Source organism: Saimiri boliviensis, chromosome 4 (assembly GCF_048565385.1).
Source record: "Saimiri boliviensis isolate mSaiBol1 chromosome 4, mSaiBol1.pri, whole genome shotgun sequence".
Classification (NCBI taxonomy): Eukaryota; Metazoa; Chordata; class Mammalia; order Primates; family Cebidae; genus Saimiri; species Saimiri boliviensis.
In genome coordinates, this window is record NC_133452.1 from 132,923,409 (window position 1) to 132,994,261 (window position 70,853).

General features: G+C 44.1%; 2 protein-coding genes, 1 non-coding gene and 1 pseudogene across 7 annotated transcripts; 3 read left to right on the forward strand and 1 right to left on the reverse strand.

The window, feature by feature from the left end:
• The first annotated feature begins 13,525 nt into the window (after positions 1-13,525).
• Positions 13,526-28,603, forward strand: LOC101043856 (patr class I histocompatibility antigen, A-2 alpha chain-like). 5 transcript variants are annotated; one of them, XM_074398291.1, is made up of 8 exons: positions 13,526-13,671; positions 13,802-14,071; positions 14,318-14,593; positions 15,174-15,465; positions 15,569-15,685; positions 16,113-16,163; positions 16,266-16,313; positions 25,821-28,603. In XM_074398291.1, exons 1-7 carry the CDS (start codon positions 13,596-13,598, stop codon positions 16,288-16,290), a joined length of 1,107 nt encoding a protein of 368 aa, XP_074254392.1. In that variant the 5' UTR covers positions 13,526-13,595; the 3' UTR covers positions 16,291-16,313; positions 25,821-28,603. The 5 variants fall into 5 exon arrangements, with proteins under 5 accessions (XP_074254392.1, XP_074254391.1, XP_039323182.1 ...); XM_074398290.1 differs by lacking the exon at positions 25,821-28,603 and adding an exon at positions 16,481-16,571; XM_039467248.2 differs by lacking the exon at positions 25,821-28,603 and adding an exon at positions 16,481-16,571 and having other exon boundaries at positions 13,527-13,671; positions 16,131-16,163.
• A 95-nt stretch (positions 28,604-28,698) lies between these two features.
• LOC120363038 (S-adenosylmethionine synthase-like) lies at positions 28,699-33,592 on the forward strand (annotated as a pseudogene).
• A 28,849-nt stretch (positions 33,593-62,441) lies between these two features.
• Positions 62,442-62,582, reverse strand: LOC120363079 (U4 spliceosomal RNA). The gene has a single exon (XR_005578789.2). It is a non-coding gene; the product is annotated as a U4 spliceosomal RNA (small nuclear RNA).
• Positions 62,583-66,505: 3,923 nt separating this feature from the next.
• On the forward strand, positions 66,506-69,714 carry LOC120363078 (HLA class I histocompatibility antigen, A alpha chain-like). The gene is made up of 8 exons (XM_039467270.2): positions 66,506-66,639; positions 66,769-67,038; positions 67,403-67,678; positions 68,252-68,527; positions 68,631-68,747; positions 69,189-69,221; positions 69,325-69,372; positions 69,541-69,714. Exons 1-8 carry the CDS (start codon positions 66,576-66,578, stop codon positions 69,543-69,545), a joined length of 1,089 nt encoding a protein of 362 aa, XP_039323204.2. The 5' UTR covers positions 66,506-66,575; the 3' UTR covers positions 69,546-69,714.
• The last annotated feature ends 1,139 nt before the right edge of the window (positions 69,715-70,853 follow it).

Genomic DNA, 70,853 nt, shown 5'->3' on the forward strand with positions numbered 1-70,853 from the left:
ATGACCCTTTTAAAATATCAAAGATTTTAGTTGACCCATAGTGAGTTTGACTAAATCCAATTAGATGTCCCAAAAATTTTTGAAAATCATTTAAAGTTTTTAATCGAGATGTATTCAATTTTGGCGTTATAAAAGAAACCTGTCGAGCTTCAATAATTTTACCCAAATAGTGATAAGGAGTAGTTTTTTGAATTTTTCCAGAGCTATAACCAGTTTAGCTTGTTGTAAGCAATGTTGTAGAAGCTGAAAAGCAGAATGTAGAAGGGATTCTGAAGAAGCCGCAAGTAAAATATCATCCATATAATGCAAAATCAAAACATTAGGAAATTGTAAACGAGCAGGAAGAATGGCTTTAGCAACAAAAGATTGACAAAGTGTAGGGCTATTGGCCATGCCCTGAGGTGATACCACCCATTCATACCTATCATAAGCTTTTTCATAGTTAGTGGAAGGAATGCTAAAAGCAAAACGTATACAATCCCGGGGATCCAAAGGAATAGTGAAGAAACAATCTTTCAAATCAATGATTATAAGTTCCCAATTTTGAGGAATAGCAGTTGGTGAAGGTAGGCCAGGTCGAAGGGGGCCCATTATTTCCGTTGTTTCATTTACTTTTCTTAAATCTTGTAATAACCTCCATTTGCCAGACTTTTTCTTGATAACAAAAATGGAAGAATTCCAAGGACTTTTAGTAGGTCTGATATGGCCTGCTTCTAGTTGTTTCCGAACCAACTCACGAGCGGAAGCAATTTTTTCCTGAGATAAGGACCATTGTTCTACCCAAACTGGAGAGTCAGATTTCCAGGTGATCTCATACACATGAGTCTCAGAAGGAACAATGGCCCCTAGGTAAAATACCCCAAACCTGTTCGGTCAGTTTTTTGAGGAAGAATTAAAGGTTCTGTAATTCCTTGTAAATTTTTTCCTAGTCCTTTTCCAGTTTCATATCCTTGTTTAGACACAATCTGCAGAGCTACGCTGTCTGTTACCAGTTTGGCTTCCAATATATCTTGTCCCCACAAATTTAAAGGAATTCCTGAGAGCACATAAGGGTGAAAATACCCTGAATGACCCTCATCATCATGCCAAGAAAACAAATTTGCCGATTGTTCAGGATTGCTACTCATGCCAATTCCCTGTAGGGAAGTCATAGTAGGTGTTTCTGCCCAATTGGATGACCAATGTTTTGTGGAAATTATAGATACATCAGCTCCAGTATCCAACAATCCTTTAAATGATTTTTAATTAATCCATAATGTCATTTCAGGGTGAGAAGCAGATATAGACTGTATCCAATAAGCATAGTGAGATGAGCCAAAACCATTATCGTTTCTAGGAGAGCCTGATAACGCTTTTCCGACAGAGGTGCAAACAGGAACAAGTAAAAGTTGTGCTATAGGTTGGTTAGGTAAAATAGTATAAATTCCTTTAGGAGCCCAAGTCATAATGCGTATTTCACCGGTATAGTCAGAATCAATAACCCCAGGAAGAATCTGTAACCCCTTTAGTGACACACTACTTCTCCCTAATAAAAGTCCAAAGTACCCCTTGGGCAAAGGCCCATACACCCCAGTAGGTAGGGCTTGGGGGCCCATTTCAGGAGTTAATACTTGTCTGGAGGAGGAACAGAGGTCAAGTCCTGCACTGTCTGCTGTTGCCCGAAAGAGCTGAGAAATGGATTTGCCACTCCGGATAGGGGATTGTCCCGTAGGATTGTCACCCCGAATTTCTGAGGGGGTCGGGACTGCCCCCTCTGGCCATTTCCCAACTTAGGGATTAGAGAATTACCTTGGGCGTCTCTTTTAGATCTACATTCATTCGCCCAGTGATTGGCTCGATGACAGCGAGAACATTCGCCAGGTTGACAGCCAGTTTCAACATGACAGCCAGAAGCATGTTGAGCTGGACTAGGTATAACAGCCTGACATTGTTTCGCCATATGACCCATGTTACCGCAACAGTAACACCTAAGTCCACTTTTGCCATTATTGTAATTGTCAAATTTTTGTTTAAGATAAGCGGCTACTGTCATTCCGGCCTGGGCAGCGGCCATAGCAAGTCCTTGTTGATAGGCAGGACCAATATCAGCACATAGGTGAATGTAATCAGCAAGATTCCCCTTTTTTCTCCATGGCTGTATGGCAGCTTGACAGGCAGGGTTAGCATTTTCCTAAGCCAATTGTCTTACTAGCAAAGTTCCTGCCTCACTGTCCTGTACTAGTATCCCGACTGCTTGAAGCAGCTGTGATACAAAATCCTGATGTGGCTCATCAAGTCTTTGTCCTATTTTTGAGAGCTCCTCAGTCTTTACCCCAGTGGATGGCAAAGACTTCCATGCCTTTATAGCTGAAGTGTTAATTTGAGCATAAGCTTGTGCGACCCGCAGAGAACCTTCCCAAAGCAAATGAGAGCGAGGAGTTGTTAAGCCGAGTCCAGGTTTATTGGGGTTTGCGGGCAACTCGAGCGGGAGAGGGAAGAGCTGCACGGAATGGCTGAAGACATGGGTTTATATCGGGAAGGTGACGGAGTTTAGGCGGAGGTGTCAGCTGCTGGTTGGTGGAAGGGAGAGCAGAGGAGGGTTTTCTGCGTGCCAGAAGGGGGATTGGTCACCTCTTGGCGGGCTTAGGTTTGAATTTTATTGGCTGTCTTGTTTCTAGGCAGACTACTGCAACTGCCAAGGGGTGGGGGATGGGGGTTGGCTTTAGGTTTGGCGGGTTAAGGCTGAGCAGTGATTGGCCGCCCTGCGCTACCAGGCAGAATAGGGTCTGCAGGCGGACTCCAGGAAGTGAGGGACAAAATGGAGGACTGTGGGTTTTTCTACCAAACATTCCCGACTCCTTAAAAAGGAAAAAGGGCGACGAAGTCGTTTTGGCTACTTCCTGCTGGATTTGGGCGAAGAGGGGCCATCTTAAGGAGTCTGGGAGATTTTTGATTCGCGTTTCTACCAGTCCAGATTCGTTGACATAGTAGCAGCATTCCTCTTGTAGGAAGATGCAGGTTCCTCCACGCTCCGCCGTAAGTAGATCAAGCGCCCTCCGATTTTGTAGGGCTACCTGGGCAACCGAGGTGATTTGTTGTTGGAGAGACGCAAGAGATGCTGCTGAGTCTTTGATGGCTGCCTGAAGTTATGAGGAGAGCTGGGCGAGGGCTTGGTGAGAATGGAACAATGCCCCTCCTCCCAATCCAGCGGCCAGCGCGGAGCCTGTAAGGGACAGGCCTACAGCCACCGAGAGGAAGGCCGCCCTTCGGGTGCGATGAGATGGAGCCTCCGGGACTTGTAATAAGAGGAACTCAGCCGGGGAGTAGACAGTGAGTCGAGGTACTAGGGTGACTGGAAGGCATAAGAGGGTTGGAGGCTGGCTGGAAGACAGGGTTTTTGTTAGGGTGCCATTACACCAGAGGAAGATGCCCCGTGGAGCGGTTAGGTTGGTTGAAACCCACCTGGTGTGGTTACAAAGGGAATAATTGTGGCCTAGGGAGTAGCAGACCGGGAGCTGAGACTCAGGTAAGGCATAGAGTTGTACGTTAGGAATGGGAGTAAAGGGGTTAGATGATTCTGGAGCATTACGCGGAAAGGGAACCGGTACCGCAACGAGAGGAGTCTGCCCAAGAGTGGCACACAGAAGGCAGGAGGTTAAATTAGTAAGTCCGGACTGGTTAGCAAGTGCTAACCCCTCCCTGAGGAGGGCAATCCAGGAAAAGGTGGTATTGTGGGATTGGAGTTGAGTGGTTAGCGCTTGTTCCTGCTTTCGTATAGAGGCGCTTACAGAGGTGAGCACATAAGCGCGCCATATGTAAAGGTGTGAGGAGGGGTACGATTGCCCTGGGAAGTCATAGAGTGCTGCCTTTTGGGGACTGGTCTATCTTGGGTTCCAAGGGTCGGGAATGGTCAGAGTGAATTGGTTGTCTCCCATAGGAGCGCCCTGGGAATTGAGTGAGTCAGTTTTGGTTAGAAGTGAGGGACTAAAAAAAAAAAAGAAAAGAAAAAAAAAGAAGTGAGGGACTGTTTCTGCCTTTTTTCAGAGTTTTTTCCAGGGCACAGGAGTTTATCCAGACACAGCCCAGACAAGAATGCCAGGAAGAGGTTTTACAGGTTTCAGGCTGTTTGTAGTGGAGGCAGATGACGGGGAGGGTGACCAGGGAATTATGAAAACGAGAAAAGTTAAGCTGGATGGAGTGTGAGCACCCCGTTGTGGGGCAGTCCGAGGTGGCTAAAAGATAGTTGTGAGAGTAAGGGGAGGAGTCACAGATATGATGTATTTTGGTATACTTTTCAGTAAGGAAGAATCTCCAGACATACTGAGAGGAGCTAAGTTTTTGTAAGCTTGAGAGATAGAGGGCCAGTAGGAGTACACTCCCAGCGGGGAGAGAGGGAGCCATCAGGGCACCTCTTTACTCGGGACAGGTGGACCCACGACGGGATTTGTGCGACCTTAATGGCTAAAGGGGTGGCGAGGTTAACTGTGTAAGGACCCTCCCACCGAGGAACTAGGGGCTTTGGGGTAAGGGTTTTTATGAGGACTGAGTTACCGGGGTAGATACCCTTGGAACTGGTAGGAGGATTAGAGGGGTGGGGTATGGAGGAGTTGGCGTGTTCTCTGAGGAGGTTTCTGAGGAGGGTGAAGTAGGGGAGATAGTTTTCCAGAGGGGTTGTGTTTGGAGGTGGAGGGGTGGACAGCAAAAAAGGGGCACCCATAAAGGAGTTCGAACGGGCTGAGCTGTGATGAGCCCCGTGGACGTGCCCGCAACCTGGCAAGGGCTAGGGGAAGCAGGGTGATCCACGACTGTTGGAGTTTTAAGGAGAGTTTGGTGAGCTGCTCCTTGATGAGCCCGTTGACTTGCTTTACCTTACCAGAAGATTGAGGATGGTAGGCAGCGTGGAGTTTTTACTGGACTCCTAGGGAGGTAGAGGCAGCATTAGTGACTTTGGGAGTAAACAAGAGGTAATGTTTTAGATTAGATGGTGGGCTAAACGATGAGTAGAGGAAGGGGGAAGTGGAGAGAAAGAGAGAGAGAGAGAGAGGGAGAGGGAGAGACAGAAGGGGTGCTTGTGGTTACAGAGGGTGGTTGGAGGTGGGCGGGAACTATGGCGGCCATAACAGGAACCTGGGAAGGACGGGCTGTGCCATGGTTGAAGGTGCGGGGCGGGCAGCCCCCCTTCCCCCTGTGATAAGTAAGAAGGGGACACTCTACCCGCTACCTGAAGTGACACCCTGGGCCAGGCAAGGGTAACCGGGGTTGAGGAGCCAGGGCCTCTCTAGTCGTTTAAGAGCCCCAGCAACTCGGGACAGAAACCCCTGGAAGAATTCGACTTCCGTGCACTCTGGTCGGAAACTGGATCATCCAGGGTTGCCCCGCATGATCCAATCCCTCTGCCAAGGGTGGCTGAGGCCTTGGACGCACTGGGGCAATCTGACTTCCAGTGTCCCGTGAGCTGACAAAGGGGGCAAGGCTTAGTGGGTGGATGGGGTTGTGGGCAGTTGGAGGCCCAGTGACCCTCATTTCCGCATTTGAAGCAAGCTCCCGGGGGGGGGGCCGCTGACGGCCACCAGATTTCCCACCTCCTGCCGGCCGCAGAGCTGCCACCAAGGCCTGGGTTTGTAGAGTGACCTTCTGCATCATTTGGGCCTGGTGGGCTGCCTCTGCCGCATCCTCCCGGGCGTTAAAAACTTTAAAGGCCATTTTTACCAGGTCCTGTATGGGGGTTTCCGGCCCATCCTCAACCTTTTTTAGCTTTTTCCGGATATCAGGGGCAGATTGTGAGATGAAATGGGAGGCGAGGACAGTCGCCCCATTTTGGGACGCGGGGTCTAGCCGGGTAAAACGGACAAGAGCATCTTGTAAGCAGCCGAGAAAGAGAGCAGGATTTTCATCTGGCCTTTGAGTTATTTCTCTAAGTTTGTCATAGTTTACCACCTTATTGGAGACAGTATCCATGCCCCGTAGGAGATATTGGAGCATGCGGTCACGAGCTGGGATGTGAGATCCTGGCCCCTCCTGATAAATGCACTGGGGGTCTGTGCTAGGGAGAACTTCAGCTCCAACAGGGACCTGGTTGGGGTTTATAGCATGGCCCCTGTCAGCTATATGTCTAGCCACTGCTAGGATGCGCTTATGCTTTCCGGCGGAAAGAGTGGAGGTGCAGTTGACACGGATATTATGCTATGTGAGACTATAGGCCTGAGTGAGGTACTGAAATTCCTTAATATAGGTGGAGGGATCAGCTGAGAAAGATCCAAGTCGGCGTTCGATTTGGGCCAGGTCTTGGAGGGAGAAAGAAACATGAACTCTGACGAGACCTTCTGCCCCGGCCACCTCACGAAGTGGCGACAAGACAGTCGGTGGGTGGGAACGAGTATGGGCCGCAACTGGAGAACTTAAAGGGGGCGGCACCGCAACAGCAGGAGGGGAGGAGGACGAGGAAGGAGGAGGAGGAGCTGTGGGTGTGGGGGCAGAGGTAGAGGAAGTTGGGGGAGCGGGGGCAGGTCCTGCAACCGGCGGAGGCTGGGGGTTGGGGTGAGTAGGAGGGGGGTGCGATAGATAATCAGACAGCTCCTCCTGCAGTTCATAAGGAGGGGGAGAGCTGACCTTGGGAGGGGTGCGAGCTAAGAGAACTTGATGAGTGGAACAGGAGGAGCAGAGGTCGGGGTGGGAACGCAAATCCCAAAAAGCCTGGACATACGGCACCTCGCGATCCTTGCCAGTACGGCGACAAAAATTGTCTAGGTCTCGTAGGACGTTGAAATCGAAAGTACCAGTCGGAGGCCAATGTGACCGGTTATCAAGCTGGTATTGGGGCCAGGCCACTTGAGATAGAAAGATAAGCTTCTTTCGTTTGAGGATTTGGGAGTAGCCCAGCCGAGAAAAGTTGAGGAGTAAGCACCCGAGAGGGGTGTTGTTAGGAATTTGAGACTCCGTGTTCCCCATGGCGAGTGTGGCAGGACCTTTCCTTTAGCAGGATTGGGCTAGAGTGGTGTGGGAAGAGGCGTCCCGTCTGTCCCACAGGCCCTCTAGAGGGTGATAGGAAGAGTCAGAGAAGGCGTCCCCCCTTCTGACCGTTCCTATTATGGAAGTGGAAGTGGGGGAAGGACCAGAGGAGGCGTCCCTCGTCTGATCACTTCCAAGGTTCCTGGAGCCTGGTTGGAGGATCTGACTCTCGGGCCGGCCGGTGCTTGGCGAGGGATCCGTGGAGTGGGAGAGGCAAAAGGAAAAGAGGCCACCACACGCACCGCGGGGAAGATAGGCAAGTAAATGGACTTACCTTATCCGAAGCGTGGAGGCCAATTCAGAGGAAGGGGGTCGCCAGAGGGAGGGGGCCGCTGGTGGACCAGCCGCCCACACCTCCCGGGTTTCGGCACCAAATGTGCGACCCGCAGAGACCCTTCCCAAAGCAAATGAGAGCGAGGAGTTGTTAAGCCGAGTCCAGGTTTATTGGGGTTTGCGGGCAACTCGGGCGGGAGAGGGAAGAGCTGCACCGAATGGCTGAAGACATGGGTTTATATCGGGAAGGTGACGGAGTTTAGGCGGAGGTGTCAGCTGCTGGTTGGTGGAAGGGAGAGCAGAGGAGGGTTTTCTGCATGCCAGAAGGGGGATTGGTCACCTCTTGGCGGGCTTAGGTTTGAATTTTATTGGCTGTCTTGTTTCTAGGCAGACTACTGCAACTGCCAAGGGGTGGGGGATGGGGGTTGGCTTTAGGTTTGGCGGGTTAAGGCTGAGCAGTGATTGGCCGCCCTGCGCTACCAGGCAGAATAGGGTCTGCAGGCGGACTCCAGGAAGTGAGGGACAAAATGGAGGACTGTGGGTTTTTCTACCAAACAAAGCTAATTCAGGCATGGTGACTTGAGCATTAAGGGGCTCAAACTGTCCTTTTCCACACAGCATATCCACCGTGACCGGAATAAGGTCTCTACGATTTAATTCAGCTCTCTCATAGGCACGATCTTCATAATCAGCCCGCCATAAGAGATAATCACCTCCAGCAAGACAAGCTTTGGTCAAACGTCCCCAATCACAAGGAGGAAGAGCAGAAATTGCCAAATTTTCCACTATAGAAATAGTGTACGGAGCAGTAGGACCGTACTGAGCAATTGCCTCTTTTAATTCTTTTAATGTTTTAGGAGGAATTGGCTGATAATTTCTTACTGGCTGTCCCTGCTGATCTACTGCCTCTATGATCGGGAAAAGAGCAGGGAACAAATTATCATATTCAGAAAAACCCCGCTTCAAAGACATTAAAGCATGAGTCAAAGGAGTTATAGGGGTAGTATTTGTGGTTCTTAATATAAGAGCCCCAGAAGCAGGGGCAAATTTTTGCATTACTGGATAACAATGCTGTTGCCGATTAGTCATTGCCTGTGAACAAATTGAAAGTAAGTCTTGAAACTGGCATAAGAAATCTGGCGGCAAAGTAAGCATTATAGGACCAGGTGTCCATTGAGGTCCTGTCTGAAAAGTCGCCTGAGGTGGCGGTGTTACATTCTCAGGCTGAGAAACAACTACTTCAGTTAAAGGAACATCAAACAAATTAGGGTCATACTCACTATGGTGGCTATAGGAACCCCGCTCTGCAATTTCCTCTTGATCGGGAGGCACGGGAAGAGGTTCAGCTGCTTCAGAGGTTGGTGATGCCTGTTTTTGATTCATTAGCGGATTATGGAGAGAGGTAGTAGAAGTATATGGTGGGGCTGAAGGCTGTGGTATCATGGAAGAACAGACAAAACCACGTAGTTTGCTCCACACAGAGAGTAAAACATTATATTGAGGTAATTCCTTATTATAAAAACAAAATTGTTCAATTTTTTCCCCAATAACTTGCCCTGTAGGTTCATTCAAAACACCACCTTCAGGTACCCATGGGCAAATTTCACGAATTATCTGTAAGAAATCCTCCAGCATTTTAATTTTTATTTCATGACCCTGAGACTTCATCATAGACTGTAACAATTGTGCAAACAGTTTATGTTCTTTTGACTCAAGTTGCCCCATTTTTCCTTCAGATGAAATGTTTATACACCACCCTAAATAAAAAATTGAAAAACTAACACACATACGACTATGACAAATTTAGAATATAATACAGCAAATTAAAAGAAAAACTTACAGTAACCGACAAACTTACTTTTAAACTTAGTGCTGCAGCCTCACTCTCGAGCGTCACCGATTCCCCGATGTCCAAATCCCTTTGTGGTTGCCACTCTTTCAGGGGCACACTTTTTCGGTGGGCACATCTGCCAGGAACTCTTGGCCAGCAAGAGGGTTCCAACCTGGATAGGGGAGTGCATGTAAGACAAAGAATGACAGAAAAACGGAGTCTGGAGGGATGAGAAGACAATGCTTCACCACCAACTTTATTGTCTCAGGGTCAGCTTATATATATTTTTAGGTACTTGCTTGCATAGTTTCATGAGATAAAGGGAACAGAAAGTCTTCATAGTAGAAAAACAAGTTACAACATCATCAAAGGGGCAAAACGGAAAGATCAGATAGACAATGAGACCGAGCAGGTGGGTCTTATAATCTTATACAATGGAAGAGCCAGCCAGACAATCAAACTAAGCAGGTGGATCTCATTATCTTATGCAATGGAAGAGCCAGCTAGACAATCAAACTAAGCAGGTGACTCTTTATCTTAACAAGAAGTTAGCCATTATATTCTTAGGGGGTTAGTACAAAAAGTTAGTCGTTACATTCTTAGGGGGTTGGTAAATGCAATCACCTATTTACTGAGAAAGAACTGAGTTAAGGGACACAATGCGTCTTATGACCGCATGACCATCTGGTGATTGTCCTCAGGTATTTCTTTTTATCCTGATTCTCCTTTCTGTCCCTGCTTTCCCTTAGCTCGAATTCCCCCAACCGGAGGTTCCGTGTCTGGGCTCAAACTCACCGTATGGTGAAACCCAATTTACGAGGGACTTCACACGGGAGCGTACCCCACAAAATGGTATTTCTAGTTCTAGATCTTTGAGGAAGGGCCACACTGTCCTCCACAATGGTTGAAGCAGTTTACATTCCCACCAACAGTGTGAAAGTGTTCCCATTTCTCCACGGCCTTGCCAGCATCTGTTGTCTACTCACTTTTTAATAATTGCCATCCTGACTGGAAAGAGATGGTATCTCATTGTGGTTTTGATTTGCATTTCTCTAATGATCAGTGATATTGAGCTTTTTTCATATGTTTCCTGGCCATGTAAATGTCTTCTCCGGAGAAGTGTCTGCTCATATTCTTTGCCCACTTTTTGATGGGGTTGTTCTCTTTTTCTTGTAAGTTTTTTTAAGTTCTTTGTAAATGAAGATGTGAGCTCTCATCATTCTTGTGAGATGTAACAGGCATCTAACCAGTGCAACATGGCAAGAAAATGAAATAAAAGACCAACAAAAGGACCAGACCTGGTGGCTCCTGCCTATAATCCCTGCATTTTGGGAGACAGAGCTGGGAGGATCACTTGAGTTCAGGAGTTTGAGACAAGCCAGGTAATGAGACCTCATTTCCACCAAATAAAAATAATTTTAAAAGAAAAAAGATTAATAGCTAGGAAAGAAAGAAATAAAAGTCTTTCTTTGTCACCTACTTCATTGCACATGTAGGAAACACCAGGGGACTCTGAAAAGTTTCTAAAATTAATCATTGAATTTGCTAAATAGTTCATAAAATATATGTACTAAGTCAAGTCAGTTAGTTGAACCTGAGAAGACAGCAAACCATACCAGTCATCAGAGAAGTACAACTTAAAACCACAATGAGAAACCACCACACATCACCTAGAATAGGTATGTTAAAAAAAAGACATGTGATAAGTCTAAATATTGGCAAGAATGTGAAAAAAAACAGGAATGTCTGATATTGCTGGTAGAAATGCAAAAAATGTTGCAGCCGATTTGTAAAGCGGTTTGGCAATTTCTTATACAGCTGCCCATCCATTACCACGTGACCCAGCAATCCCACAAATATGTACTTATCCAAAAGAAATAAAAATGTAAGGACACACTTGTGAGCAGTTATTTATAGTGGCTTCATTAGTAACACACCCTAACTGGAGTAATCCACATGTTTATCAACTGGAGAATAGAGAAACCAATGAGTAAACTGGGATTCCAGCAATACTCAGCAGCTGCTCAGCAACAAAAAATGAATGGATGGCATCATCTCAAACACTGTTATGCTGAGTGAGAGACCAAACAAAGGACTTCATCACATATGATCACATGTCCATGAAATTCTAGAAATTTCACTACTGCAGTGACAGAAAGCAGAGCAGTGGTTGAGTGAAGGGAAGGGGTGAGGGTAGGAGCCAGGGATTAAATAGAAAGGGACAGAAAGTTTTTAGGAAAAAGAAACTGTTCTCTCCAGTGCCACAATTTGAGAGTTACTGGGCAGTGGGAACTCAGAGGAGAGTATGGTGTGAGGCATGAGGGGGAGAGAGAAGGGCTGGGGAAGCAGGAGGTGAGGAAAAGGAGCAGGGGAAAGGACTCTAAAGCAGTGGGGGAGCCTGGCAGGGGGTTCTTTGCATGTGGTGTTTCTCTACTGACCGGTGTGATAGTTACACAACTACAAATAATTACCACTATTCACCAAAAAGCGCAGCTAAACCTGGTAAATTTTATTATACAAAAATGCCCTAATAAGCATTTAAAAAAAAAAAAGGCATGTGGGGATAAGAAGGCAAAAATAAAGACATTTTTAGATAATCAAAAACATATATTTTATTTACTAGGGTTCCTGTACTACATGTAATTTTAAAGAAAGTTCTTCAGGCTGAAGGGAAATGATACTAGTTGGTGACCCAGATACACAAAAAGGAACAATTAACAACAGAAATGATGCACACACACATATCACACCATTTTCTTAATTTCCTGAAGACATATGGCTGCTTGTCTAAATCAAAAACTATTACACTGTATCATTGAGTTTATAATGTATATTGATGTAATATATACAACAACAACAGCATAATGATAGGTTAAATGACACTATACCATTTCGAGTGTCCTTTATTTCGCTGGAAGCATCTTAATATTACCTGAACTTCACTGTGAAAAGTCAAGGAATCGAGTTTCCATTCTTACAACGATAAAAAATTAGTGTAAAGAAATACAGCTAAAAGCTACTAGGAGAATTAAAACCACATAAAAAATGTTTCCTTAACACATAAGAAAATATCAGAGGAGGAAAAGAAACAGAAAAGATATGAGACTAATTGAAAACATGTAGCAAAATGGTAGACCACAATCCAATCATTGTAAGTGAAGAAATGACAGGACCTGAGTCACATTAGCAGGACTGCTGAGCACTGTGGGGAGAACAGACACGGGCAGGAAGTGAGGGACAGTGTTAGTGCCACAATTCAGGAGTGACAGAGTGTCGGGGACTAAGGGGAGGGGAGGGTGTGAGGGATGACAGGGACAGAGAGAAAGGCTGGAGAAGCAGGAGGTGAGGAAAAGGAGCAGGGGAAAGAATTTCAAAGCCATGGAAGAGGCTAGCAGGGGTTTCTTTGCAGTTGGTATTTAGTGCATTTTGTGTGGGACAGCCTAAAAACTAATGGCTTCCTCATAATTAAAAAAAAGGTTACAGAAATACCAAGTGTCCGAATAAAATATGCACACTGCTTAGATGTGCATAGCTCAGGAAAGCAGGCAGTGCTGGAGCCTCGGTGAAGAGCTTTGGGGCTGCATGGAGCACTCGCAACTTTGAGGTGGTGACTATAGGCTCCCGGTTCAATACACAGTAACAAACCCGCTTCTTTGTATTCAGGAGATATTCTAGACTCACACAGGGAAACTCGAGGAAGGGAATGAAGATAATTTTAAATGCAACAACCAGAGTCACATTCCATAGTCTGGGAAAGTAAAACTTAGGAGCTTTGCGAGTTTAATTGTAAAGCTGTTTTGACGCAGGTCTTTTACAGATTGGAATTCTAATCATTCAGGGATTACAATATTGTGCTACCTACCGTATTAATAAACACAAAAGAAACTGGTCTCTTTGAGAATCTCCATCTGGTGCCTTCAGACAAAACTTCACCAGGTTTAAAGAGAAAACCCCTGTCTACACCTCCATTCCCAGGGCGAGCTCACTCTCTGGAGTCAAGTTCCCCGTGGTGAGTTTCCTTGTACAAGAGTCCAAGGGGAGAGGTAAGGAGTGGGAGGCGGGAAGTCCAGTTCAGGGTCGGGGATTCCAGGAGGAGAAGTGAAGGGGAAGGGGCTGGCCGCAGCCTGGGGGTCTCTCCCTGGTTTCCACAGACAGATCCTTGGCCAAGACTCTGGCAGACAGTGTGACAAAGAGGCTTGGTGTAGGAGAAGAGGGATCAGGACAAAGTCCCAGGTCCTAGGCGTAGTTCTTAATGTCTCTGGCACCGGCACGGAGGGCCTTTGCACTGGGGAGGCGCAGCGTTGGGGATTCCCCAGTCCCCTGAGTTTCACTTCCAACCTGTGTCGGGTCCTTCTTCCTGGATACTCGTGACGCCTCCCCAGTTCCCACTCCCATTGGGTGCCGGGTTTCTAGAGAAGCCAATCAGCGTCGCCGCGGTCCCGGTTCCAAAGTCCCCAGTCACCCACCCGGACTCAGAGTCTCCCCAGACGCCGAGGATGGGGTCATGGCGCCCCGAACCCTCCTCCTGCTGCTATCGGGGGCCCTGGCCCTGGCCCTGGCCCTGACCCAGACCCGGGCGGGTGAGTGCGGGGTCGGGAGAGAAACGGCCTCTGTGGGGAGGAGCGAGGGGCCCGCCGGACTGGGGCGCTGGACCCGGGGAGCCGCGGCGGGAGGAGGGTCGGGCGGATCTCAGCCCCTCCTCGCCCCCAGGCTCCCACTCCCTGAGGTATTTCAGCACCGCCGTGTCCCGGCCCGGCCGCGGGGAGCCCCGCTTCATCGCCGTGGGCTACGTGGACGACACGCAGTTCGGGCGGTTCGAGAGCGACGCCGGGAGTCCGAGAGCTGAGCCGCAGTCGGCGTGGGCGGAGCAGATGGGGCCGGAGTATTGGGACTGGGAGACACGGAGAGCCAAGGCCCGCGCGCAGAATGACCGAGTGAACCTGCGGACCCTGCGCGGCTACTACAACCAGAGCGAGGCCGGTGAGTGACCCCGGCCGGGTTCGCAGGTCACGACCCCTCCCCATCGCGCAAGCACCGCCTGGATCTCTCCCAGTGTCCGGGTCCGAGGTCCACCCCGATGCTGCGGGACCCGCCCAGACCCTCGACCCGGGAGAGTCCCAGGCGCCTTTACCGAGTTTCATTTTCAGTTTAGGCCAAAATCCCCGCGGGTTGGTCGGGGCGGGGGCGGGGCTCGGTGGGCGGGGCTGACCGCGGGGGCGGGGCCAGAGTCTCACACCATCCAGATAATGTCCGGCTGCGAGGTGGGGCCCGAGGGGCGCTTCCTCCGAGGGTATGAACAGCGCGCCTACGACGGCAAGGATTACATCGCCCTGAACGAAGACCTGCGATCCTGGACCGCCGCGGACATGGTGGCTCAGATCACCAAGCGCAAGTGGGAGGAGGCCAGTGTGGCCGAGCAAAGGAGAGCCTACCTGGAGGGCACGTGCGTGGAGTGGCTCCGCAGACACCTGGAGAACGGGAAGGAGACGCTGCAGCGCGCGGGTACCAGGGGCAGTGGGAAGCCTTCCCCATCTCCTGTAGATCTCCCGGGATGGCCTCTCACGAGGAGGAGAAGAAAATGGGATCAGAGCTAGCTAGAATATCGCCCTCCCTTGAACGGAGAATGGCATGAGTTTTCCTGACTTTCCTCTGAGGCCCCCTCTGCTCTCTAGGACAATTAAGGGATGACGTCTCTGAGGAAATGGAGGGGAAGAAAGTCCCTGGAATACTGAGTAGGGGTCCCCTTTGACTCCTGCAGCCACCTTGGGCACCGTGACTTTTTCTCTCAGGCCTTGTTCTCTGCCTCACACTCAAATGTGTTTGAAGGTCTGATTCCAGCTTTTCTGAGTCCCTTAGACTGCACTCAGGTCAGGACCAGAAGTCGCAGTTCCTCCCTCAGAGACTAGAACTTTCCACAGAATAGGAGATTATCCCAGGTGCCTGTGTCCAGGCTGGTGTCTGGGTTCTGTGCTCCCTTCCCCACCCGAGGTGTCCTGTTCATTCTCAGGATGGTCACATGGGTGCTGCTGGGATGTCCCATGAGAGATGCAAAGTGCCTGAATTTTCTGACTCTTCCTGTCAGATCCCCCAAAGACACACGTGACCCACCACCCCGTCTCTGACCATGAGGCCACCCTGAGGTGCTGGGCCCTGGGCTTCTACCCTGCGGAGATCACACTGACCTGGCAGCGGGATGGGGAGGACCAAACTCAGGACATGGAGCTTGTGGAGACCAGGCCAGCAGGGGATGGAACCTTCCAGAAGTGGGCAGCTGTGGTGGTGCCTTCTGGAGAAGAGCAGAGATACACGTGCCATGTGCAGCACGAGGGGCTGCTGGAGCCCCTCACCCTGACATGGGGTATGGAGGGGCATGGGTAAGGAGGGGGATGGGGGGTCATGTTTCTTCTCAGGGAAAGCAGGAGCCCTTCTGGAGCCTTCAGCAGGGTCAGGGCCCCTCACTTTCCCCTCCTTTCCCAGAGCCGTCTTCCCAGCTCACCATCCCTATCGTGGGCATCATTGCTGGCCTGGCTGTCCTAGGAGCTGTGGTCATCGGAGCTGTGGTCACTGCTGTGATGTGGAGGAGGAAGAGCTCAGGTAGGGAAGGGGTGAGGGGTGGGGTCTGGGTTTTCTGGTCCCACTGGAGGTTTCAAGCCCCAGGTAGAAGTGTGTCCTGCCTCACTGCTGGGAATCACTATCCACACATGGACCATGTGCACACAGCCTGGGGGCCCTGTGTGCCAGCACTTACTCTTTTGTGAAGCAGGTATGACAATGAAGGACAGGTGTATCACAGTGATGATTGTGGTGTTGGGGACCTGATTCCAGCAGTCACAAGTCAGGGAAGGTCCCTACTAAGGACAGACCTTAGGAGGGTGGTTGGTCCAGGACCCACACCTGCTTTCCTCGTGTTTCCTTACCCTTCCTGGGTCCATAGTCATAGTTCCGGAAACTTCTCTTGGGTCTAAGACTAGGAGGTTCCTCTAAAATCTCATGGCACTGCCTCCTCCCTGTCCCCTCACAGGACATTTTCTTCCCACAGGTGGAAAAGGAGGGAGCTACTCTCAGGCTGCATGTAAGTGAGGGCGGGAGTGTGGAGGAGTCACCCACCCCGTAATTCCTCCTGGCCCACGTCTCCTGCCGGCTCTGACCAGGTCTTGTTTTTGTTCTACCACAGGCAGCGACAGTGCCCAGGGCTCTGATGTGTCTCTCACGGCATGAAAAGGTGAGACCCTGGGGGAGCCTGAAGTAGGCAGGGGATGGGGCAGAAGGGAAAAGCCTGGGTTATGGGGATTCTTTGATCGGGACGTTTTGAGTGTATAGTCGGCTGTTCAGAGTGTCATCACTTACCATGACTGACATGAATTTGTTCATGACTATTGTTTTCTGTAGCCTGAGACAGCTGTTTGTGTGGGACTGAGATGCAGGATTTCTTCACGCCTCCCCTTTGTGACTTCAAGAGCCTCTGGGATCTCTTTCTGCAAAGGCATCTGAATGTGTCTGTGTCCCTGTTAGCATAATGTGAGGAAGTGGAGAGACAGTCCACCCTGTGTCCACTGTGACCCCTGTCCCCATGCTGACCTGTGTTCCTTTCCTAGTCATCTTTCCTGTACCAGAGAGTTGTGTCTCCATCTCTGTCTGAGCTTCATGGTGCACTGAGCTGCAACCTCTTACTTTCTTACTGAAAATAAGAATCTGAAAACAAATGTGTTTTCTCAAATATTTGCCATTCAAGGTTGATGGATTAATAAGTCAATTCCTAAAATTTGAGAGAGGAAATAAAGACCTGAGAACCTTCCAGAATCCACATGTTCACTGAGCTAAGTCTGTTGCAGGTGGGGGTGGAGAAGGCTGTGAGGAGCCGAGTGTGGGTGGGGCCTGTGCCCAGTTGCTGTTGAGTCCATCATGGTCTTTATGTAGTCAGTCCTCAGTTGGGTCAGCTTCACTGCTCCACTGTCCTTGTCCTGTCAGTTGAAACTTATCCAGCAAAAGCTGTGACCTCAGAGGCTCATACATCACCAAGGGCAGCCACTGCACACAGGAGTTTTTCTGAGACAAAGTTTCAGACCCATTCAGCTCCCACCCTCCTTCTAGGGCTCCTCTTCTGCTCTGCTCTCCTGCCCTCTCTCCCTGCCCTGGTTCCAGTGATCTTGGTGTTGGCTCCAATCCCAACTCGTGAATCTAAAGTAGAGGCTAATTTAGACTTACATTTGTTTGTGAAATTGGATCCATCATGAAGGACTGTTCCTCCCTGAAGAGAGAAACCTGATTATGTGCTGCAATGTGCGGCGGGGGTGGGGGAGGGCTGGTGTGGGAGGAGGGTTGGAGGTGGGACACCACAAGCAGCCCTGCTGAGAAAAGCACAGGTGGCCATGATATCAGTGTGAGGAGACCTTGTGCTGTAGCTGCCACAAAACAGCACTTGGCCTGAGTCTGTGTTAACAAAGACACTGTCTTTAGAATAGTGAGGTGCTCTACAGTGATCATTCTTTCAACTGACCGTTGTTGTCTGCCAGACATAGGAGAATGATTCTGCATCTGGGGAACACTATTGAAGTAAAATCAGAAAAATCTCCTACCTTGTGGAGCATATGTTTCAGCGGGAAGAGGCAGACAATAGATACACTATAAGCAGAGTAAGGAAGGAAAGTGCTAGAAAGTGGGAAGTGCTGTGAGGCAGGTGATCCAGGATGTGGGCAGTGAGAAGGGAAGGTTGCTGTTGTACAAAAGTGGTCAGTGTGTGCCTTGTTGCAAAGGTGGCCTTTGAGGAAAGATTTGAGGGACATGAGGATGTCTGGGGAAGTTCTTTCTAAGCAGGGGGCCTCCATGCAAATGCACTAAGGCAGGAAGGTGTTTATGTTCGCAGAAGAGCAAGGAGGCCAGGAGGACTAGACAGAGAGAAGCTTGATGAGGTCAGTGGTATGGCTTCAGGGGACTGGGGTTGGATCTGATCTTTGCTCTGAGTTGGATGAAGAGTTGGAGGACAGTTTTGAGAAGAGGGCCATGATATGACGAGTCTTTCATGTGTGTTTGTATGTATGTATTTATTTATTCTCTTTTTTATTATTACACTTTAAGTTCTGGGGTACATGTGCAGAACGTGCAGGTTTGTTACATCAGTATACACGTGCCATGGTGGTTTGCAGCATCCATCACCCTGTCATCTACATTAGGTAATGCTCCTAATGCTATCCCTTCCCTATTACCTCATCCCCTGCTACCCCTTCCCTAGCCCCCATCCCCTGACAGGCCCCAGGGTGTGATGTTCCCCTCCTTGTGTCCATGTGTTCTTATTGTTCAACACCCACTTATGAGTGAGAACATGCGGTGTTTGGTTTTCTGTTGTTGTGTCAGTTTGCTGAGACTGATGGTTTCCAGCTTCATTTGTGTTCCTGCAAAGGACATAAACTCTTCCTTTTTTATGGCTGCATAGTATTCCATGGTGTTGTATGTGCCACATTTTCTTTATCCAGTCTATCACTGATGAGCATTTTGCTTGGTTCCAAGTCTCTGCTATTGTAAACAGGGCTGCAGTAAACATACATGTACATATGTCTTTATAATAGAATGATCTATAATTCTAGGAGAGAGATCCAAGATGGCTGATCACTAGCAGCTCGGGATTGTAGCTCCCAGTGAAAACGCAAAGAACGAGAGGATACCACACCTTCACATGAATTCTTGTTGCTCACACACCAGGAGATTCCCAGCGGAGGAGCCCCACGGGTCGCCAGTGCGACTCTTGTGACCGGAGAGGCGGTTTTGCCGGCGCCTTGGAGCGTCGGTTCTTGGTGCAGAGTCAGAAAAGCACCATCAATCTTAACGCCGCTGATTTAGTCGGCGCAGTGGGTTGCTCAGATTTCGGCGCTGAGAATCAATAAGTTGGACGTCCACTCAGAAACCCAATTACAAAGACGGTTATTATAAAGACCACAGATGGATAAATCTACAACGAAGGGAAGAAAACAGTCAAAAAAGGCTGAGAATACCCAAGATCAGAACGCCTCTTCCGCAGCAGGGGATCCCAGTTCCTCATCAGCAACGAAACAAGGCTTGATGGAGAACGAGTGGGTTCCAATTACAGAAGCAGGCTTCAAAACGTGGATAATAAGAAACTTCTGTGAATTAAAAGAACTTGTTCTAACACAATCTAAAGAAACTAAGAACTTTGAAAAAGGTTTGATGAAATGTTAACAAGAATACAAAATTTAGAGAGGAAAATAAGTGAATTGATGGAGCTGAAAAACACAATACGAGAACTACGTGAAGTATGCACAAGTTTTAACAGCCGAATTGATCAAGCAGAAGAAAGGATATCAGAGGTCGAAGACCAACTCAATGAAATAAAACTAGAAGACAAGATTAGAGAAAAAAGGATAAAAAGGAATGAGCAAAGTCTCCAAGAAATATGGGACTATGTGAAAAGACCTAATCTATGCTTGATAGGTGTACCTGAATGTGACGAAGAGAATGAATCCAAGCTGGAAAATATGCTTCAGGATATTATTCAGGAAAATTTTCCCAACTTAGTAAGGCAGGATAATATTCAACTCCAGGTAATACAGAGAACACCACAAAGATATTCCTCAAGAAGAGCAACTCCAAGGCACATAATCGTCAGATTCACCCGGGTGGAAATGAAGGAGAAAATACTAAGGGCAGCCAGAGAGAAAGGTCAGGTTACCCACAAAGGGAAGCCTATCAGACTTACAGCAGATCTCTCAGCAGAAACCCTACAAGCCAGAAGAGAGTGGGGACCAATATTCAACATCCTTAAAGAAAAGAACTTTCAACCAAGAATTTCACATCCAGCCAAACTAAGCTTCATAAGTGAAGGAAAAATAAAGTTTTTTGTGAACAAGCAAGCACTCAGAGAATTCATCACCACCAGGCCTGCTCTACAAGAGCTTCTGAAAGAACCACTACACATAGAAAGGAACAAACAGTATCAGCCTTTCTAAAAAATACCAAAAAGTAAAGAACATCAATACAATGAAGAATTTACATCAACTAATGGGCAAAATAGCCAGCTAATATTAAGGATATTCATTCAAGGATACACAAAGACTCAAAACAAGGGATGGAGAGAGACTTACCAACCAACCAGAGAGCAAAAATAAATAAATAAAAAGCAGAAGTTACAATTTTTGCCTCTGATAAAATAGTATTTAAAGCAACAAAGATCAAAAGAAGCAAAGAAGGACATTATATAATGATAAAAGAATCAATGCAACAACAAGAAGAGTTAAAGGTCCTAAATATATACGCACCCAATACAGGAATACCCAGACATACAAGACTTATAAAGAGACTTAGACTCCCACACAATAATAGTGGGAGACTTCAACATTAATATTAGACAGAGCAATGAGACAGAAAATTAACAACGATATCCAGGACTTGAACTTAGATCTGGAACAAGTAAATGTAATTAACATTTACAGAACTCTCCACTTTACACAAAATATACACTCTTATCAGCACCACACCATATCAACTTAGAAGTTTAAACGAAATGTTGGTTAGCTCCTTGTTTGTTACTCTCTTCCCTCATTTTCTTTCATGTCTCCATTATTAATGATAATTATAGGCCTACCCATATTTAGACTGCATTCTAGCCCGGGCAACAAAGCAATACCCCCATTCTCTCTCCCTCTTCCTCTTTCTCTTTCTTCCTCTTCTTTATTCTTTTTCTTATTATTCTTTTTCAAAAAAAAAAAAAAAAAGAATGATCTATAATTCTTTGGGTATATACCCAGTAATGGGATTGCTAGGTCAAATGGTATTTCTAGTTCTAGATCCTTGAGCAATCGCCACATTGTCTTCCACAATGGTTGAACTAATTTACGCTCCCATAAATGGTGTAAAAATGTTCCTATTCTTCCACATCCTCTCCAGTGTTTGTTGTCTCCTGATTTTTTAATGATCGCCTTTCTAACTGGTGTGAGCTGGTATCTCGGTGTGGTTTTGATTTGCATTTCTCTAATGACCAGTGATGATGAGCATTTTTTCATATGTTCATTGGCCTCATACATGTCTTCTTTTGAGAGGTGTCTGTTCATATCCTTTGCCCACTTTTTCATGGGGCTGTTTGTTTTTTTCTTGTAAGTTTATTTAAATTCTTTGTAGATTCTGGATATTAACCCTTTGTCAGATGAGTTGGATTTGAAAATTTTTTCCCGTTCTGTTGGTTGCTGATTCACTCTAATGATCGTTTCTTTTGCTGTGCAGAAGCTCTTTAGTTTAATTAGATCACATTTGTCTACTTTTGCTTTTGTTGCCACTGCTTTTGATGTTTTAGTCATGAAGTCCTTGCCCATGCCTATGTCCTGAATTGTATTCCCTAGGTTTTCTTCTAGGGTTTTTATGGTGTTAGGTCTTATGTTTAAATCTTTAATCCATCTGGAGTAAATTTTTGTATGAGGTGTAAGGAAGGGATCCAGTTTCAGTTTCTTACATATGGCTAGCCAATTTCCCTCACACTGTTTATTAAATAGCGAATGTTTTCTCCATTGCTTGTTTTGTCAGATTTGTCAAAGATCAGATGGTTGTAGATATGTGGCATTACTTCTGAGGCCTCTGTTCTGTTCCATTGGTCTCTATCTCTGTTTTGATACCGGTGCCATGATTTTTTATTATCGTAACCTTGTAGTATGGTTTGAAGTCAGGTAGCATGATGCCTCCAGCTTTGTTCCTTTTGCTTAGGATTGTCTTGGCTAGACAGGCTCTTTTTTGATTCCATATGAGGTTTAAGACAGTTTTCTTCCAGTTCTGTGAAAAAGGTCATTGGTAGCTTGATGGGGATAGCATTGAATCTATAAATTACTTTGGGCAGCATGGCCATTTTCACGATATTGATTCTTCCTAATAGTGAGCATGGAATGTTTTTCCATCTGTTTGTGTCCTCGCTCATTTCCTTGAGCAGTGGTTTGTAGTTCTCCTTGAAGCAATTCTTCACATCCCTTGTTTGTTGTATTCCTATATATTTTATTATCTTTGTAGCAATTGTGAATGGGTGGTCACTCATGATTTGGCTCTCTGTCTGTTATTGGTGTATAGCAATGCTTGTGATTTTTGCACATTGCTTTTTTTATCCTGAGACTTTGCTGAAGTTGCTTATCAGGTTAAGAAAATTTTGGAGTGAGTCGATGGGGTCTTCTAAATATACAATCCTGTTGTCTGCAAAAAAAGACAATTTGGCTTCCTCTTTTCCTAATTCAATACCCTTCATTTCTTTTTCTTGCCTAATTGCCCTGGCTAGAACTTCCAATACTATGTTGAATGGGAGTAGTGAGAGAGGGGATCCTTGTCTTGTGTGGGATTTCAAAGTGAATGCTTACAGTTTTTCCCCATTCCGTATGATATTGGCTGTGGGTGTGATATAAATAGCTCTTATTATTTTAAGATATTTTCCATCAATACCTAGTTTATTGAAAGTTTTTAGCATAAAGGGCTGTTGAATTTTGTCAAATGCCTTCTCTGTGTCAATCATGTGGTTTTTGTCTTTGGTTCTGTTTATGTGATGGATCACATTTATTGATTTGCATATGCTGAACCAGCGTTTCATCCCAAGATGAAGCCGACGTGATTGTGATGAATAAGATTTTTGATGTGCTGTTGGATTCAGTTTGCCAGTATTTTATTGAGGATTTTCACATCAATGTTCATCAGGAATATTGGCCTGAAATTTTCTTTTTTAGTTGTGTCTCCACTAGGTTTGGTATCAAGATAATTTTGGCCTTGTAAAATGAGTTAGAGAGGATATCCTCTTCTTCTATTGTTTGGAATTGTTTCAGAAGGAATGGTACCAGTTCCCTTTTTACCTCTGGTAGAATTCGGCTGAGTTGCTGCCTCAATTTCAGACCTTGTTACTGATCTATTCAAGGATTCGACTTCTTCCTGGTTTAGACTTGGAAGGGTGTAAGTGTCCAGGAATTTACCCATTTCTTCTAGATTTTCTGGCTTACTTGCATGGAAGTGTTTGTAGTATTCTCTGATGGTAGTTCGTATTTCGGTGGGATCAGTGGTGATACTCCATTTATCATTTTTTATTGCATCTCTTTGATTCTTACCTCTTCTCTTCTTTATTAGTCTGGCTAGTGGACTATCTATTTTGTTGATCTTTTCAAAAAACCAGGTTGATTCACTGATTTTTTTGAAGGGTTTTTCATGTCTATTGCCTTCACTTCTGCTCTGATCTTAGTTATTTCTTGTTTTCTGCTAGCTTTTGAATTTGTTTGTTCTTGCTCCTCTAGTTCTTTTAATTGTGACATTAGGGTGTTGATTTTATATCTTTCCTCCTTTCTGTTATTGGCATTTAGTGCTGTAAATTTTCCTCAACATGCGGCTTTAAATGTGTCCCAGAGATTCTGGTACATTGTGTCTTTGTTCCCATTGGTTTCCAAGAACATCTTTATTTCTATCTTCATTTCATTATTTTTGCAGTAGCCATTCAGGAGCAGGTTGTTCAGTTTCCATGTAGTTGTGTGGTTCTGAGTGGGTTTCCTAATCCTGAGTTCTAATTTGATTGACTGTGGTCTGAGAGACTCTGTTATTATTTCCATTATTTTGCATTTGCTGACAAGTGTTTTACTTCCAATTATATGGTCTATTTTAGAACAAGTGTGATATGGTTCTGAGAAGAATGAATATTCTGTGGATTTGGAGTGGAGAGTTCTGTAGATGTCTATTTGGTCCACTTGGTCTAGATCTGAGTTCAAGTCCTGGATATCCTTGTTAATTTTCTGTCTCATGGATCTGTCTAACATTGACAGTAGAGTGTTAAAGTATCCCACTATTAATATGTGGGAGTTTAAGTCTCTTTGTAGGTCTCTAAGAACTTGCTTTATGAATCTGGGTGCTCCTGTGTTGGGTGCATATATATTTTGCATAGTCAGGTCTTCTTCTTGCATTGATCCCTTTACCGTTATGTAATGCTCTTCTTTGTCATTTTTGATCTTTGTTGGTTTAAAGTCTGTTTTATCAGAGACTAGAATTTCAACCCTGCTTTTTTTTGCTTTCCATTTGCTTGGTGAATAGTCCTTCATCCCTTTACTTTGAGCTTATGTGGGTCTTTGCACGTGAGATGGGTTTCCTGAATACAGCACCCGATGAGTCTTTACTCTTTATCCAATTTGCCAGTCTGTGTCTTTTAATTGGGGCATTTAGTTCACTTACATTTAAGATTCATATTGTTATATGTGAGTTTGATCCTGCCATTATGATGCTAGCTGGTTATTTTGCCCATAGCTCATGCAGTTTTTCATTGTGTCGATGGTCTTTCCAATTTGGTTTGTTTTTGCAGTGCCTGGTACTTGTTGTTCCTTTCCATGTTTATTGCTTCCTTCAGGAGCTCTTGTAAGGCAGGCCTAGTGGTGACAAAATCTCTCAGCAGTAGCTTGTCCATAAAGGATTTTATTTCTCCTTCACTTATGAAGCTTAGTTTGGCCAGATATGAAATTCTGGGTTGCAAATTCTTTTCTTTAAGAATGTTGAGGCTGGGCAGAGTGGCTCCTGCCTGTAATCTCAGCACATTTGAAGGCCAAGGAGAGTGGATTATCTGAGGTCAGGAGTTTGAGACCAGCCTACTTAACATGGTGAAACCCCATCTCTACTAAAAATACAAAAATTAGCCAAATGTAGTGTCAGGTGCCTGGAATCCCAGCTACTTGGGAGGCTGAGGCAGGAGACTCACTTGAACCTGGGAGGTGAAGGTTGCAGTGAGCCAAGATAATGTCATTACACTTCAACCTGGGATACAGGGTAAAACTATGTCTCAAAAAAAAAGAATGTTGAATATTGGTCCCCATTCTCTTTTCGCTTGTAGGTTTTCTCCTGAGAGATCTGCTGTGAGTCTGATGCACTTCCCTTTGTGGGTAACCAGACCCTTCTCTCTGGCTGCCCTTAGCATTTTTTCCTTCATTTCAAGCCTGTTCAATCTGATAAGTGTGTGTCTTGGGTCTGCTGTTCTCAAAGAGTACCTTTGCGCTGTTCTCTGTAGTTCCTAAATTTGAATGTTGGCCTGCCTTTCTATGTTGAAGAAGTTCTCCTGTATAATATCCTGAAGAGTGTTTTTCAATGTGGTTTCATTCTGTCCATCACTTTCAGGTACACTGATCAAACATAGATTTGGTCTTGTCACATAATCCCATATTTCTTGGAGGCTTTGTTCATTTCTTTTCACTGTTCTTTCCCTAATCTTATCTTCTCACTTTATTTCATTGAGTTGATCTTCAATCTCTGATTTTCCACTTGATCGATTTGGCTATTGTCACTGTATATGATTCATGACATTCTCATGCTGTGTTTTTCAGTTCTATCAGGTCATTTATGTTCTCTAAACTAGTTATTCCAGTTAGCATTTCATCTATATTTTTCAAGGTTCTTAGCTTCCTTGCATTGGATTAGAACATGCTTCTTTAGCTCAGGGAAGTTTGTTATTACCCACTTTCTGAAGCCTGCTTCTGTCAATTCATCAAACTCATTCTCCCCTGTTTTCTTCCCTTGCTGGTGAGGAGTTGTGATCCCTTTGAGGAGAAGAGGCATTCTGGTTTTTGGAATTTTCAGCCTTTTTCCACTGGTTTCTTCCCATCTTTTGGATTTATCTACCTTTGGTCTTTCAAGTTGCTGACCTTTGGATGGTGTGACTGAATCAACATCCTTTCTGATGATGTTGAGACTATTTCTTTCTGTTTGTTGTTTTCCTTCTAACAGTCAGGCCCCTCTGCTGCAGGTCTGCTGGAGTTTGCTGCAGGTCCACTCCAGACCCTGTTTGCCTGGAAATCACCAGTGACGGCTGCATAACAGCAAAGATTGCTCCCTGTTCCTTCCTCTGGTAGCTTCATCTCAGAAGAGGACCCACCAGATGCCAGACAGAGTTCTCCCATATAGGGTGTCATTGGCCACTATTGGGAGGTTTCTCCCAGTCAGGCTACACAGGGGTCAGGGAGCCACTTGAGGAAGTAGTCTGTCCCTTATCAGAGCTGGAATGCTGTGCTGGGAGATCTCCTACTCTATTCAGAGCTGCCAGGCAGGAACATTTAAGTATGTTGAAGCTGTACCCACAACAGCCTCCTGGACCCAGGCGCTCTGTCCCAGGAAGGTGGGAGCTTTTATAAGTCCCTGATAGGCTGCTGCCTTCTTTTCAGAGAAGCCTTGCCCAGTGAGGAGGGAGTCTAGTGATACAGTCTGCCTACAGAGGCCTTTCTGAATTGCTGTGGGCTCCACCCAGTTTGAACTTCCCAGTGACTTTCTTCACACTGATGTTAAAACAACCTACTGGAGACTCAGCAATGGAAGACGCCCTCCCGCCACTGCTCACCAAGCTCAAACATCCCAGGTCAAGCTCCGACTGCTGCGTTGGCTGTAAGAATTTAAGCTAGTGGATCTTAGCCTGCTGGTCTTCGTGGTTGTAGGACCCACCGAGGCAGATCACTTGGCTCCATGGCTTCAGCTCCCTTTTCAGGGGAGTGGTAAATGGCTCTGTCTTGCTTGCATTCCAGGCACCACTAGGGTATGAGAAAAAAAACTGCTTGGGTAGCTCGATGTCTTCCCAAACAGCCACCCAGTTTTCTGCTGGAAACGCAGGGCTCTGGTGTTGCAGGCACCAGAGGGAATCTCCTGGTCTGAGAGTTGAGAAGATCATGGGAAAAGCACAGTATCTGGGCTGGACTGCAGGGGACACTCCCTATTGGCTTCCCTTGGCTAGGAGAAGGAGTTCCTCAGCCTCTTGCACATCCCAGGTGAGGCAATGCCCCACCTTGCTTTGGCTCACCCTCCTTGGGCTGCATCCACTGTCCAACCAGTTCCATTGATATGAACCAGGTACCTGCCTTCTGCATCGATCTCGCTGGGAGCTGCACACTAGAGCTGTTTTTATTTGGCCATCTTACCAGCAACCAGATAATTTGTCTTATTTATTTATTTATTTGAGACTGGGTCTCACTCTTTTGCCACTGGAGCACAGTAGCGTGATATCTGTTCACTGAAACCTCCACCTCTCCTGTTTAAGTGATTCTCTCACCTCAACCTCCTGAGTATCTGGGATTACAGATGGGCGCCACCACACCTGGCTAATTTTTGTATTTTTAGTAGAGATGGGATTTCACGATATTGGCCAGGCTGGCCTTGAACTTCTGACCTCAAATGATCTGACCTGACCACCTCTTCCTCCCAAAGTGCTGGGATTACAGGTGTGAGCCACCATACACAACCCTCCTCTTATACTTTTGAGGAAGTAGACCCTCATGCCACAGACCACTGGATTCCTCAAAACCTCACCAGTGTAGCAGGCGCTTGAATGTTTGTATGGTTTTTCACCCTTTGGAGTGGATTTGTGCTACCAAAATTTGCAGAGTATATTCTAGTTGTTGCTTATCAAAATTTAATACATAATATTATTAATAATGAACAAATGTGACATTCTGAGAACTATTCAGATGATCCAGTTCCTTTACATGATGGTAGCGAGCCGGAGATGTAATGTATCCTAGGGATAAAAATTAAAATGTAGAGTTATTTGTCCTTTGTGAATATAAATAGCCTCGGCCTTCTTTTCATATGTGTTGCAAATAAAGCATTTATACCTATCAGTAGTCTTAGACAATGAAGAAGACTCTCTATAAATCTGATTTACTAAAAATATAACATTCTGGCCAAGCAAGGTGGCTCATGCCTCTAATCCAAGCACTTTGGGAGGTCAAGGCAGATGGATCACTTGACCTCAGGAGTTTGAAACCAGACTGACCAACATGGAGAAATATCGTCTCTACAAAAAATACAAAAATTAGCTGAGTGTGGTGATTTGCACCTATACTCCCAGCTACTTAGGGGACTGAGGCCTGAGAATCACTTGAGCCCAGGAGGTGGAGGTCGCAGTGAGCTGAAATCTCACCACTGCACTTCAACCTGGGTGACAGAATGAGACCTTGTCTCAAAAAACAAGAAGAAAATCATATTGAAACCAGTTAATAAAGTGGCGACTAATTTTTTTTTTTTTTGAGATGGAGTTTCATGCTTGTTGCCCAGACTGAAGTTTAATGGAACTATTTCTGCTCACTGCAACCTCAGCTTCCCAGGTTCAAGTGATTCTCCTGTCTCAGCCTTGAAAATAGATGGGATTACAGGTGTATGCCATGATCTCCAGCTAATTTTGTATTCTTAGTAGAGATGGGGTTTCTCCATGTTTATCAAGGTGGTCTTGAACTCCTGACTTCAAGTGATCCACCTGTCTTGGCCTCCCAAAGTGCTGTGATTTACAAGCATGAGCCACTGTGCCTGGCCCAAAGTTGTGACTAATTATTGGGTGAGTCTGCATTAGTCCATTTTCATCTGCAATTATCTGTCCAATTACTACAAGAACTAGATTAGTGCATTAAACTGTGTTGGGGGAAGCAGCAATGAAGGAAGGGTTTACAGTGTGTCTACATAAACTTGTTATGAGTAATGTATAACATAAAATCTTTATAAGTCATGTATAAAAGAAATCAGGAACAATAAACTGTGGAAGGCCGCAGAGGCCTCTGGGTAGGAAGGCCTTCCTTTGCCAGCATGTTCCCAGGAGCACAGTGTCCTAAACTCTGATATTCTAAACATAGTGCCCAAGGACATAACTCTCCCTTGAAGCATTGGAAAGTAAACAGACATGTAGGCTCCTTGCAGAGCCCGTTCCCACCAGGTGCACTGTCTATTGATAAGTATAGTCTTATCAATAGTATAGATAAATATGTCTATTATAGATAAATAGATAAATATATGTCTATTGATAAGTATAAGTCTATTGATGGGCTATTAGCTCATCAGAAACTGACATAAACCACCACCGCTATCGATTTTATGTTTGATGCACAGCTTCTCTTCACCGATTCACCCTGCCACCTGCACTATCGATAAAAGTGATTGTGTTCAATAAACATTGTGGAAACCAGAGCTTGGGGCCTTCACTGCCTCCAGTAAAAAATGATGGTCCCCTTGCCCCGCTTTCACTGTTAATCTGTCTTTTTCTCATTCCTTTCTCACCACCGACCGCAGGGTACCCACGGGTTGGGTGTGGGGCTTATTTCCTACATTCTGGCACCCAACTGTGAGGGCTCAAGAATTTCAGTGAAGGAACGCCTGAACGTGGTAAAGTGGAGGAACAACGGACAAAGGAACCCTGAGGATGAAACTAATCAGCTCTACTGATAGGTACCAGTGAGAGCTCGGAAGGATACCAGGGTAACAATGGGACAAGCTGAAAGCAATTATGCCACTTATTCACATTTAGTGAAGCACTTCTTAAAAAGAGGGGGCTTTAAAGTTAGTACCAGCCACTTGCTCTGTCAGTTGTTTTCGATGAATATGTGCTTTCTTACCGCGTTCTTCTGTTGCTTTATCTTTGATTGCTTTATAAAGAAGGAGCTAAGGTAGATTATAATTAGCATGAGGAAATTAAAAATAATCCAGTTGAGAAAAAGAAATAATAAAGGAGGGGATAAAAAGCAGTCTGTCATCCTCTCCTCAGTATTTTATCAGAGTGGCCAGATCCGTCTGACATTCCTCTAACAGTGAAATGAGAAGCCATTTCAAAATAAAACTTGCTGCTGCAGCACTGGAGTTCAAGCCACAGGTTCAGCCCAAGGCCAGTAAGTGCTGCCGGGGGCAGGGAAACACGCAGCCAGCCGCAGCTGGGCGGGGCCGGGTCCACACGCCTGCGCACTGCTGCCGCGGGAGTTCCGTGGGAAATTTTGTGTGTTTTTTGTAAACAAGTAACATCCCAAATTGTAATTCCCTGCTCAGGTTTAAGTAAAATTTAAATTCTAATCATAACTACTGTGTTATCTCTAAGGTAACTCTTTTAAAGCCCAATTTAAGTAAAGCAGTAAGTAACCTCTAAAGGGAAAGAAATTACAGCTAGTCCATAAATTAGTAAGGAGCGATTAGAAGCGAGCCATATAGCTTTGCTCCTCAGTAGAAAAGAATTTCCTAATTAACTTTTAAGTTGCAAAACCTATGTAATATCTTAAAAGGCAACACTACTGGCACAAGCCTTATTTACACTTAATTTTGTAAATTTAGATAATAAATTTCAATCAACTTTAAAAGAAGGCTCACAAATTAGTTAAAAGGCAATTAAAAGCTGAGCATATAAAACTACACCCTTTAAAGGAAAACGTTAAACCGAATTAAATAATATTAGTTAAGTTAAAACGAAAAATATTAAGCCCATTCTGAAAAAGTAAAAGAAAATTGTATGAAAGTGTGGTAGGTTCTGTCCGCGCCGCCCGCTCCGAGTAGGACGCTGTCCACAGCTTGCGCATTTCGCAGCCGCCGCCTCGCCGCTGTTCTTCTCAAGGCCACGTCCACTCACCGACACCAACACCAACACCAGCATGAACGGGCGGCTCAACGGCTTCCACGAGGCGTTCATCGAGGACACGTTCCTCTTCACCTCAGAGTTGGTGGGGGAAGGCCACTCAGATAAGATTTGTGGCCAGATAAGTGATGCCGTCCTTGATGCCCACCTTCAACAGGATCCTGATGGCAAAGTTGCTTGTGAAACTTGCTAAAACTGGAATGATCCTTCTTGCTGGGGAAATTACATCCAGAGCTGCTGTTGACTACCAGAAAGTGGTTCGTGAAGCTGTTAAACACATTGGATGTGATGATTCTTCCACAGGGTTTGACTACAAAACTTGTAATGTGCTGGTAGCCTTGAACAACAGTCACCAGGTATTGCTGAAGGTGTTCATCTCGACAGAAATGAAGAAGACATTGGTGCTGGAGACCAGGGCTTGATGTTTGGCTAGGCCACTGATGAAACTGAGGAGTGTATGCCTTTAACCATTGTCTTGGCACACAAGCTTAATGCCAAACTGGCAGAACTACAGCGTAATGGCACTTTGCCTTGGTTACACCCTGATGCTAAAACTCAAGTTACTGTGCAGTACATGCAGGATCGAGGTGTTGTGCTTCCCATCAGAGTCCACACAATTGTTTTTGTTTTGTTTTGTTTTTGTTTTTGTTTTTGAGACAGAGTTGCACTCTTGTTACCCAGGCTGGAGTGCAATGGCGCAATCTCGGCTCACTGCAACCTCCGCCTCCTGGGTTCAGGCAATTCTCCTGCCTCAGCCTCCTGAGTAGCTCGGATTACAGGCATACGCCACCATGCCCAGCTAATTTTTTGTATTTTTAGTAGAGACAGGGTTTCACCATGTTGACCAGGATGGTCCTGATCTCTTGACCTCGTGATCCACCCACCTCGGCCTCCCAAAGTGCTGGGATTACAGGCGTGAGCCACGCGCCCGGCCAATTGTTTTATCTGTTCAGCATGTTGAAGAGGTTTGTCTTGATGAGATGAGGGATGTCCTAAAGGAGAAAGTCATCAAAGCCATTGTGCCTGCAAATTACCTTGATGAGGATACAATCTACCACCTACAGCCAAGTGGCATATTTGTTATTGGTGGGCCTCAGGGTGATGCTGGTTTGACTGGATGGAAAATCATTGTGGACACTTACGGCGGTTGGGGTGCTCATGGAGGAGGTGCCTTTTCAGGAAAGAATTATACCAAGGTCGACCGTTCAGCTGCTTATGCTGCTCGTTGGGTGGCAAAATCCCTTGTTAAAGGAGGTCTGTGCCGGAGGGTTCTTGTTCAGGTCTCTTACGCTATTGGGGTTTCTCATCCATTATCTATCTCCATTTTCCATTATAATACCTCTCAGAAGAGTGAGAGAGAGCTAGTAGATTGTGAAGAAGAATTTCGATCTCCGCCCTGAGGTCATTGTCAGGAATCTGGATCTGAAGAAGCCAATTTATCAGAGGACTGCAGCCTATGGCCACTTTGGTAGGGACAGCTTCCCATGGGAAGTGCCCAAAAAGCTTAAATATTGAAAGTGTTAGCCTTTTTTCCCCAGACTTATTGGCGTAGGCTACAGAGAAGCCTTCAAGCTCTGAGGGAAAGGGCCCTCCTTCCTAAATTTTTCTGTCCTCTTTCAGCTCCTGACAGTTGCAGTCACTCTAGTCGATGACATGAATTTTAGCTTTTGTGGGGGACTGTAAGTTGGGTTTGCTATCCTGTCCCTAGGTGTTTTGTTCACCATTATAATGAATTTAGTGAGCACAGGTGATCCATGTAACTGCCTAGAAACAACACTGTAGTAAATAATGCTTTGAAATTGAACCTTTGCGCCCTGTCACCCGACGCTCCAAAGTCCTAATTGCATTGACTTTCCCACCAGATGCTGAAAATGTCCTTGTAATGTGCACGTAACGTACTTGTAGTTCCGCTTGTAGCCTCTGTCCGGCAATGCCACAGCCCTGTCAGCGTGAATTTGTAATGTCTTGAGCTCTATTATGAATGTGAAGCCTTCCCCTTATCCTCCCTGTAACTTGATCCATTTCTAATTATGTAGCTCTTTGTCAGGGAGTGTTCCCTATCCAATCAATCTTGTGTGTAACGCAAGTTCCCAGTTGGAGCTCTAGCCTGACATCAAAAAAAGGCAGTTACCATTAAACCATCTCCCTGGTGCTTATGCTGTTAATTGCCACCTCTAACAGCATCAAATCAAAATCTCTCCACTTTCAGCTGTCTTTTGGAGGACGTACGTAATAAGGTTTTAATTTAGTAAACCAATCCTATGCCTGGTTTCAGCACTAGCCAAACCTCACCAACTCCTAGTTCTAGAAAAACAGGCACTTGGCAGCCTTGTGATGTCACACAGAGAAGTCACAGGGCAGTACCTGAGGGTCTGTAGGTTGCACACTTTGGTACCTGATAACTTTTTTTTTTTCTTTATAAGAAAGCCTGAGTACTCCATACTGCACAATAACTCCTCCCAGGGTTTTAACTTTGTTTTATTTTCAAAACCAGGTCCAATGAGCTTTCTGAACTGCTGGTGTAGCTACAGAGAAACCAGCTTCCTTCAGAGAGCAGTGCTTTTGGCGGGGAGGAGGAAATGCCTTCATACTTGAACCTTTTCTAATTGCTTATTTATTGTATTCTGGGGTATGGCATAAGTACAGAGAAGCCATCACCTCAGATGGCAGCTTTTAAAAGATTTTTTTTTCTCTCTCAACACCATGATTCCTTTAACATGTTTCCAGCATTTCCAGGTAGGCCAAGGTGTCCTACAGAAAAACCTTGGGTTAGACCTACAGGGGGTCTGGCTGGTGTTAACAGAAGAGAGGCAGAGCTGGCGCGGCTGGCCATGGAGAAATCTGACTTGGCTGGTGTGGTACAGAGAAGCCAGCTTCTTTACATGCTTATTCCATGACCGCTTGCCCTAAGCAGAAAGTGCCTTTCAGGATCTATTTTTGGAGGTTTATTACGTATGTCTGCTTCTCAATTCCAACAGTTGAATGAAGATCTAAATAAAATGCTAGGTTCTACCTTAAAAAAAAAAAAGAAAAAGAAAGTGGTAACAAAAAACATATTCATAGGACTAATTAAAGATAGTCTTTGCTTGGCTAGTGAGTAACTGTTTTCAAAACAGTTTGCCAGTTTAAAGTCCATAAATTTAACTTAAAAATTCAATTGCTAGATTTAAGCTATTCTGCCCGTGGCTTTAAACACATGGTTAAAGTATATTATTTAAGTTTCTGCTTCCAGGAATGTTTTCAAATTTCTTTTTAAAACTCTATGTTACCAATTTCAACTTGCCATCTTAATGATTAATGCAGTAAATGGCTAAGTTAATCCTAACATCACCAAAATTCCTTTGCAAAAAGAGCAATTCGAAGCAGTATTGCGATTCTCCACTATTCACTAATAGGTCGGGTAAACAAGCAAACAAAAGCTGCAGTCTAATAAAAACTACATAATTCAACCATCCAATCTCAGTTTACGAGGCAGTCAAAGAGCTAAAATTAAAGCGGTAATATTAGCATTAAAATTTTTTTCTACTCAGCCCATAAATATTGTAAGTAACTTGGCTTGCTCAGTTTATTGGCAACAAAATCTTAAAACAGCTTTACTAAGTCGAATCTCTAGCTCACAGCTCACTGCCCAGGCCATTACCTTATAGCAATAAGCAAGAAAAATTACAAATAATAACAGCACTACTTAACCAAAGACAAAAACAAAAATTAGAAAAGAGGAAAGATAGAAAGAAACGTTTTAAAAGCTATAAAATTGCACCGTTAATTAAAAAGGTTACAAAACAAAACAGTTTAGCATGTCTGTTTGTCACTAAAAGTTGTAAAAATGTTATAAAAGGAAATTTATACAAGTAGATTGTATACATTTTGGTTTAAAGGTCTAAACAAGTTTTAAAACATTAATTGTAAAAACAAAATCTGTGTGTAAACATAATAGTTAAAAGTATCATCTAGTGTTCTGTGAACCAAACATTAAAATAAACACAACAGGTTTTTCTTAAAGCACTAACCTGCTCTGTTACAACGATTATGAAAGTTTCTTACATGTTACTGTTAATACTTTCTCTCATTTCATCTTAACTACATGCCAAATCAGAGAAAGGACAGCTCATGTTAAAAAAACACCTGTTATTTTACTTTGCTGTTATGGGCACTCCACAAAAAAATTAAAACAGACAGTGGCCCTGGTTACAACAGCAAAGCTTTCTACAAGTTTCTGTTACAATAAAAAATTGGTCATACTACTAAAATTTCTTATAACTCACAAGGCCAAGCTATTGTTAAAAGAGCCAATAAAACATTAAAAACTCAGTTACAAAAACAGGCTATTGTAAAACAAATATTTTCCTTACACAGCATTTACAAAAAAAAGGTGGGGGGGGGGGGGCACAGGGAATATAGAACCCACTAAATGCAATTTAACTTAGCATTATTAACTTAAAACTTTTTAAGCTTGCCAAGGGGACAACAAATAGCAGCAGCTAAACAACAGCTGAATACACAATCTGAAGAAGAGAACTTAGAGCGAGTAATCTGATGGTGAGACCCATTAACAAACAGCTGGGGAAAAGACAACGTAATAACATGGGGGAGACGATTTGCTTGTGTCTCTCCAGGTCCAAATCAGCAACTGATGTGGGAACCACCAAGACATTTAAAACCTTATCCTGAGCGACGGTTATCACCATTGCAGTGAGGACTCCTGGTGTTGGGGCAGAAGTAACAAAACATTTCACATAATGGGCATGTATTTCTTTCCTTTATGGACATATGATTTCTGGTCTTAGTATTTTTTATATAATTCAGGTAATAAAACCCAACGCCGTGAACAAGTCACGATAGCAATGGCGGTTTTATAAAAAAGAAACGGGGAGATGTTGGGGGAAGCAGCAATGGAGGAAGGGTTTACAGTGTGTCTACATAAACTGGTTATAAGTTACGCAGCAATGGAGGAAGGGTTTACAGTGTGCCTACATAAACTGGTTATAAGTAATGTGTAACATAAACTGGTTATAAGTAATGTGTAACATAAAGTGGCTATAAGTAATCTAATTTAAGTAATGTATAAAAGAAATCCGGAACAATAAACTACGGAAGGCCGTGGAGGCCTCTGGGGAGGAAGGCCTCTCTATGCCAGCATATTCCCAGGAGCAGAGTGTCCTAAGTGCTGATATTCTAAACACAGTGCCCAAGGACATAACACTCCCTTGAAGCACTGGAATATAACCAGACATGTAGGCTCCTTGAAGAGCCCGCTCCCACCAGGTGCACTGTCTATTGATAAGCATACGCTATTAGCTCATCAGAAACTCACATAAACTGCTACTGCTATCAATTTTATGTTTGATGCACAGCCTCTCTTCACTGATTCACCCTGCCACCTGCACTATCGATAAAAGTGATTGTGTTCAATAAATACTGTGGAAACCAGAGCTCGGGGCCTTCATGCCTCCAGTAAAAAGTGATGGTCCCCCGATCCCACTGTCTCTCTTAATCTTTTTCTCATTCCTTTGTCACCACTGAACTGGGGTTACCCACAGATGGGATGTGGGGCTTGTACCCTACAAATTGTTATATGATGGAACCAAATTCTTCCATCTTTTAAGTCTTGGAAATTTGGCCCACTCTGCTTCTGCCTTGCTGCTGCCTGGCCTCTGGCTTCCTGGGATTCACTGTTTTCTTTGCTGCTGGGGGACAAGTTCTACAATATCATGTCCTAGAGGCAATTCCAGCCTGTAAATGACAGACAAAATGAGGTTAACATCTGCTTCGCCTGCTTATTCCTTATTGCTTAGTAGAATGCCCTTTGTCTCTTCCATAGAAATAGTCATCTGATGGGCTGTCCACTGGCGGGGAATGTAATAACCTACCCTGGGCTAGCATCACTGACTCCATCTTAGCTGTAAACTCCAATCTGGCTTCCCCCTCCCTACCATAGCCCCTCTGAGAGCATAACTGGGTCATGCTGCACTTAGAAGCATTGAAGCTACTGTTCCTAACATTTGTCACCATTGTAACCGCATCCTGCTTGGCATATCCCCCACCCCACTATTGTAAGAAAAATATTTCCCTTTGATCATTGTGTAGAAGGAGTCTGAACACCCCTCTTCTTGGCGACAGCTGTGCCCACAGCCCCTTCCTCTAACCTACTTTTCTGCTTCTGTAAAATTCTGCTTCAGCTAGGTACTCCCCTCCCCTACCTAAATCAATGTATAAAAGATAATCAGCGCCTGTAATCCCAGCACTTTGGCAGTCCAAGGCAGGCAGAACACGAGGTCAAGAGATTAAGACCACCCTGGCCTACATGGTGAAACCCCATCTCTACTAAAAAAAAATACAAAAATTAGCTGGTCATGGTGGTGCACAGCTGTAGTCCCAACTACTCGGGAGGCTGAGGCAGGAGAATCGCTTGAACCCAGGAGGTGGAGGTTGCAGTGAACCGAGATTGTGCCACTGCACTCCAGCCTGGCTGCCTGGTGACAGAGCAAGACTCTGTCTCAAAAATAGTAATAATAATAAAAGATAATCAGGCCCCTTCCTCAGGGCTGAGAGAATTTTGAGCATTAGCCATCTCTTGGTCACTGTCAAATCAATAAAGGACTCTTAGTTTGGAACTCAGAGCATGGCGTGTTCCTCCTAACTAGCTCGGTTACAACACTACTTCTACAAACACATCTGTCTGTGCCAGCAAGCTCACTGCTCAGTGCTCTGAGCTTTTCAGTCTCTGTCTCCACAATCTGCCATGACGGTTCTGGCATCTCGCCTTCATTTCATGTGAGCAATTACTTTTTCTTAGAATGGTTTTCTTGAGGTACAATTCACATCTATTGTTCCACCATTTGAACTCAGTGGTTTTAAGTATCATCATCACAATCCATTTGAGAACATTTTCATAAACCCACACCCATTTATTCCCAAGCAGTCATCTCCATTTCCCTCTAACACCTCCTCAGTCCTAGGCAACAAGCTACTTTCTGTCTCTAGAGATTTACTTCTTATGGTCATTTCACATAAATAGAATAATGTGGGGATGGTATTTGGTGATGGACTTCTTTCACATAGCAGAATGTTTGCAAGATTCATCCATGTAATTACATGTATCAGGAGTTTATTCCTTTTTATGACCAAATAAAATGTTTACACTGCTTACCCCGCCTTGCCCATTTCTTCCTCTGAAAACCACATTAGAGGCTCTCACCCATGCCTTCCCCTCCAGCTGCCGCCTGATCGGCCCTGGTGCTGCACTGTGTGGACCTGCCTGTTGTGCTGTGCTCCTGCATCTGTGGGTAATTAGCTCTTCTTTCGGTGGCATCAGCCTCTCTGTGTCATTCCTCAGTCATCCAAATGTTTTGGGTATTTGAAACACCTACCTAAGCACAAATCTTATAATAGGTTCATTCTACCATGCATTACTGACTCACCTGGGAGTTCTCCAAGGTGTGCGTTCTCCCTCAGTGCAGTGAGCGGTAAACTCAACTTCGTCACCTAAGCTGTGCTCCCGGTGGTCTTTGGCTGAAGGGTATTCACACATTATTACTACTTTGTCTATTTACTTCTTATATGTCTTTGAGGCTGGTTAAGGCAATGGGTTTGTATATTTAGGTGCTTGTGGATGGCAAATTGACTTTTTTTATTGCTTTTTAGGTTTGGGGGTACATGTGAAGAACATGCAAGATTGTTGCATAGGTACACACATGGCAGTGTGATGTGCTGCCTTCCTCCCCATCACCTATATCTGGCATTTCTCCCCATGCTATCCCTCCCCAACTCCCCACCCCCCGCTGTCCCTCCCCTATTTCCCCTGACAGACCCCAGTGTGTGGTGCTCCCCTCCCTGTGTCCATGTGTTCTCATTGTTCAACACCCACCTATGAGTGAGAACATGCAGTGTTTGATTTTCTGTTCTTGTGTCAGTTTGCTGAGAATGATGGTTTCCAGGTTCATCCATGTCCCTACAAAAGACACGAACTCATCATTTTTTATGGCTGCATGGTATTCCATAGTGTATATGTGCCACATTTTTCCTGTCCAGTCTATCATTGATGGACATTTGAGTTGGTTCCAGGTCTTTGCTATTGTAAACTGTGCTGCAATGAACATTCATGCACATGTGTCCTTATAGTAGAACGATTTATAATCCTTTGGATATATACACAGTAATGGGATTGCTGGGTCAAATGGGATTTCTATTTCTAGGTCCTTGAGGAATCGCCACACTGTCTTCCACAATGGTTGAACTAATTTACACTCCCACCAACAGTGTAAAAGTGCTCCTATTTCTCCACATCCTCTCCAGCATCTTTTGTCCCCAGATTTTTTAATGATCGCCATTCTAACTGGCATAAGATGGTATCTCAATGTAGTTTTGATTTGCATTTCTCTAATAACTACTGATGATTAGCATTTTTTCATATGTTTATTGGCCTCCTGTATGTCTTCTTTTGTAAAGTATCTGTTCGTATCCTTCACCCACTTTTGAATGGGCTTATTTGGTTTTTTTCTTGTAAATCTGTTTTAGTTCTTTGTAGATTCTGGATATTAGTCCTTTGTCAGATGGGTAGATTGCAAAAATCTTTCCATTCCGTTGGTTGCTGATTCACTCTAATGATTGCTTCTTTTGCTTTGCAGAAGCTGTGGAGTTTGATTAGCTCCCATTTGTTTATTTTGGCTTTTGTTGCCAATGCTTTTGGTGTTTTGGGCATGAAGTCCTTGCCTATGCCTATGTCCTGAATGGTTTTGCCTAGGTTTTCTTCTAGGGTTTTTATGGTGTTAGGTCTTCTGTTTAAGTCTTTAATCCATCTGGAGTTAATTTTAGTGTAAGGCGTCAGGAAGGGGTCCAGTTTCTGCTTTCTGCACATGGCTAGCCAGATTTCCCAACACCATTTATTAAACAGGGACTTCTTTCCCCATTGCTTTTTTTTGTCAGGTTTGTCAAATGTCAGATGGTTGTAGATGTCTGGTGTTGCCTTCGAGGTCTCTGTTCTGTTCCATTGGTCTATATCTCTGTTTTGGTACCAGTACCATGCTGTTCGATTACTGTAGCCTTGTAGTATAGTTTGAAGTCCACTAGTGTGATGCCTCCTGCTTTGTTCTCTTTGCTTAGAATTGACTTGGCTATGTGGGCTCTCTTTTGGTGCCACATGAATTTTAAGGTGGTTTTTTTCTAGTTCTGTAAAGAAGGTCATTGGTAGTTTGATAGGGCTAGCCTTAAATCTGTAAATTACTTTGGGCAGTATGGCCATTTTCACAATTTTGATTCTTCCTAATCATGAACATGGAATGTTTCTCCATCTACTTGTGTCCTCTTTTATTTTGTTGAGCAGTGGTTTGTAGTTCTCCTTGAAGAGGTCCTTTATGTTTCTTGTTAGTTGTATTCCTAGGTATTTTATTCTCTTTGTAGCAATTGTGAATGGCAGTTCGTTCCTGATGTGGCTCTCTTTAAGTCTGTTATTTGTGTATAGGAACGCTTGTGATTTTTGCACATTGATTTTGTATCCTGAGGCTTTGCTGAAGTTGCTTTCAGTTTCAGGAGATGTTGGGCTGAAACGATGGGGTCTTCTCAATATACAATTATGTCATCTGCAAATAGAGACAATTTGACTTCCTCTTTTCCTGTTTGAATACCCTTTATTTCTTTTTCTTGCTGATTACTCTGGCTAGAACTTCCAGTAGTATACTGAATAGGAGTGGTGAGAGAGGGCATCCTTGTCTAGTGCCAGATTTCAAAGGGAATGCTTCCAGTTTTTGCTCATTCAGTATGATATTTGCTGTTGGTTTGTCATAAATAACTTTTATTATTTTGAGATACGTTCCATCTAAACCTAGTTTATTGAGGGTTTCTAGCATAAAGGGCTTTTGAATTTTGTCAAAGGCCTTCTCTGCATTGAGATAATCATGTGGTTTTTTGTCTTTCATTCTATTTATGTGGTGAATTACATTTATAGACTTGCATATGTTGAACCAGCCTTGCATCCCCACGATGAAGCCTACTTGATCATGGTGGATAAGCTTTTTGATGTGCTGTTGCAGTCGGCTTGCTAGTATTTTATTGATGATTTTTGCATCTATGTTCATCATGGATATTGGCCTGAAGTCCTTTTCTTGCTGAGTCTCTGCTGGGTTTTGGTATCAGAATGATGTTGGTCTCATAAAATGATTTGGGAAGGATTCCCTCTTTTTGGATTGCTTGGAATAGTTTCAGAAGGAATGGTACCAGCTCCTCTTTGTATGTCTGGTAGAATTCGGCTATGAACCCCTGTGACCTGTGACTTTTTTGGGTGGTAGGCTTTTAATTGCTGCCTCAACTTCAGACATTGTTATTGGTCTATTCCGGGTTTTGACTTTTTCCTGGTTTAGGCTTGAGAGGATACAAGTGTCCATGAATTTATCCATTTCTTCCAGGCTAGTTTATGTGCATAGAGTTGTTTGTAATAATCTCTGATGATGGTTTGTATTTCTGTGGAGTCTGTAGTGATATCCCCTTTATCGTTTTTTATTGCATCTATTTGATTCTTCTCTCTTTTCTTTTATATTAATCTGGCTAGTGGTCTGTTTATTTTGTTGATCTTTTTGAAAAACCAGCTCCTGCATTTACTGATTGTTTTGAACAGTTTTTTGTGTCTATGTCTCCTTCAGTTCTGCTCTGATATTAGTTATTTCTTGTCTTCTGCTAGGTTTTGAGTTGTTTCTTTGTTTTGTTTTGTTTTGTTTGTTTTTTGTTTTTGTTTTTGTTTTTTTATCTTGCTCCTCTAGCTATTTCAATTTTGATGATAGGGTGTCGATTTTAGATCTTTCCTTGCTTCTCATGTGGGCATTTATTGCTATATGTTTTCCTCTAGACACTGCTTTAAATGTGTCCCAGAGATTCTGTTAGGCTGTGTCTTTATTCTCATTGGTTTCAAAGAACATCTTTATTTCTGCCTTCATTTCATCATTTATCCAGTCAGCGTTCAAGAGCCAGTTGTTCAGTTTCCATGAACCTATGCAGTTCTGAGTTAGTTTCTGAATCCTGAGTTCTAACTTGATTGCACTGTGGTCTGAGAGACTGTTTGTTATAATTTCCATTCTTTTGCTTTTGCCAAGGAGTGATTTACTTCCAATTATGTGGTCTATTTTAGAGTAGGTGCAATATGGTGCTGAGAAGAATGTATATTCTGTGGATTTGGGGTGAAAATTTCTGTAAATATCTATTAGGTTGGCTTGGTCCAGGTCTGAATTCAAGTTCTGGATATCCTTGTTAATTTTCTGTCTCATTCATCTGTCTAATATTGACAATGGGGTGTTAAAGTCTCCCACTCTTATTGTGTGGGAGTTTTAGTCTCTTTGTAAGTCATTAAGAACTTGCTTTAGGTATCTGGGTGCTCCTGTATTGGATGCATATATATTTAGGATCGTTAGCCCTTCTTGTTACATTGATCCTTTTACCATTAGGTAATGTCCTTCTCTTTCTCTTTCGACCTTTGTTGGTTTGAAGTCTATTTTATCAGAGATGAGAATCGCAACTCCTGCCTTTTTTTGCTCTCCATTTGCCTGGTAAATCTTCCTCCATCCATTCATTTTGAGCTTTTGTGTATCATTGCATGTGAGATGCATTTCCTGGATCCAGCACACCGATGTGTTTGGCTTTTTGTCTAATTTGCCAGTCTGTGTCTTTTGATTGGGGCATTTAACCCATTTACATTTAGGATTAATATTGTTATGTGTGAATTTGATCCTGCCATTTTGATGCTAGCTGGTTGTTTTGCCCATTAGTTGATGTAGTTTCTTCATTGTGTCGATGTTCCTTACCATTTGGTATGTTTTTGGAGTGGCTGGTACTGGTTGTTTCTTTCTATGTTTAGTGCCTCTTTCAGGAGCTCTTGTAAAGCAGCCTGGTGGTGATGAAATCTCTGAGTACTTGCTTATTCATAAGGATTTTATTTTTCCTTCACTTATGAAGCTTAGTTTGGCTGGATATGAAATTCTGGGTTGAAAGTTCTTTTCTTTAAGAATGTTGAATACTGGCCCCAACTCTCTTCTGGCCTGTAGGGTTTGTTCTGAGAGATCTGCTGTGAGTCTGATGGGCTTCCCTTTTTGGATAACCCGACCATTCTCTCTGGTTGCTCTTAATATCTTCTCCTTCATTTCAATCCTGGTGAATCTGACGATTATGTGCCTTAAAGTTGGTTTTCTTGAGGAATATCTCTGTGGTGTTCTCTGTATTTCCTGGACTTGAATATTGGCCTGCCTTGCTAGGTTGGGGAAGATTTCCTGGATAATATCCTGAAGAGTATTTTTCAGCTTAGATTCATTCTCTTCATCACATTCAGGTACACCTATCAAACATAGATTAGGTCTTTTCACATAGTCCCATATTTCTGGAAGACTTTGTTCATTCCTTGTTACCCTTTTTTCTCTAATCTTGCCTTCTCATTTTGTTTCATTGAGTTGATCTTGGACCTCTGATATCCTTTCTTCTGCTTGGTCAATTCGGCTGTTGAAACTTGTGCATGCTTCACGAAGTTCTCGTGTTGTGTTTTTCAGCTCCATAAATTCACTTATATTCCTCTCTAAGTTGTTTATTCTCATTAGCATTTCGTCAAATCTTTTTTCAACATTCTTAGTTTCTTTGCATTGGGTTAGAACATGTTCTTTTAGCTCCCAAAAGATTCTTATTACCCACATTCTGAAGCCTGATTCTGTCAATTCATCACACTCATTCTCCATCCAGCCTTGTTCCCTGCTGGTCAGGAGATGTAATCCATTGTAGGAGGAGAGGTGGTCTGGTTTCAGGTGTTTTCATCCTTTTTGCCCTGGTTTCTTCCCATCTTTGTGGATTTATCCACCTGTCATCTTTGTAATTGTTGACTTACAGATTGGGTGTCTGAGTGGATGTCCAGTTTGTTGATGATGAAGTTATTTCTTTCTGTTTCTTTGTTTTCCTTCTAACAGTCAGGCCCTTTTGCTGTAGGACTGCTGAGGTCCACTCCAGGCCCTGCTTGCCTAAGGATCACCTGCATCTACTGCAGAACAGTAAGGGTTGCTGCTAGTTTCTTCTTCTGCTATCTTTGTCCCAGAAAAATACCTGCCAGATGTCATTCTGAGCTCTCCTTCATGAGGTGACTCTTTGTATATATGGAGGTCTGGGAGCTGCTTAAGGATACAATCTGTCCTTTTAGGAGCTCATGTGCTAAGCTGTGAGCTCCACTGTTTGTTCAGAGCTGCTGGGCAGGTACATTTAAGTCTGATGCAGCAGAACTTATAAACCTCTTTTTTTTACCCAGGTGCTCTGTCCCAGGGATTTAGGGCTTTATGAGTTTCTGTTGTGCTGCTGCCTTTTTTCAGGGCTGCCCTACCCACCCAGGAGGCAACCTAGTCACTGTCTGCCTGCAGAGGCTTTGCTGAGTAGCTGTGGGCTCTGCCCAGCTGCCATGTGAACTTCTCTGCAGTCCTGTTTATATGGGTATACTTAGAACTGCCTCGGCAATGGCAGCCCACTTCTAAAATGGTGGACTCTCTCTGTAATGGCAGGCTGCCTCGGCAATGTTGGATTGCCTCAGCAATGGTGGACTACCTCTATAGTGGGTGACTGCCTCAGTAATCATGGATGGATGCCCCTCCCACACAGAGCTGGACTATCCTGGGTTCAACTGCACTTACTGTGAATCTCTCAATCCAGAGCATTTCAGATTGCTATTTTTTTGTGGGAGTGGGACCAGCTAAGCCTGATCACCTCTCTCTCTGCCTCAGAGCCGTTTCTTTTTTCTTTTCTTTTTTTTTTTTTTTTTTTGAGTTGAATGGGTGACTCTGTATCCCAGGTGTCCAGATGCCTGTTGAATATGTGCAGGGATCTGTGTGATTTCCCATGCAGTGACCCACTGTGCCAGCTGAAACAGCTGCGCTGAGATTCGTGGTGCTTTTTTGCCCAGGAATCTCCTGGCCTGGCTCCCTGTTTCAGTCCCCTTTTTTTTTGTTAATGAGTTGAATGGGTGACTCTCTGTCCCAGGAGCTCAAATCACCAGCTAAAATGGCACCTGGACCCATGTATTTTGTATGGAGAACTGCCACACCAGCCAAAACAGACAAACTGGTGACCTGTGGGGCTCCTCCCCCTGGGAATCTCCTGATCTGTGGGCAATAAAAATCACTCTGGAAATGCAGCATCCACTCACCCTCCACACTTTCACTTGGATCTGAAAACCTGAGCTGCTCCTAATCGGCCATCTTGGATCTGTCTCCCAAAATAGATTTTTTAACTCGTAAGTAGTCAGAACAATTATCATCATTCTTTATGGTTTTCCACACTTTGGTTATGCTTAGAAAATCCTCCAGAATTGTAAAAACTTCACACATATTTTCACCTAGAAAAGGACAACGAGGCCAGGCATCGTGGCATGTGCCTGTAGTTCCAGCTACTCGGGAGGCTGGGTGGGAGGATTGCTTGAGCCCAGGAATTCTGGGCTGTAGTGCGCTATGCCAATCTGGTGACTGCACTATGTTCGGCATCTATATGGTGACCTCTCAGGAGTGGGGGACCACCATGTTACCTAAAGATACTAATGTGATGGAATTCTAAGACTTAAATTCCTTGTTTCATAATTTTGGAAATGTGTCTACAGGGTCTGTAGGGCACTTGATATATGTGGCATTCAATGAATACTTTCTCTTGGGATGAGTGAAGGCTTATTTGCCTCCTTATGTTCACCAAGTTAAAGAAAACATTATGCCAGGTTTCCGAGGAAATACAGATATGCATTGGCAACAGGGATGTATATTTATAAAGACTGAGGCTTTGAAGTGATGTCATGTTTTGGTTAATATCTGTACACTATGATTGTTAAAATACACATTGGCTGGGCACCCTGGCTCATGCCTGTAATCCCAGCACTTTGGGAGACTGAGGTGGGTGAATTGTTTGAGTCCGTGAGTTTGAGACCAGCCTGGGGAACATGGTGAAATCCCTTCTTTACCAAAATAAATACAAAAAAAAATTATCCAGGCATGGTGGTTCATGCCTGTACTCCCAGCTATTCAGGAGGAAGAAATAAGAGGATCACCTGAGCCTAGGAATTCAGGGCCACAGTGGGCTCTAATCATACCACTGCACTCCAGCCTAGGTGACAGAGTAAGATTTTGTCTGAAAACAAAATAAAAGAAAACACATTAATTAAATTTTCTTGAGCATACTGTATGTTAAAATTGTATCTAAGATCCATGGAAAAATCCATGGCTTCCTTATAAAGGCAACTTTGATATATATCAATCTGTATGTCACACAATATATCTTTGGAGACATTAAAAAGTAAGAACACTCTAGTATGCACTGTCAGATATGATAGCTACTAACCACAAGTGGCTATTGAAATTAATTAAAGAAAATTTAAAATTCAACTGCTGAGTCACACTAGCCACAGAGACAGGAACAGAGATTCACAAGCCAAGTGCAGCACAAGGAGCTGCCAGGCCCCTCACCCTGAGATGGGGTAAGCAGGTGATGAGGGGTAGAGTCTCTTCTTGGGAAAAACAGGAGCAGTTCCGGAGACATTTAGGAGGGCCACGGCTGAGGCCCTAGGATTAGAGCCCCTCATCTTTTTTTTTTTTTGACAGAGCAGTCTTTCCAGCCTACCATTTCCATTGGGGTCACCATTGCTGGCCTGGTTCTCTTTGGAGTTGTGGGCACTGGGGGTGCAGTGGCTACCCTTGTGATGTAGAGGAAGAAGAGCTCTGGTATGTAAGGGGTGCAGTCTGCATTTTCTTGTTCCTTTGGGCCTCCTTAAAAAAAGTACTACACATGAACAAAGCACACACACATGCACACACACACACACACAAAGCACACACACACAGAGTACAAACACTCATGGTCATAGTTTCTGTATGCTGAACTTTCTGCATTGTGAAGCCCTTGTGAATATAAAGGTTGATGATTCTAGAGATGGGACCTGATTCCCAGGAGTCATAGGTCAGAGGTAAAGGACTCTGCTGAGGAGAGACCTCCAGCTACCCGAGAGGGCAGGTGGGTTAGCCCCTGAACATCTCCTGTCCTCATTTTCCTGATCATGCCCTGGGTCTGATTACAGATCCAAAGACAACAAATTGAATTTCAGCACATTAAAAACTTGTGTGCAACAAAAGACATTATCAATACACTGAAAAGACACTTCATAAAATGGCAGAAGATATTTGCCAATTACATATCAGGGGTCTAGTATTCAGATACATAAAGAAATCTAAACACTTCAATAACAAGAGACAAATAATCCAATCACAAAATGGGCAAAAGACTTGTACAGACGTTTCATCAAAGAAGAGACATAAACAGTCAAGAAACACAAGAAAAGATGATCAGCAACATTAGCCATTTCAGAAATGCAAGTAAACCACAATGATATGGCTATGATAATAAGTTTTTTTAAAAAGCAAATAGCAAATGTTAGCAAGAATGTGGAGAAATTAGAAGCTTCATATTGCTATGTTTTATGGAAATATAAAATGGCCAGCTGAGGTTCTTAGTTGGTGGAAGTGTTCCTCTCTTGGGAAATCCACTAAGCCCAAGATGGCAGGGATGGGAAACAGAAATATTTTAAGTAATTAATAGGTGTAATTGTACAAGATCATTTATTACAGTAATAAATTATCTCAGCTTTTTTAGTGAAAATAAATCCTTTAATTTTGTTCATCTTTTTATACATTCCATGAGTTGTAAATCATATTATGATATACTGGTAGTCTCATCCACTTCAGAGGCTGAGGCCGGAAGAGTTAGAGGCCGGTCTGGGGCAATATAACCAGGATGCTTATCTTTAAAAAAAAAAAAAAAAAAAAAAAAGTGTTTAAATACATTGCATGAGTTATTGTAGATCTTTTGTGTTTTCAAGCAAATTTGTACATCAGTTCATTAATTTCTGTCAAAAGGCCTCCTAGAATTTTGTTTGGTATTTTCTTTTTTAATTTCTGGATTGATTTAGAGAGTATCACATTTTAACTCTGTGCAATCTTGCTCTCCATGAACAGGGGATATATTTATATAGGTCCTCTATACACTCTTTCCACAGTCTGTCTTGGTTTCCAGTGTCTTATATTTCAGACATCGTAAACATTTTTAAGATTTATTCCTACATATATTATGTTTCTGATACTAATGTACTTGGGGAAAAATATAAATTTAGATGTTATCTTTGTTTATTGCTTATATATAAGCAATATATATTGCTTTATTATTTGGGTTGTGATACTGAGTTTGCTTTTTCTTTTTTTTAATTGTTTGTTTGGTTTTGGTTTTGATTTTCAAGTGTCCTTGTAGCCTAAGATTGTTTTGGTGATTTTTCATTAAAGATCTTTGTACTGTTAGCCTTGAATAAAAAGAGCCTGTGATTTTTTTCCATGCTTCTTTCCTTTTCTCAATTTGGTTATTTTAATTTCCAGTACATTTGTCCATTTCATAGAAGTTGGCAAAAAATATATACACAGTATTCTCTTATTATTCTTTTAATGGCAGTGGGGTCTTTGGTAATAATCCTTTTTACATTCTAAAGACTGTTGATTTTTGTCCTCTTTTTTTTCTTCGTCAATCTAACTAGAGGTTTGTCAGTTTAACAAATAATCCAATTTGCTCTTTTATTTTCTCCATTGATGTCCACTTTATTTATTTGATTTCTTCTCTTTATGATTTTCTTCTTTAACTTACTTTGGGATTATTTTGCTCTTCTTTTTCTAGCTTTCTAGGATGGAACTGATTTGAGGCCTTTCCTCCTTTCTAATTGAAGCACTTAGGCTTCGTGTTTCCCTCACAGCACTGCTTTAGCTGCATCTCACAGATTTGGATATCTTGTTTTGTGATTATTCAATTCAATATATTTTCTTACTTCCCTAGTGATTTTGTCTTTGGCTATGACCCAGTCGAATGCTGTGGGGCTTTGTTTAGAAACCACTCTCTGCTTTGAGGACAGGCGCGGAGCTTCCCTGGGAGGAGGAGGCTGTGAAGGAAGAGGGGCAGACACGAGGCCTCTGGCCAGCCACATCTTGGGCCTAGCCTTCCGTGTCCACATCTAGAAACCTCACACTGTACACAAACACATGGAAATTAAAGAAAATGCTCTTGAATTACTAGGAAGTGAAGGAAGAAATTTTTTAAAATAATAAAAATTTTTAAAACAAGTGAAAATGGAAGAAATACCCCACCAAGTCTACAGGATACAGCAAAGGCAGCACCGAGAGGGAAGGTTATAGAAATAAACACCTACATTAAAAAAGCAGAACGTCTTCAAATAAGCAATTTGACAATGCACCACAAGAAATTATAAAAATAAGAACAAATCCAACCCAAATTCAGTAAAAGGAAAGAAACAACAACCATCAGAACAGAATTAAATAAAATTGAGACTAAAAATGCAGAAGATTAAGGAAACATATAGTTGGTTTTTCTGAAAAGATGAACAAATGGACAAATCTTTAGCTAGACTAAAAGAAAAGAGAGAAACCTAAATGAATAAAATCAAATATAAAAAGACATTAAAGCTAAAACCACAAAAATACAAAATTTCATCAGCACAGGGGTGTCCAATATTTTGGCTTCCCTGGGCCACTTTGGAAGAAGAAGAATTGTCTTGGGTCACACATAAAACACACTAACACTAAAAATAGGTGATGAGCTAAAAAACAAAAAAAATCACAAAAACTCACACTGTTTGAAGAAAGTTTACAAATTCGTGTTGGACCACATGCAAAGCTGTCCTGGAGGCTTTGTCCTATGGATTGGGCAAGCTTGCATTGACCCTATGATGAACTACTATATGCCAACAAATTGAAAAACCTCGAATAAATGAATACATTCCTGACACACACCACCTACAAGATTGAACCATGAAAAAATAGAAAACATCAACAAACCAATAATGAGTAGTTACATCAAAGCCATAATTAATCTCTCTCATTAAAGAAAAGCCCAGGGACTGATAGCTTCACTGCTGAATTCTATCAAACATCTAAAGAATGAATAATAATTCTAGTCAAATTATTCCAAAAAAATTGAAAAGGAGGGAATATTTCAAACTCATTTTATGAGGACAGGATTACCCTGATACCAAAGGCATACAAGGACACAATAAAAGAAAACTACAGGTCGATATCCCAGATCAAAATAAATTCAAAAAATTTGCAACAGAATACCAGCAAACCAAACTCAACAACATATTAAAAAGATTATTCACTATAATCAAGTGGGATTCATCCCAGGGATGCAAGGATGCTTCAATTTTTGCCAATCAATAAACATGATTCATCACATTAACCAAAAAAAAAAAAAAACCACCAAAAATCACACGATTATTTTAATAGGTGCTGAAAAGGCATTTCGTGAAATTCGACATCCGTATGATATAAAACCTCCACAAACTGTAGGCTCAAATAATAAAGGCTACATATGACAAATCCACAGCTGACATCATACTGAACAGAGAATATTTAAAAGTCTTTCCTCTAACAACTGGAACAAAATAAGATACCAAATTCTATCACTTTTATTCAACATAATGCTGGCTGGAGCCCGACTCAGTGTGTGACTCCCAAATGGGCTTGGTGCCCATAAACCCAGCACCATTGTGGGCTGCTGACCCCAGATGAGCCAGCTGTCCTTGGCCCGCCAGGCCTCAGACTATGCCCAGCCCAGCTTTTTGGAGCACAGGGATGCTGGAAGAGTATTTTAAGAATGAATTTACTAAATCGAGGGGGAGTTTCTTGAATTGGTTCTCTAATCTGTTTAAAGGACAAATGCCTCTACTTCCAGTACTAGAGAGAGTGCTAATAGCCAGAATACCACCATTGGACAGACCTAATGAAATACTCGTAAGATCTGGCTGACCACGTATTTGAGACGTTGGAAGACTTTGTTAAACCAGCAAGTAGAAGGTGATTGCCTGATTGCTACCGATTGTGCTGGACAAAATGGGGAAAGAAAAAGATGAACTCAGGGCTGCAAACCTCCATCCAGCTCATGAGCCATATAAATCTCCTAAAAGTTTTTGTGTCTCCTTTGAATGAAATTATAATATCTGGCAGCAGCAGGGCTGGCACTTCTGAAGAATAAACCCAGAGTCTCAACCTACATGTGGCTGAATTACAACACAAAACAAATCCCAAACTCAAAGAATATCTGTTATTGAAGTGAAGGTGTTGACTGGGAATAAATGGGATCCTGATCATCTGAATGGTAACATTTAGGCAGATCCTGATGAAGCTAAGGACACTGAACTCCTGTATTCTGCTGAGAATTATTTGCCAATTATATTCAATCAATTTTGGTGATGTTAATCCAGCTTTTCCTAATGAAAAGGTAATGGTCTTCTCTAAGGTAGTTGCCCTCGAGACCCTGTGATTTCACTCAACATTTACCCCCAACACCCCTCTGTGATTCCAGATCTGAAAACAGCCTCAAGTCCTAGCACATCCTGAAAGGTGAGGTGGAATATGTCAGTACAATTTAGAGAAGCAACGTGACAATGTGTCTCAAAAGATTTAGAAATGTTCAAAAGTCTGTGACCTAATATTTATCATTTGAATAGTCTATAACTTTTTTAAAATTCTGAACATAGAAGGATCTCTCTATATAAAGATGTTTGTCAAAACATTACCACAAGACAAAATGAAAGCAGATGGATCCAAAAGAAGCTGTGTTACATCTTCTTAACTGAAATGGTATGTGGCTTGTAAAAGTGTATAAACCTTTTGCAGAGTTTATAACATGGAAAACTATTTGCATAATAATACATTCAAAAAGCAACATCCAAGGTAACTCATAACATATGAATGCAACTTTGTAAATTGACAGCATATATAAAAATATATGTATAGAAAACAGCAAAATGAAAATCAGCACCACTGCACAAGACAGCTCCAGGGACCACCATTTGCACTGCAGTCTACAAAGGTTCAATAATGTAATAGCAGTAAGTTTTTAAAGAAAGGTCTAGGTGATGTTTCTAGCTGTGCATTTTACAGTCTTCTGTGATCAAATAAAGTTACACTTTTCTGATTAAAAAAACATATTTTAACATTTAAAATAAAACATTTGAAGTAAAATAACAATGAAATGAGGGAAGACATGGTGGCATGCACCCGTAGTCCGAGCTACTCAGGAGGCTGAGGCAGGAACATCGCTAGAGCCCAGAAGTTCAGGGATGCAGTACACTATGATCACAGCTGAGAATAGTCACTGCACTCCAGCCTGGGCAACACAGCAAGACTTTATCTCAGGAATAATAATAACAATAGTAACAATAGTAGTCCAGATCTTCTTCCTGCCTCAGACTAAAGCTACTTTCTCATTTGAACCCAAAGGGCAGAAATTCTCACTGAGACCTCTATCAGAGAAAATAAATGAGTTCTTCCTTCACAATCCATGATCCAATTTTTGGTTATAGAGTTTAACTGAGAAATAAAGGTAATCCTCAAAACACCATCAATATGTAGATTACTGATTGTCATATATGTGTCAATGTATATATGTGTGTGTGTGTCTGTATGTGTGTATATATACGTATGTCACTACACCTGTAAGAGGGAGATGGATTCTTCCATTTCATAGATAAATATCTGAGCCCCTGAGAACTTTGATGCATGGTCTGGGATCATTGAATGTCAGCGTTGAGAATTAAGAGACACCCAGCCTCCTCCTACAGAGCCCATCTAGGCATGAGCCACACCAGTGGAGACTCCTCTACAGCTCGAAGAGCAACTGAGATCCAGGAATGTCCACATTTGTAAAGGGTCTGTATCCAGTGGAATACAACTGAAGGATGGGTGAAGGGTAGAGTCTAGCTACTTCCTTCAGCTGGGGGTGGCAGATGGATGGGTCAGTCAGCTACCCATGAGGTGGATCATGTTCCTAGGGCTGTCTTTCATTCCTCTGCTGAGAACTCCATCCTACACAAACAAAAACTATATATTCTCTGGTAAGCAGGATCCTTTTTAGAAATGCAAATGTAACTTCCCTAACATTAAAGCCAAACATTGTCCCTCCCAGTGAGTCACCTTATTTGGATAATCTCCTAACTTCTCCTGAAGTTGGCCCCAGAGTTGCATCTGAGCATTTGGATCCAAGAGAAAGTCATTTTGGGGTTTAAACCTAGCTGACCTTGCACCATGTTCTGAAAGGAGGCTTTCCACTTGCAGAAGAGCAAGGGTGAGCTCTGAATATGAAATCCTGAGGGGAAAAGACAGACAGGCAGATCCTCAAGCAAACTTGGAATATATTCACCAGCCTCTTTCTTATTGTGATAAAATACACATAAACACAAAATTTACCATTGTAACCATTTAAGTGTACAAGGAAGTAACATTTAGTAGATTCACACTGTTACATGGCCATCATCACTATCAAGTTCCAGAGGATTTTCATTATCCTGGAAGGAAACTCTGTACCGGTTAAGCAGTCACTTTCCACTCTCCCCTGCCCCCAGCCCCTGGCACCATTAACTCAGTTTCTGTCTCTCTAGATTTTCTTCTTCTGAATATTTTATGCAAATGGAATCATACAATATATGGCCTTTGTGACTGACTTCTTTCATTTGACATGTTTTTAAGGTTCATCTAAGTTGTAGCCTGTATCAGTACATTATTCCTTTTATGGTCAAATAATATTCTATTGCAGAATAGATTACATGTTGTTTATCCATTCATCAGTTGATGGGCATTTTCTTTTACATTAAATAGAGAAAATAAAAAAGGACTTACAAACCACCACCACCACCCCCAAATACTTGCTTTTCTATTTACCTGTGAAGTTACTTTTAGCTGTGTACATTTTTGCTTCATATGGCTTCAAGTTACTATCTAATGTCCTTCTATTTCAGCCTGAAATAAAAGACTCCTTTTAGCATTAATTGTAGAATAGATTTATTAGAGACAAAGGCCATCAGCTTTTATTTCCCTGTGAATGTCTGAATTTCTCCACTATTTCTGAAGGAGAGTTTTGGCAGACACACAACTGTGAGTGGACAGGGTTTTTTCTTTTGCTTTTTAAACTTTAAATTTGTCATGTCAATGTCTTCTGAACTCCACAGTTTCTGAGAACACTTGGCTGTTAATCTCGTGGAAGATCCTTGTACTCAAGGAGTCCCTTCTCTTGTTGTTTTTAAGATGCTCTGTTTGTCTTTGACTTTTCACCATTTGATTATAATGTCTCTCAGTGGGGACATCTTTGAATTTGTGCTACTTTAAAAGTTTGCATGTGTTGGATACCCAGATTCCTGTTCGTAATAAAATTTTGGAAGTTTGGTGTCATTATTCCTTCAAATACTCTTTCTCCCTCCCTACTCTTTCCTCTCCCTTTTGGGGACTCCCAGAAGCATATGCCTGATGTTGTCTCTTAGATCTCTTCTGTTTATCTTTCTTTATACTTTTTCCCTTCTGCTTCTCAAATGGGAAAATTTCAATTGACCTATGTTTGCATTTACTGATTCTTCATTCTGCATCCTGAAATCTGCCCTTGAAGCCCTCCAGTGAATTTTCTATGTTGCTTCCTGTACATTTCAGCTCCAGAATTTCCCTTTGGTTCCTTTTCACAATTTTTACCTCTGTATTGGTTTTTGCTCTTTAGTGAAATGTAGTTCTCCTGATTTTCTTTAGTTATTTGTCCACAGTTTCCTTCAGCCCTTTGACTGTGTTTATGACTGTTGATCTAAAGTCTTTGTCTAGTAAGTCAGTCCGGGGCTCGGCCTTTCTCAGGAATATTTTCTATCCATTGCTTTTCCTGTGAAGGGGTCAGACATTCATACATATATAACTCATGTTTTTCGAAGTTGAAAACTAGACATTTTCAATATTATAATGTGGTAACTGAAAATTACATTTCTAAACTATTTTTGTACAGACTGTATTTTTTTTTTTATTGCATTTTAGGTTTTGGGGTACATGTGATGAACGTGCAAGATTGTTGCATAGGTACACACATGGCAGTGTGCTTTGCTGCCTTCCGTCCCCTCACCTGTATCTGTCATTTCTCCCCATGCTATCTCTTCCCACCTCCCCACCCCCCGCCCCTCCCCCATTTCCCCCCAACAGACCCCAGTGTGTAGTGCTCCCCTCCCTGTGTCCATGTGTTCTCATTGTTCAACACCCGCCTATGAGCGAGAATATACGGTGTTTGATTTTCTGCTCTTGTGTCAGTTTGCTGAGAATGATGGTTTCCAGGTTCATCCATGTCCCTATAAAGGACGTGAACTCATAAGGGGCTGATATCCAGAATTTACAAAGAACTAAAGCAGATCTACAAGAAAAAAACAAACAAGCCCATTCAAAAATGGGCAAAGGATATGAACAGATACTTTACAAAAGAAGACATACAGGAGGCCAACAAACATATGAAAAAATGCTCATCATCACTGGTCATCAGAGAAATGCAAATCAAAACCACATTGAGATACCATCTCACACCAGTTAGAATGGCGATCATTAAAAAATCGGGAAACAACAGATGCTGGAGAGGATGTGGAGAAATAGGAACACTTTTACACTGTTGGTGGGAATGTAAATTAATTCAACCATTGTGGAAGACAGTGTGGCGATTCCTCAAGGACTTAAAAATAGAAATCCCATTTGACCCAGCAATCCCATTACTGGGTATATATCCAAAGGATTATAAATCATTCTACTACAAGGACACGTGCACACGAATGTTCATTGCAGCACTGTTTACAATAGCAAAGACCTGGAACCAACCCAAATGCCCAACGATGATAGACTGGATAGGGAAAATGTGGTACATATACACCATGGAATATTATGCAGCCATCAAAAACGATGAGTACAGACTGTATTTTTATTGTGTGCGGTCACTAAAGTTTCTGTTCAGTTAGCTTAGTGGTCTTCCAGTGTTTTGACAAAGATTTCCTTAAATGTCTTAAGTCAAAAAGAGAAAAATTTCCAGTCTTTTCATCCAGTCTCTGGGTGTGTTGGAATCATGCCTTCGACAGTCAGTTAGGCAGTTTACAACTCTGCCTTTGCCTTTACTTCTTGCTTGTGTAGTATTGACAGTCAGCTAGAGGTATGAACAGGGGACCTTCTCAGGTGCCTTTTGAGCATGTGCGCCTCACTAGTCATGTAAAAGACTATCTAGATTCCTAGGAATACGGAAGCTTTCCCAATCCCTACTTCCCCAGAGCATCCCACTCCCAGCTTTCCCTTCCAGTCTTTTCTGCATGTCTATTACTGTCCACAATTGATATATTTTGCCCCAGAAGTTGCTGCTGACTCATTGGCTTTTAAGTGTTTGTTTGTTATCAAATGCTCTCTGCCTTAACTGACTCTTTGCCCTGAGACACATCGAAGTAGCGGGAAATGCAAACCACTTCTGTTCATCCTTCAGGGAGTTGCCCAACAGGACAAAATAATAATAATTATTATTATTTGAGCACAATATCTACTCAGCTCCATCTGGCACCAGGAACCCACACCGGGACCCCAGGCTGCTGTCTTCAAGACCACTGCTGATGTGGAGGGAGGAAAGGGCCAAGGGTCAGTGGTGATCCCACTAAGCTCTGCTAGTGAGTTCCAGTTGTTTTTTCCTGTCTTCACTTTGTTGTTATAAACTTTTGAGGATTTTTCAGTACACTTTATGGTTTGTCAACCCAATCAGAATTGGTTGGTGCAGCCCAGGAATCTGTGTTTTAACAACTCCTCAAGATTTGTGAGTGTGTGTGTGCACGTGCGCGCTGATGTTTCACAAGCACATTGTCTCTTGTGTCAGCCCTCCGGTGGGGGGCTGGGCTCCTAGAGTTTCCTGTGCTACCCTGTTCTCTGACGTCACTCCCTTCAGCTGGTTTTGAACTGTGGTTATGCATCACAATTCTTGGCCTGAAATTGTCTCCAGAATATGTTTTTACTTGGTAAACACTCAACAAACCCCTACTTTATCCTGGGTACTGCACTCCATGGACTGGAGTCTCAGAAAAAGAAATCAAACTCCCTCAGACCTCATGGATGGCACAGCCTAGGTAAGGATGGGAAGATGAATAAGGTAATGATAACACACATATTAAGTGCTTTAAATTATTTTTTTCATTTTAACTATACATTACTGATATTTTATAATGACAGCATTGATTTACATGTACCTATGATTACAGATTAATTTTTCTTTTCTTTTATCTTTCTTCTCCTTCACTCACTCCCTCCTTCCCTCCCTCCCCTCTCTTTCCTTCCTTCCTTCTTTTCCCTTCATTCCTTCCTTTTCTTTCCTTACTCCCTCTCTCCCTTCTTTCCTTCCTCCCTCCCTCCCTCACTCCCTTCTTTCCTTCCTTCCTTCATCCCTGTCTTCCTTCCTTCCTGTGTTCCTTCCTTCTTTCCTCCCACTCTCCTTCCTTCTTTGCTCTCTCCCTCCTTCCTTCCCTCCCTTGCTTCCTCCCCTTTTCCTATTCTTTCTTCTTTTTTTATATGTTTTATGACATAAATATTTTTAGAGTAGGAATTTTGCCAATAAACCAAGAGTCCCATTTACATTGAAATGTCCTTATTTTGCTGTTATTCTTGAAAAACGGATTTGCCAGCCACAAATATCTGCTTTGACGTTGCTTTTCCCTGAGCTCTTCAATGGTGCTCTCTCTTCTGGTTGCTGTGGGTGATGAGGAGAAGTCAGCTACATTCAAACACAGTTGCTTTTCAGATGATCTGTGTTTCTTCTGTGGCTACCTTTAAGATCACCATTTGTCTTTAGCATCTGACACTCCAGGGTGGTGTGAGTAGATGTTTTTCTCTTTCATTCACAGGGTTATGCATACATTTGCTTAATCCTTAATCATAATCATTTTATGGAATGCCTCCTTCCATTTACTCTTTTTTCATCTTCTAAAACTTTAACTAATGTTAAACTTTATTCAGCCACCATATTCACTGTGAAACCCAGACGAATAACCTCACAAATCTATCCAAACCCTGAGCCTCGGAACTTTTAAATATGTTACCTTACAGAACAAAAGGGACCTGCACAGATGATTAAGGGTTTGGACTTTGTGATGGGGAGATTATTTTGGATTATGTAGGCAAGCCCAATCTGATCACAACTTCCTTTTTCCATTTTAATTTTTATTATAAGTTCTGGGATACATGTGTAGGATGTGCAGGTTTGTTACATGGACAAATTTGTGCCCCTTTGTGCAGGGACTCCATGAGCAAGCCCTGTGTGGCTGAGTGGCATCGTCCGTGAAGCCATCTCCCCCACCTGATTACAGGGAGCCCCACCCCTTTAAAAATCCTCTGGTAGATAAATACACCACTAAAGATATGGTGGCATCTACACACAACCACCATCTCACACTCTGCCTACAGCAGGAGGTCTATGCGTATCTCTCTCCACCACCTCCCAATTTTGCAACTCTGTCTTCTCCACGTTCATGACTGGCTAGCCAAGCCGTGAGCCAAGGCCCATGACTCATTCATTCACGCACTTCCGGGGCATCATTTCACATCCTCTGCCTCCCATGGGCTTGTTTGGGTTTTGATTCCTAGTTCCTGGCTCGACAGCCATTTCCAAAGCTGTGCTGGTGTCTGCTCCAGGGCCTACTGCTCTTGTTGTAGATTCTCTATATGTATTTATTTTCTGGAATTAAAAAATCATTGCACTGATTTTTTCAATGCGGCATTTCCAAGGATGTGCAGTAGGAGCAGTTCTTCTTACTGTAGATAGAATTGTTTCAAAACACCAGAAATGTCTATTTGAGTAAAGGGCAACATGCATGGAGAAAGGAGTACAACCCACAAGTGGGCAGCGGATTTTCACAAAGAGAGAGCTCGGTAACACAACACCCACATCACAGCGCAGCAGTCACAGCCTCCCGGAAACACCGTTGGGTCCTACTCCATCATAAACCACCCTCCTCCATCATAGAGGAGCCACTCTTAATTTCTAACACAGATTAGTTCTGCCAGTTCTAGTTGAAGGGCATTAGACTGTCACCATCATGCCCCTGGGTCTCATCATCTCGCTGTGTGTGGCTGTGGCCTATTCACTGCCATGGCTGTCCAATGCTCCACTTTATAAATAGCTCCCACTTCTTGTCCCTTCCTGTTGATAGACAATGCTGTTGTATCCAGATTTTACAAATCATGCTGCTGTGAATAATATTTTTGTATATTTTGGCACACATATACATGCATTTCTATTGGTTTATAACTAAGAGTGCAATTGCTGGGTCATAGGTGAGTAGATGCTTGGCTTAGCCTCTCAAAAAACAAGTTTCTAGTAGTAAACAAATACTAGAGGAGGGTAAATCTCTAATTTTAGAAATTATTCAGATAATAAATGAGGAAGGAATTAATAGACTTAGCCAAACAATACAACAACAACAACAAAAAAAAAAACAAATGTGAGTTTCTTCCTCTTGGTGGAAGAACACAATCCAGTACCATCAAAAAAGTCCAAGTGAAAAAGAAATCAAGCCTGAATCCAAGCGAACCTCCATAGCCAATTACCAATTTAGAGGCAATACAGGTAATAGAAATACATATTCAACTACACCTTGGCGAGCAATCAGCAAAATGCACACTATGAGAAGCTCTACCACACAATGTACATTTCAAAGAGAATCTAAAGAATAAAAGAGAGCAAAAGCATATTTCTAAAGGTGAAACTAAATTATAATTTTGGATGATAAAAATGTAAAATAGAACAAAGAAATGATGATTATAAAAGTCAGGATGAGTTTTTATTTGGGGAGGAAACAGTTTATTGCTGAGCTGGGGCAAATGATGGGGCATCTGGTTATACTCGCAAACATCTACCCCTGGTGGTTAATGGGTGTTTACTTTTTATTAAAGGACACAAATTTTAGACAGTTTTTTTTTCCTTTTAGAGTCCTATATATTATTTTATGACACAAAGGCTAAGGAAAAAATAATTTTGAGAGTATGATTACTATTTTGCAAAAAGACTCCTCACCATTCTCCTCTCTGGACACTGAGCACCCAGAACAACCCGCAGCCCCAGGACTCCCAGCAAGGGTGACCCCACTTCTAGGTGTGTGTGTGGCTCACATCAATAGAGGCAATACGCGGGTCTACTCCTTGACTCCCGGGAGACCCTTGTGGGGGGAAAGTCTCATAAGTGCCAAAGCAGGAGACTGAAGCCTCAGGCATTTCCTGTTTAATAAATAAAATATAGAAAGAAGAATCTGGTTGAAATAAGCACCATGAATAATTAGATATTAGTCTTATTGAATAGTAACTATCATGAGTGATTACATATTACTCTTAATGAATATTAAGCCTTGATTAAAGCCTTCTTGTACTTTGTGCATGATTATCTAGGAACTTCAGGTTGCTGTGGTCAGGGATTGATGGCGACATTATGGAATGTGGCCACGAGGCAAGGGCATTGATAACTGCGAACATCAACTGATGGCGATCAGCAGAGATAACCTGCTGAATGCGAAACCAAGCCCTCTGTCACACCACGTAAGCGTTGCTGGAGGGCACCTAAAATCTCTGCAGTAGCACCAGTGCGTGGGGAAGCACCCGCTACTCAGCAGACCTTGGAAGGGAACATTCCCTGTCCTGGGATGAGTCTGAGAACACGCCACTCCCCAACGCTCTTGTGGAAGGACTGATGTCAGTCAGCCCAACCCCCAGAAACCCCGGGGCTTAGTTGTCTCTATGTGGTGCTGTGCTATAGTGGCCACAGTCTGTGTCTGCCTTCGCCCCCAACTTCTGCACCTGGTTCCTCTTTTGAAGATAGTGAGAAGTAGCATAATTCTTGAGGCCTTTGTTCTCACTTGAAAGGCATAACATAAAGTGCCGACGCATTTCTTTCCCCTGCTTTGGCTACTTGCAAGCCTTGGGCCCCTTGTTCGGCTACTTGAAGGACCTGGGCCCCTTGTTCCTTAGACACGTGACCCTAGCCCCTGTGTTTTGTACCAAGTAAAGGCCAGAGTGTCCGGGCACTCGAGGCCACAACCAGGCTCCGCGAACTGGTGGTAGTGGACCCCTTGGCCCAACTTTTTCTCTTGTGTCTTTATTTCTACAGTTTCTCATCTCCGCACCCGTAGAGAGTACCCTCTAGACCCAGCAGGGCTGGACCCTACAAACTTGATAGGACACAGCTGAGGGGAAGCCTTCCCCGCCGTCTGCAGGCTCTTGGCCATCTGTGTAGAGGGAGCAGGTCCTCACCTGTCCACAGGTGCCTTCACCGCCAGAGCCTCCTCTCTGCATTGGAAGTAAGACCTGGCCCTTCCCCTGGACTCGGTGACAGGGATCTCACCAAAGGTGGAGATGTCACCATTCCTCCCCCAGCAAACTGACGCTTCTTTTGCCTTACAGGAAAGTTGATTCAACCTGGTGTCCAGTGAAGAAATCCCAGGTGCATAGGAGAGGTGGATCTCAGGGCTGCGCGTGATCTGCAAAAGGAACCCTATGAACCACCAGGAGGCGCTGTTGCGCTGCTTCTGTTCCCAGGAGGTGGACGGCCAGGATGAGCTTTAAGGTGGAGAGAAGGATGCCATTCCTCATTCTCCAGGTTCCAAGTACGAAGTTTCCTACCCACCCCATCTTGTTCTCAATGCAGATGAGGACTGTCTCCTTCTCACCTCCCTGGGCTGGGCTTTTGAACACTGGAAAGTGAATGTGATTTTAAATTTCAGCATGTCCTAGCTTATTGTGCTGCCAGTAAAGTAAAATCAAAATGCACATTGAATAAACAACAAATAAAATAACCCATAGTGGGCAAAAGTTTACAATTTCTTTTTTTTTTTTTTTTGAGTCAAGATCTCACTCTGTGGCCTGGGCTGGAGTCCAGTGGTGTGATCAAGACTCACTGCAGCCTTGAATTCATGAGCTCAAGGGATCTCACCTCAGTCTCCCCAGTACCTGGCAATACAAGTGCCCACCACCACAGTCAGCTAAGGTTACTTATTTTTATTTATTTTTTTTTTTTAGAGACGAGGGTCTCACTGTGTTGTCCAAGCTGGACTCCAATTTCTGATCTCAAGCAATCGTCTTGCCTTAGTGTCCTGAATTGCTGGGATTACAGGCATGAGCTGTCATGCCCGGCTTGTAATGTACTGACACCATCATGGTTTCCTTCTCCAAGTGTGGACACAGCAGCAGACACCCCTTGTCTCTTGGGTCAGGACACTGCATAGAGTGGAATAGCAAGGTAACAGAGTCACTGCAGAAAGCACCCACTTGGGAGAGGTCCAGCAGGGAAGGCCAGCTGTCCCAGGAGCACCATATTTAGGGGTAACTCCTCTTTCTGCACAAAACTGTTCTTTCATTACTTTTGTATTCACAATAGTTCTGAAATCATAGGATGATCAGAGTCAAGACTGGCTAGGTTATTTTTTTTTTAATCTCCAAGACTTGTTGATCTTTTGTATAGTTTTCTGTGCCTCAAGTTTCTTGAGAACTGAACTCATTCTTAACATTTCACAGTCCACTTTCAGTTAATAATGAACTAGTATCCATAAATATAGAACTCTTGCAACCATTTATACTCTATAAAATGTCCATCTTTTATGGTATAGACATTTATGTAATATATCTATATAGGCTGCAAGTCCCACAGGAAAAATCTTTTTCTCATCTTTAAACAGTTCTACATATACAAAGTGAGAGTAAATGAGGGGAGCAAGAGAGCCTTCTGCACTTAGCTCAGTGTTGACCACGAATGATCATCTTCATCTTTTCTGATAATCTCAATTTCCACCTGGTATCATTTGCCTCTACCTTGAAGAATTTTCTTTACCAATTGATACTGTCCAGATCGGCTGGTGACAAATTCTCAATTTTCTTTTACCTGAAGTATCTCCTTATTTTGCCTGTCCTTGAAGAACATCTGGGCTGGATATAGAATTTTTAGTTTACCTTTTTTTCTTCCTGCACTTTAAAGATGTTATTCAGCTTTTTTTTTTTTTTTTTTGGTTTGTTTGTTTTTGTGGTTTTTAATAAGACATTGGCTGGACAAGAGGAACAAAGACACTAAAACTGGGAAAATAACGTGGTAGACCTAGAAACCTGTCGTGTCTTTTTTTTTTTTATTCAGTCCCCATAGAAACTGACAAAAATTGCCAATGCTGACTATATTTCAAGTCATCATGGCAGGGACTTGGGAAAAGTTTTCGATTAGCAATAATCACACCTCGGATGAACCTCATTGGCTATCATATTGCCACTGCACAAAGCTCCTATCACAACAATAATGACAAAAACCTACAGGAATCAACACTCCAATGAAGGGCAGAGATTGTGTGACTTGGTTTAGAAAAAAAACACAGAACCAACTATATGATCTTTCCAGACAAAAACTTTCTTTTTTTTTTTAACGTTTATTTTTAGTTAAGGGGTACACGTGCAGGTTTGTTACATAGGTAAACTTGTGTCATGTGGTTTTGTTGTACAGATTATTTCTGTACCCATTAGTACCCAACCAAGTATTAGGCCTTAGTACCCATTAGCTCTTTTTCCTCATCCTCTCCCTCCTCCCCCCTCCCCCCTCAAGTAGACCCCAGTGTGTGTTGTTCCCTCTATGTGTCCATGTTTTCTCATCATTTAGCTCCCACTTGTAAGTGAAAATGCAATATTTGGTTTTCTGTTCCTGCATTAGTTTGCTAAGAATAATGGCCTCCAACTCCATCTATGTTCCTGCAAAGGACATGACCTCATTCTGTTTGATGGCTGCATAGTATTCTATGGTATATATGTGCCACGTTTTCTCTATCCAGTCTACCATTGGACATTTTTATTGACTCCAAGTCTTTGTTATTGTGAATAGTGCTGCAGTGAACATATGCGTACATGTAAGTCAGGCACTTTCTTTTTTTATTTAATGTATTTTATTTTACTTTAAGTTCCAGGATACATGTGCAGAACGTGCAGGTTTGTTACACACATAGAGTCTGCCATGGCAGTTTCCTGCACCCACTGACCTGTCCTCTGAGTTCCCTCACCTGCCCCCTACTCCCCAACAGGCCCTGGTGTGTATCGTTCCCCTGACTCTGTCCATGTGTTCTCATTGTTCAGCTACCACTTAGGAGTGAGAACGTGCAGCGTTTGGTTTTCTGTTCTTGTGTTAGTTTACTGAAAGTGATGGCTTCCAGCTTCATCCATGTCCCTTCAAAGAACATGAACTCAGTCCTTTTTATGGCTGTGTAGTATTCCATGGTGTATATGTACCATATTTTCTTTGTCCAATCTATCATTGGCAGGAATTTGGATTGGTTCCATGTCTTTGCTATTGTAAATAGTGCTGCAGTAAACATACATGTCCATATGTCTTTATAGCAATATGATTTCTAGCCACTTGGGTATATACCCAGGAATGGGATTGCTAGGACAAATAGTATTTCTGGTTCTAGATCTTTGAGGAAGGGCCACACTGTCCTCCACAATGGCTGAACCAGTTTACATTCCCACCAACAGTGTGAAAGTGTTCCCATTTCTCTGCAGCCTTGCCAGCATCTGTTGTCTACTCACTTTTTAATAATTGCCATCCTGACTGGAGAGAGATAATATTGCACTGTGGTTTTGATTTGCATTTCTCTCACAGTCAGTGTTATTGAGCTTTTTTCATATGTTTCCTGGCCATGTAAATGTCTTCTCTGGAGAAGTGTCTGTTCATATTCTTTGCCCACTTTTTGATGGGGCTGTTTCCTTTTTCTTGCACTTTTTTTTAAGTTCCTTGTAAATGAAGATGTGAGCTCTCATCATTCTTGTGAGACGTAACAGGCATCCTAACCAGTGCAACACGGCAAGAAAATGAAATAAAAGACCAACAGAAGGACCAGGCATGGTGGCTCCTTCCTGTAATCCCTGCATTATGGGAGACTGAGCTGGGAGGATCACTTGAGTTCAGGAGTTTGAGAGAAGCCTGGTAATGAGACTTCATTTCCACCAAATAAAAATAATTTTAAAAGAAAAAAGATTAATAGATAGGAAAGAAAGAAATAAAAGTCTTTCTTTGTCACCTACTTCATTGCACATGTAGGAAACACTCGGGCATTCTGAAAAGCTTCTAAAATTAATCATTCAATTTGCTAAATAGTTCATAAAATATATGTAGTAAGTCAAGTCAGTTAGATGAACCTGAGAAGACAGCGAACCATACCTGTCAGCAGAGAAGTGCAGCTTAAAACCACGGTGAGAAACCACCACACATCACGTAGAATAGGTAAGCTAAAAAGACATATGATAAGTCCAAATACTGGCAAGAATATGAAAGAAATAGAAATGTCTGATATTGCTGGTTCGAATGCAAAAAATGTGGCAGCCAATTTGTAAAGCGGTTTGGCAATTTCTTAAACAGCTGCCCATCTATTACCACATGACCCAGCAATTCCACGAATATTTATTTATCCAAAAGAAATAAAAATGTAAGGCCACACTTGTGAACAGTTATGTGTAGTGGCTTCATTAGTAACACACCCTAACTGGAGTAATCCCCATGTCTATCAACTGGAGAATAGAGAAACCGATGAGTAAACTGGGATTCCAGCAATACTCAGCAGCTGCTCAGCAACAAAAATGAATGAACGGCATCATCTCAAACACTGTTGGGCTGAGTGAGAGACCAAACAAAGGACTACATCATATACGATCGCATGTCTATGAAATTCTAGAAATTACACGAATGCAGTGACAGAAAGCAGAGCAGTGGCTGAGTGAAGGGAAGGGGTGAGGGTAGGAGCCAGGGATTAAATAGAAAGGGACAGAAAGAAAGTTTTTAGGAAAAAGAAACTGTTCTCTACAATGCCACAATTTGAGAGTCACTAGGTGGTGGGAACTGAGGGGAGAGCAGGGTGATGAGGGGGCAGAGAGAAGGGCTGGGGAAGCAGGAGGTGAGGAAAGGGAGCAGGGGAAAGGACTCTAAAGCCTTGGAAGAGCCTAGCAGGGGGTTCTTAGGGCTCGGTATTTAGTACATTTTATATGGGACTGCCTAAAAACTAATGGCTTCCTCATGATTTTAGAAAAAGAAGGTTACAGAAATACCAAGTGTCCCAATAAAATATGCACAGTGCTTAGATGTGCATAGCTCACGAAAGCAGGCCCTGCTGGAGCGTCGGTGAAGAGCATTGGGACTGCATGGAGCACTTGCAACTTTGAGGTGATGGCTACAGGCTCCCGGTTCAATACACAGTAACAAACCTGCTTCTTTGTATTCAGGAGATGTTCTAGACTCACACAGGGAAACTCGGGCTAGGGAAGAAAGATAATTTTAAGTGCAACAACCCGGAGTCACAGATCCGTATGTGCCGGAGTCACAGATCCAACGCATGTGCCTTATGACTCTCGTGGGTCATGATAACTGGGTACGTGGAGTTCTGTTCCATTCTGGGGGGAAGTTTATTTTGAGTTGTGCTGATGACAAGACCCTACGTGTATGGGATTACAAGAACAAGCGATGCATGAAGACCCTCAATGCGCATGAACACTTTGTTCCCGTAGTCCGGGAAAGTAAAACTTAGGAGCTTTGAGAGTTTAACTGTAATGCTGTTTTGACACAGGTCTTTGACAGATTGGAATCCTAACCATTCAGAGATTACCAATATTGTGCTACTTACTGTATTAATAAACAAAAAGAAAACTGGTCTCTATCTGGTGCCTTCAGGCAAAACTTCACCAGGTTTAAAGAGAAAACCCCTGTCTCTACACTTCCATTCCCAGGGCGAGCTCACTGTCTGGCATCAAGTCCCCGCGGTGAGTTTCCTTGTACAAGAGTCCGAGGGGAGAGGTAAGGAGTGGGAGGCCGGGAGTCCAGTTCAGGGACGGGGATTCCAGGAGAAGAAATGAAGGGGAAGGGGCTGGGCGCAGCCTGGGCATCTCTCCCTGGTTCCCACAGACAGATCCCTGGCCAGGATTCGGGCAAACAGTGTGACAAAGAGGCTTGGTGTAGGAGAAGAGGGATCAGGACAAAGTCCCAGGTCCCTGGCGTGGGTCTCAGGGTCTCTGGCGCCGAAGGCCTTGTCCGCATTGGGGAGGCGCAGCGTTGGGGATTCCTCATTCCCCTTTCACTTCTCCCATCCTGTGTCGGGTTCTTCTTCCTGGATACTCGTGACGAGTCCTCACTCCCATTGAATGTCGGATTTCTAGAGAAGCCAATCAGCGTCGCCGCGGTCCCTCTTCTAAAGTCCCCCGTCACCCACCAGGACTCAGATTCTCCACAGACACTGAGGATGGGATCATGGCTCCCCGAACCCTCCTCCTGCTGCTCTCGGGGGCCCTGGCCCTGACCCAGACCTGGGCGAGTGAGTGCGGGGTCGGGAGGGAAACGGCCTCTGCGGGGAGGGGCGAGGGGCCCGCCCAGAGGAGGCGCAGGACCCGGGGAGCCGCGCCGGGCGGAGGGTCGGCGGGTCTCAGCCCCTCCTCGCCCCCAGGCTCCCACACCCTGTGGTATTTCACCGCCACCATGTCCCGGCCCGGCCGCGGGGAGCCCCGCTTCATCGCCGTGGGCTACGTGGACGACACGCAGTTCGGGTGGTTCGACAGCGACGCCGCGATTCAGAGAGGGGAGCCGCGGGCGCCCTGGGCGGAGCAGGAGGGTTTGGAGTTTTGGGAGGAGCACGCGCAGGGAGCCAAGGCCAAAGCAAAGACTGACCAAGTGAACCTGCGGATCCTGAGCGGCTACTACAACCAGAGCGAGGCCGGTGAGTGACCCCGGCCCGGGGCCCAGGTCACGACCCCTCCCCATCCCGCACGGGCCGCTTGAGTCTCCCCGAGTCTCCGGGTCCGAGGTCCACCCGGAGCCTGCGGACCCGCCCAGACCCTCCACCACGGAGAGCCCCAGGCGGGGCTCTTTTCATTACCAAGTTTCATTTTCAGTTTAGGGCAAAATTCCTGCGGGTTGGTACGGGCGGGGGCGGGGGCGGGGGCGGGGGCCGGGCGGGGCGGGGCTCGGTGGGCGGGGCTGACCTCGGGGCGGGGCTCGGTGGGCGGGGCTGACCGCGGGGCGGGGCTCGGTGGGCGGGGGCGGGGCTCGGTGGGCGGGGCTGACCGCGGGGCCCGGTCCAGAGCCTCACACTATCCAGGATTTGTATGGCTGCGAAATGGGGCCGGACGGGCGCCTCCTCCGCGGGTATTACAAGTCAGCCTACGATGGCAAGGATCACATCGCCCTGAACGAGGACCTGCGCTCCTGGACTGCCGCGGACACGATGGCCCAGATCACCAAGCGCAAGTTGGAGGCGGCCCATGAGGCGGAGAGTTTGAGAGCCTACCTGGAGGGCGCGTGCCTGGAGTGGCTCCGCAGACACCTGAAGAACGGGAAGGAGGCGCTGCAGCGCGCGGGTACCAGGGGCAGTGGGGAGCCTTCCCCATCTCCTGTAGATCTCTCTGGATAGCCTCCCACGAGGAGGGGAGGAAATGGGATCAGCCCTAGAATATCTTCCTCCCTTGAATGGAGAATGGCATGAGTTTTCCTGACTTTCCTCTGAGGGCCTCCTCTGCTCTCTGGCACAATTAAAGAATGACGTCTCTGAGGAAGTGAAGGGGGAGATAGTACCTGGAATACTGAACAGAGGTCCCCTTTGATCCCTGCAGTCACCTCGTGCACCGTGACTTTTTCTCTCAGGCCTTGTTCTCTGCCTCACACTCAAATGTTTGAAGGTCTGATTCCAGCTTTTCTGAGTCCTTCTGCCTCCACTCAGGTCAGGACCAGAAGTCGCAGTTCCTCCCTCAGAGACTAGAACTTTCCACGGAATAGGAGACTATCCCAGGTGCCTGTGTCCAGGCTGGTGTCTGGGTTCTGTGCTCCCTTCCCCACCCCAGGTGTTCTGTCCATTCTCAGATGGTCACATAGGTGCTGCTGGGGTGTCCCATGAGAAATCCAAAGTGCCTGAATTTTCTGACTCTTCCCCTCAGATCCCCCAAAGACACACGTGACCCACCACCCCGTCTCTGACCATGAGGCCACCCTGAGGTGCTGGGCCCTGGGCTTCTACCCTGCGGAGATCACACTGACCTGGCAGCGGGATGGGGAGGACCAAACTCAGGACACCGAGCTTGTGGAGACCAGGCCAGCAGGGGATGGAACCTTCCAGAAGTGGGCAGCTGTGGTGGTGCCTTCTGGAGAAGAGCAGAGATACACGTGCCATGTGCAGCACGAGGGGCTGCTGGAGCCCCTCACCCTGAGATGGGGTATGGAGGGGGATGGGGGGACATGTTTCTTCTCAGGGAAAGCAGGAGCCCTTCTGGAGCCTTCGGCAGGGTCAGGGCCCCTCACCTTCCCCTCCTTTCCCAGAGCCACCTTCCCAGCGCACCACCCGCATTGTGGGCATCATTGCTGGCCTGGCTGTCCTAGGAGCTGTGGTCACTGGAGCTGTGGTTGCTGCTGTAATACGGAGGAGGAAGAGCTCAGGTAGGGAAGGGGTGAGGGGTGGGGTCTGGCTTTTCTTGTCCCACTGGAGGTTTCAAGCCCCAGGTAGAAGTGTGCCCTGCCTCACTGCTGGGAAGCACCATCCACACATGGGCCGACCCAGCCTGGGATCCTGGGTGCCAGCACTTACTCTTTTGTGAAGCAGACATGACAATGAAGGACAGATGTATCACCGTGATGATTGTGCTGTTGGAGACCTGATTCCAGCAGCCACGAGTCAGGGGAAGGTCCCTGCTAAGGACAGAACTTAAGAGGGCAGTTGGTCCAGGACCCACACCTGCTTTCCTGGTGTTTCCTGATCCTGCCCTGGGTCCGTAGTCATAATTCTGGAAACTTCTCTTGGGTCCAAGACTAGGAGGTTCCTTTAAAATCTCAGGGCCCTGCCTCCTCCCTGTCCCCTCACAGGACATTTTCTTCCCACAGGTGGAAACAGAGGGAGCTACTCTCAGGCTGCGAGTAAGTGAGGGGCGGGAGTGTGGAGGAGTCACCCACCCCGTAATTCCTCCTGTCCCACATCTCCTGCGGGCTCTGATCAGGTCCTGTTTTTGTTCTACCCCAGGCAGCGACAGTGCCCAGGGCTCTGATGTGTCTCTCACAGCTTGTAAAGGTGAGAACCTGGGGTGGGGAGGGGGCCTCAAGTAGGCGGGGGTTGGGGCAGAAAGGAAAAGACTGGGGAATGGGGATTCTTTGGGACATTTCGAGTGTGTGGTGGGCTGTTCAGAGTGTCACTTACCATGAATGGACAGAATTTGTTCATGACTGTTGTTTTCTGTAGCCTGAGACAGCTGCCTTGTGTGGGACTGAGAGGCAGGATTTCTTCACACCTTCCCTTTGTGGCTTCAAGAGCCTCTGACATCTCCTTCTGCAAAGGCTTCGCTTGATGAGTTGATTAAATAGGTCATTTTATAAAATCTGAGAGAGGAAATAAAGACCTGAGAACCTTCCAGAATCCATGTGTTTGCTGTGCTGAGTCTGTTGCAGGTGGGGATGGAGAAGGCTCTGAGGAGCCGAGTGTGGACGGGGCCTGTGCCCAGTTGCTGTTGAGTCCATCATGGGCTTTATGTGGTCAGTCCTCAGCTGGGTCAGCTTCACTGCTCCACTGTCCTTGTCCTGTCAGTGGAAACTTGTCCAGCAGAAGCTGTGACTACAGAGGCTCAGACATCGCCTAGGGCGGCCCCTGCACACCGGAGTCTCTGTGTTTCTGACACAAAGTTTCAGACCCATTCAGCTCCTGGCCTCCTTCTAGGGCTCCTCTTCTGCTCTGCTCTCCTGCCCTCTCTCCCTGCCCTGGTTCCAGTGATCTTGGTGCTGGCTCCAATCCCAACTCAGGAATCTAAAGCAGAGTCTAATTTAGATACATGTTTGTTTGTAAAATTGGGTCCGTAGTCCAGAATTGTTCTTTCCTGAAGAGAGAAGCGTGATTGTGTGCTGCAGTGTGTGGAGGGGGGAGAGAGGGGTTGTTGGTGTGGGAAGAGGGATGGGGAGGGAGGCCCACAAGCAGCACTGCTGAGAAACGCACAGGGCTCAATGCCAGTGTGAGGGGACCTTGTGCTGTAGCTGCCACAAAACAGCATTTGGCCTAAGGCTATGTTGGAAAAAGATACTGCCTAGAACAGGGAGGTGCTCTACAGTGATCATTCAACTGACCTTTGGTGTTGGCCAGACATAGGACAGAATGGTTCTGCATCTGGTGAACATCACTGAAGTAAAATCAGAAAAATCTCTAGCCTTTTGGAGCATATGTTCCAATGTGAAGAGGCAGATGCACTGTCCAGAGGACAGACAGACTATAACCAGAGTGAAGAAGGAACGTGCTAGAAGGTGGGAAGTGCTGTGAGGCAGGTGATCCAGGGTGTGGGCAGTGGGGACAGAGAAGGTGGCTGTTGTGCTGGGTAGTCTCTGTGCCTTGTTGCAAAGGTGACCTTTGAGGAAATATTTGAGGGACAGGAGGAGTGTCCATGAGGATGTCTGAGGAGGTTCTTTCCAGGCAGGGGAACCTCCAGGGCAAATGCACTAGGGCAGGAAGGGGTCTGTGTTCCCAGGAGAGCAAGGAGGCCAGGAGCGCTGGACAGAGAAACTAGATGAGGT

Excerpts from the sequence above, each read along its gene's own strand:
- LOC101043856 (XM_074398289.1), top strand. The coding sequence starts at position 13,596 with ATGGCGCCCCGAACCCTCCTCCTGCTGCTATCGGGGGCCCTGGCCCTG. Across the intron at positions 13,672-13,801 it reads CCTGACCCAGACCCGGGCGG|GCTCCCACTCCCTGAGGTAT; the intron begins GTGAGTGCGGGG and ends CCTCGCCCCCAG. Across the intron at positions 14,072-14,317 it reads CTACAACCAGAGCGAGGCCG|AGTCTCACACCATCCAGATA; the intron begins GTGAGTGACCCC and ends GGGCGGGGCCAG.
- LOC120363078 (XM_039467270.2), top strand. The coding sequence starts at position 66,576 with ATGGCTCCCCGAACCCTCCTCCTGCTGCTCTCGGGGGCCCTGGCCCTG. Across the intron at positions 67,679-68,251 it reads GGAGGCGCTGCAGCGCGCGG|ATCCCCCAAAGACACACGTG; the intron begins GTACCAGGGGCA and ends TCTTCCCCTCAG. Across the intron at positions 68,748-69,188 it reads ACGGAGGAGGAAGAGCTCAG|GTGGAAACAGAGGGAGCTAC; the intron begins GTAGGGAAGGGG and ends TTCTTCCCACAG.